Source organism: Phyllobates terribilis, unplaced genomic scaffold (assembly GCF_046119375.1).
Source record: "Phyllobates terribilis strain yellow unplaced genomic scaffold, ASM4611937v1 Scaffold_4__5_contigs__length_816908805, whole genome shotgun sequence".
Lineage (NCBI taxonomy): Eukaryota > Metazoa > Chordata > Amphibia > Anura > Dendrobatidae > Phyllobates > Phyllobates terribilis.
Window position 1 is genome coordinate 83,364,204 of NW_027362764.1, and position 72,089 is coordinate 83,436,292.

At 45.4% G+C, this 72,089-nt stretch overlaps 1 protein-coding gene across 1 annotated transcript; it reads left to right on the forward strand.

Annotated features, from left to right (window-relative positions):
• The first annotated feature begins 8,230 nt into the window (after window positions 1-8,230).
• Window positions 8,231-46,150, forward strand: RAB18 (RAB18, member RAS oncogene family). Its single transcript, XM_073677580.1, has 7 exons — window positions 8,231-8,471; window positions 15,660-15,715; window positions 18,318-18,379; window positions 30,979-31,051; window positions 32,748-32,866; window positions 35,723-35,789; window positions 43,749-46,150. The coding sequence occupies exons 1-7, from the start codon at window positions 8,404-8,406 to the stop codon at window positions 43,919-43,921; spliced, it is 618 nt and encodes a 205-aa protein (XP_073533681.1). The 5' UTR covers window positions 8,231-8,403; the 3' UTR covers window positions 43,922-46,150.
• Window positions 46,151-72,089: the final 25,939 nt, after the last annotated feature.

Here is a 72,089-nt window from a genome sequence, read left to right on the forward strand (position 1 = left end):
CAGTACATGTGAAAAAGACTTAGGTATACTAATAGATCATAGACTGAACATGAGTCAACAGTGTGATGCAGCAGCAAAAAAGGCAAATACAATTCTGGGATGTATTAACAGAAGCACACAGTCTATGTCACGTGAAGTCATTATCGGACTTTACTCCTCTTTGGTCAAACCTCATCTGGAATACTGTGTACAGTTTTGGGCACCACATTTTAAAAAAGACATCGACAAACTGGAGCAAGTTCAGAGAAGAGCGACCAGAATGGTGACTGGTCTGCAAACCATGTCCTATGAGGAACGGTTACAGGATTTGGGAATGTTTAGCTTGCAAAAAAGAAGACTGAGAGGAGACTTAATAGCTGTCTACAAATATCTCAAGGGCTGTCACATTGTAGAAGGATCATCTTTATTCTCATTTGCACAAGGAAAGACTAGAAGCAATGGGATGAAACTGAATGGGAGGAGACACAGATTAGATATTAGAAAAAACTTTTTGACAGTTAGGGTGATCAATGAGTGGAACAGGCTGCCACGAGAGGTGGTGAGTTCCCCTTCAATGGACGTCTTCAAACAGAGGCTGGACAGACATCTGTCTGAGATGATTTAGTGAATCCTGCTTTGAGCAGGGGGTTGGACCAGATGACCCAGGAGGTCCCCTCCAACTCTACCATTCTATGATTCTATGATTCTATCTCGGATAACGACCTGTGGAATATGAGAATTACTTGGAATTAAACTTTTTTATCCCCATGTGTTTGCGGTGATTTCTATATTAGTAGCTGGATGTGAAATCATACCTCTCTGAACGGGATAGACAGTTTAGATAATGGGATCTAAAGTAATAAAGGAACATTATGGTAAACCATTCTTACCCTGTGAATTAGGACCTGTGGGAATGCGGCAATATACTGATCCATCTACAGGGCATTAATTAGATAGTGACTTGAAACGACTCTGGTGAATTATAGTATTGAGGAGAGGAAAGAAAAGGTAGATTTAGTTATTTGATGCAGGTTGTTTATAAGGAATTAGTCATATATATAAATATAATGACCAGTATTTAAAAAAAAAAAAAATCTTAAAACATTAAAAATAATTAAAAAATTATAAAATATTAAACATAGTTAATAAAACAATATAAAAATATTGAAAAATATAAATTGGAATATTTGAGAAAGTATTAAAATATATTATATGTATAGGTGGGAATAATTAAATGGAATTCATATTTGGAGATTTATGTATTTATATTTGGTTAGGGATTATTTAGGTATATAAATTTACTTGTAGATGATGTTTTGTAATTTATGTTTATTATTATTTTTATTAATTTTTGGATAGTTTTGTTGTATATATTGTTTGTTGGTCTTTTTTATATTAATGAGATGTAATTTAAGTGGATTTGTCTATATACACATTCAGCTAAAGACCTTAGGGTGCGTAGAGCGTAGAGACCCGTCAGCTACATGGGCGGCAATACACACTGCTGGCCAATCAGAGGACAGCAGCTGACATCGGTGTGCACGTGGCAGTGACGTCATGCGCTCTCATTGCTTGCATTCTGAAGTGAGCTGCCGGCTTCAGAAGAGGACGCCGTGCGGTGGGGGAGCGAAGGGAAGGAGAGTATAATGGTTTCTTTTTTTTCTGTACATTAAAGAACAGCGGCAGAATGGAGGACATATACCAGGATGGGGGATATATATCAGGATAAGTGACATATATACCAGGAGGGGGCGCAGGATAAGGGACATTTATACCAGGATGGAGGATATATATACCAGGATGGGGCCCAGGATAAGGGATATATATACCAGGATGGAGCCCAGGATAAGGGATACATATACCAGGATGGGGCCCAGGATAAGGGACATATATACCAGGATGGGGCGCACGATAAGGGACATATATACCAGGATGGAGCCCACGATAAGGGACATATATACCAGGATGGGGCCCACAATAAGGGACATATACCAGGATGGGGGATATATATAGCAGGAAGGGGCCCAGGATAAGGGACAAATATACCAGGATGGAGGATATATATACCAGGATGGGGCCATATATACCAGGATGGGGCCCAGGATAAGGGACACATATACCAGGATGGGGCCCAGGATAAGGGACAAATATACCAGGATGGGGCCATATACACCAGGATGGGGCCCAGAATAAGGGACACATATACCAGGATGAGGCCCAGGATAAGGGACACATATACCAGGATGGGGCCCAGGATAAGGGACACATATTCCAGGATGGGGCCCAGGATAAGGGACATATATACCAGGATGGGGCCCATGATAAGGGACATATATACCAAGATGGAACATATACAGTACAGACCAAAAGTTTGGACACACCTTCTGATTTAAAGATTTTTCTGTATTTTAATGACTATGAAAATTGTACATTCACACTGAAAGCATCAAAACTATGAATTAACACATGTGGAATTATATACTTAACAAAAAAGTGTGAAACAACTGAAAATATGTCTTATATTCTAGGTTATTCAAAGTAGCCACCTTTTGCTTTGATGACTGCTTTGCACACTCTTGATGAGCTTCAAGAGGTAGTCACCGGAAATGTTTTTCACTTCAATAAGGATTAATAAGTGGGATTTCTTGCCTTATAAATGTGGTTGGGACCATCAGTTGTGTTGTACAGAAGTCTGGTGGATACACAGCTGATAGTCCTACTGAATAGACTGTTAGAATTTGTATTATGGCAAGAAAAAAGCAGCTAAGTAAAGAAAAACGAGTGGCCATCATTACTTTAAGAAATGAAGGTCAGTCAGTGCGAAAAATTGGGAAAACTTTGAAAGTGTCCCCAAGTGCAGTTGCAAAAACCATCAAGCGCTACAAAGAAACTGGCTCACATGAGGACCGCCCCAAGAAAGGAAGACCAAGAGTCACCTCTGCTTCTGAGGATAAGTTTATCCGAGTCACCAGCCTCAGAAATCGCAGGTTAACAGCAGCTCAGATTAGAGACCAGGTCAATGCCACACAGAGTTCTAGCAGCAGACACATCTCTTCAACAACTGTTAAGAGGAGACTTTGTGCAGCAGGCCTTCATGGTAAAATAGCTGCTAGGAAACCACTGCTAAGGACAGGCAACAAGCAGAAGAGACTTGTTTGGGCTAAAGAACACAAGGAATGGACATTAGACCAGTGGAAATCTGTGCTTTGGTCTGATGAGTCCAAATTTGAGATCTTTGGTTCCAACCACCGTGTCTTTGTGCGACACAGAAAAGGTGAACGGATGGACTCTACATGCCTGTAGCCCAGGCTGTGTAAGGGCTATTTGACCAAGAAGGAGAGTGATGGGGTGCTACGCCAGATGACCTGGCCTCCACAGTCACCAGACCTGAACCCAATCGAGATGGTTTGGGGTGAGCTGGACCGCAGAGTGAAGGCAAAAGGGCCAACAAGTGCTAAGCATCTCTGGGAACTCCTTCAAGATTGTTGGAAGACCATTTCCGGTGACTACCTCTTGAAGCTCATCAAGAGAATGCCAAGAGTGTGCAAAGCAGTTATCAAAGCAAAAGGTGGCTACTTTGAAGAACCTAGAATATAAGACATATTTTCAGTTGTTTTACACTTTTTTTGTTAAGTATATAATTCCACATGTGTTAATTGATAGCTTTGATGCCTTCATTGTGAATGTACAATTTTCATAGTCATGAAAATACAGAAAAATCTTTAAATGAGAAGGTGTGTCCAAACTTTTGGTATGTACTGTATATACAGGGTGGGGCCCAGGATAAGGGACGTCTTTTGTCATGAAAAACACTTGGTCAGACCTTACAGCCCTCTGGCGCCCCCTTATCCTGCTGGTCAAACACGGCATTGACCGAGGATAAGCACGGGCGCAGCTGCTCTAATTTATGTCGACTATTGTGGCACGTGATGTGACAGGACGTATATATACCACCAGTTCCGTTCCTTACCCTGGGACGTCAGACGTAAGCACTCCTCGCTGCGTGTAAGAATCACATTTAATTTCCGGGGAGCCGTCCCCCCCACAGAATCTGAGACCATCACCTCGTGGCGTAGGTATGTCACCCAAGCTACACCAGCTACCCCCCACTTTCATTTATGACCTTGTTTACTCAGTCTTTGAGTATCCAGCATCTGGTTCAATCTAATCAGCTGATCAAGATGAGCACAGACCACTCCTCTGTGGGTCACAGCTGAATGCATTCTGTTACAAATATATTGTGGGCCAGGAGTCTGTTAGACTTTAGTCTGTGTCCATCACCTTAAGTGTCCATTAGCTGAAGTGCCTGAAATTTGAATTAATCCTGAATTGAACTTGAAGTGAACTTAAGGTAACTGGATACTAAGTCACAGTAAACAATGTTTGTGTTAGTTTTCACTCTCACCCGCTTAATCTTTCACTTCTTACAACCACCCCTAATCCCTACACCTAGTAATGAACTCTTCATCTCTCCCTCCATTCTCCCCACCCATCTCACCACCTCCTCAGAGCTATTCCTCAACATACAATCCTTTGTCTCCAAACACAGACAGCCACCTCATGCCCTCTCCTGCTCCCACCTACTAACGCTTTCTCTGCTCCTCCTTACTGCCGGCGACATCTCTGCACATCCCGGTCCTCCTCACCGCATGCCTACACTCACTTCCACCTCCTACCCACGATCTATCCCAAACTCTCGTAACCCTTCTAACCTTATACCCATCCGCCCAGCCCCCGCTTCCCCAGTCCCTCTAACAGGAGCTCTATGGAACGCTCGCTCCGTCTGCAACAAACTTTCCTACATTCACGACCTCTTCATCACTAACAAGCTTTCCTTCCTCGGCATCACTGAAACCTGGCTCACCCCCTCCGACACAGCCTCTCCTGCTGCACTTTCGTATGGCGGATTCCACCTCTCCCATACCCCCCGCCCCACCGGCAAGCACAGTGGAGGAATAGGTTTCCTCCTCTCAGAAAACTGCTCCTTCACCCATATCCCACTGCCGCCCTCAATTACTCTCCCCTCTTTTGAAGTGCACTGCGTGCGCATCTACTCCCCCTCCAACCTCCAACTGGCTGTCATATACCGCCCCCCAGGATCAACCACCACTTTCTTTGACCACTTCACCACTTGGCTACTTCACTTCCTCTCCGTTGACATCCCCACTATCCTCATGGGCGACTTTAACATCCCCATTGACACTTCCCTCTCAGCTGCCTCTAAGCTTCTATCCCTCACTTCATCCTTCGGTCTTACTCAGTGGTCTTCCACACCCACCCACAAAGATGGCCACACACTGGACCTCATCTTCACCCGCCTCTGTTCCCTATCTAACCTCTCTAACTCACCTCTCCCTCTTTCTGACCACAACCTACTCACATTCTCTTCTCTCTCCTCCCCGGGGCAACAATCCCCACTCCACAAACTTGCGTACCCTCGCAGAAATCTCAAACACCTTGACCTACACTCACTCTCTGAATCCCTCCTCCCTCTTACACACATTAGTTCCTTACATGATGCAGATGTTGCTGCCACTTTATACAACACCACAACCGCTGCAGCTCTCGATTCGGTCGCCCCCCTCACACATACCAAGGCTCGCACAATCAACAGACAACCCTGGCACACCAGCCTAACTAAAGAACTGCGACGGGCCTCCAGGGTTGCTGAGCGTAGATGGAAAAGGTCCCACTCCCATGAGCACTTCATCGCATTCAAACAGTCCCTCACTACCTTCAAGTCCACACTCACTGCAGCAAAACAAACATACTTCGCATCTCTCATATCCTCCCTGTTACACAACCCCAAACAACTATTCAACACCTTCAATTCTCTCCTGCGTCCCCCAGTGCCTCCTCCCTCTCCTCTTATTTCAGCTGAAGACTTTGCCTCATTCTTCAAGCAGAAGATTGACACCATCAGACAAAGCTTTTGCCTAAAGCCCCCACAGCCCCTCCCCACACCTACTCAACCCTCTTCCTCCAAAACCACCTTCTCCACCATTTCTGAAGATCAACTTTCCTCCTTACTCTCCAAATCACACCTCACCACCTGTAAACTTTACCCAATCCCGTCCCACCTCATCCCAAACCTTACCACTATCTTCATCCCAGCCCTAGCCTACCTCTTCAACCTGTCACTATCAACTGGTGTCTTCCCCTCATGCTTCAAACATGCCTCAATCACACCCATCCTCAAAAAGCCCTCCCTTGACCCATCCTCTGTGTCTAGCTATCGCCCCATATCTCTTCTCCCCTATGCCTCAAAACTACTGGAACAACACGTCCATTCTGAGCTGTCCTCCCACCTCTCCTCCTGCTCTCTCTTTGACCGCCTACAATCTGGTTTCCGACCGCACCATTCTACTGAAATTGCACTGACTAAAGTCACCAACGACCTACTAACCGCCAAATCTAAGCGACACTACTCTGTCCTCCTCCTCCTAGACCTGTCATCTGCCTTTGACACAGTGGACCATTCCCTCTTACTACAGACTCTCTCATCTCTTGGCATCACAGACTTGGCCCTATCCTGGATCTCCTCATACCTAACAGACCGGACATTCAGTGTCTCCCACTCACACACCACCTCCTCATCTCGCCCCCTATCTGGCGGTGTCCCCCAAGGTTCAGTTCTAGGACCCCTACTCTTCTCCATCTACACCTTAGGCCTGGGACAGCTCATAGAGTCTCACTGCTTTCAGTGTCACCTCTATGCTGATGACACACAGATCTACCTCTCTGGACCCGATATCACCTCCTTACTAACCAAAATCCCACAATGTCTGTCTGCTATTTCATCCTTCTTCTCTGCCAGATTTCTAAAACTTAACATGGACAAAACAGAATACATCATCTTTCCGCCATCTCATTCAACCCCCCCAACTGACCTATCTATCAACGTCAATGGCTGCCCACTCTCTCCAGTCCCTCAAGCTCGCTGCCTTGGGGTAACCCTGGACTCTGAACTCTCCTTCAAACCACATATCCAAGCCCTTTCCACTTCCTGCCAACTCCAACTCAAAAATATCTCCCGGATCCGCACATTCCTCAGCCATGAATCTGCAAAAACACTAGTGCACGCCCTCATCATCTCCCGCATCGACTACTGCAACCTCCTGCTCTGTGGCCTCCCTGCTAACACTCTCACACCCCTCCAATCTATCCTAAACTCTGCTGCTCGACTAATCAACCTGTCCCCCCGCTATTCCCCGGCCTCTCCTCTCTGTCAATCTCTTCACTGGCTCCCCATTGCTGAGACTCCAGTTCAAAACCCTAACCATGGCATACAAAGCCATCCACAACCTGTCTCCTCCATACATCTGTGACCTAGTCTCCCGGTACTTACCTGCACGCAACCTCCGATCCTCACAAGATCTCCTTCTCTACTCCCCTCTTATCTCCTCCTCCCACAATCGCATACAAGATTTCTCCCGTGCATCCCCCCTACTCTGGAACTCTCTACCCCAACACATCAGACTCTCGCCGACCGTGGAAACCTTCAAAAGGAACCTGAAGACCCACCTCTTCTGACAAGCCTACAACCTGCAGTAACCCTCGCTTCACCATACCGCTCCACGACCAGCCCTACCCTCACCTACTGTATCCTCACCCATCCCTTGTAGATTGAGCCCTCACAGGCAGGGTCCTCAATCCTCCTGTACCAGTCGCTGTCACATTGTGTTCAAGATTATTGTAACTGTTCTTGTATGTATACCCCCTTTTTCACATGTAAAGCGCCATGGAATAAATGGCGCTATAATAATAAATAAGAATAATAATATATCAGGATGGAGGATATATATAGCAGGATAGGGCCCAGGCTAAGGGACATATACCAGGATGGGGTGAGTGGGGGGTGGGCAAATCTTGCACCTTCAGACTCTAGTTACACCACTGTTCATAAAGTTTCAAAATGTAGCATGTTGTGTTTGGTGTTTTTGTATTATGTTTTCACAAAGGCTTCTTTATAGGGCTAAATAAAGAAAAAAGACATTATAAAATGTCAAATAAATTCAGTAAATCCATTGCGTCTTGTATGAGGAAAGCAGAGTGTTTCCCTCTCTGCGCCTGTGAGCGGCGCCTCTTCACACTGTTTACGCCACAGCAGCGCAGCTTTTATAGCTACGTGTACCGTGCGCCATCTAGCGTATAACACGAGCAAGCGCACTGTTCCCGGAAGCGATGACTCCGGGTTCTAGGTCGCAAGGCGACGCCGAGTCAATGACGCAGCTACCGTGACGTGAGCGCGCACGTTAGGGGGAGAACTCCGGAAGTGCTTTGGTCGGGGACGCGCTTCTCTCAGCTGTTGTTGTGCGAACAGCTCTTTCCCGCGGACGCGCACAGGGTAAAGAGGACGGCGGGAGCGCGCAGTGTTGTGCTGTGCAGAGCCGGAGCGGCGGCGGAGCTGGTGGAGGCCCCAGGATGGAGGAAGATATACTGACCACCCTGAAGATCCTGATCATCGGGGAGAGCGGGGTGGGCAAGTCCAGGTGAGGAGAGACGTCACCGGGCTCTGCGGGGCCTGCTCATTGGGGGCTGGGACATGTGTCTGAACGGTGTGTGCGCTCAGCTGCAGGGGGACTACAAGTTCCAGACTGCCCGAATACGCTGGGAGTTGTAGTCCTCCACATTGTACGTTCTTGATTTTGCAGGTACCAGCACTGTGCGCCCCATCCATTATGAATGGTGGTAGGGGGTCTTGATTTAATTAGGTAATACCGCGATACAGCAGAGCTGGATGTGTTATTGGCCCCGGGGTGATGCTCAGAGACAAAGCAATGCGTTCATTCAACCTGCAGTCCTATGTAAATACCCCCTGTAGTCCCACGTAAATACCCCTGGCGGGCCCCGGGCCACCCCTGCACCCCCCCCCCCCCACCCCTACCCGGCAGGGCCCAGGTCCACCCCTGCGCGCACATGCTCCTCCCCCGGCAGGGCCCCGGTCCACCCCTGCGCGCACATGCTCCCCCCCCCCCTCCCCCGGCAGGGCCCCGGTCCACCCCTGCGCGCACATGCTCCCCCCCCCCCCCTCCCCCAGCAGGGCCCCGGTCCACCCCTGCGCGCACACACTCCCCCCCCCCTCCCCCGGCAGGGCCCCGGTCCACCCCTGCGCGCACATGCTCCCCCCGGCAGGGCCCCGGTCCACCCCTGCGCGCACACGCTTCCCCCCCCACTGGCAGGGCCCCGGTCCACCCCGTGCGCACACTGCCCACGGCCCCAGTCCACCCCCTGCTCACACTCCTCCCCCGGCAGGGCCCCGGTCCACCCCTGCGCGCACATGCTCCCCCCCCCCCCCCCCCTCCCCCGGCAGGGCCCCGGTCCACCCCTGCGCGCACATGCTCCCCCCCCCTCCCCCGGCAGGGCCCCGGTCCACCCCTGCGCGCACACACTCCCCCCCCCCCCCCCCCCCCCCCCAGCAGGGCCCCGGTCCACCCCTGCGCGCACATGCTCCTCCCCCGGCAGGGCCCCGGTCCACCCCTGCGCGCACACGCTTCCCCCCCCCCCCCCACTGGCAGGGCCCCGGTCCACCCCTGCGCGCACACGCTTCCCCCCCCCCCCACTGGCAGGGCCCCGGTCCACCCCTGCGCGCACACGCTTCCCCCCCCCCCACTGGCAGGGCCCCGGTCCACCCCGTGCGCACACTGCCCACGGCCCCAGTCCACCCCCTGCTCACACTCCTCCCCCGGCAGGGCCCCGGTCCACCCCTGCGCGCACACGCTCCCCCCCGACGGGGCCCCGGTCCACCCCTGCGCGCACACGCTCCCCCCCGGCAGGGCCCCGGTCCACCCCTGCGCGCACACGCTCCCCCCCACCCCCCCTCCACCGGCAGGGCCCCAGTCCACCCCCTGCTCACACTCCTCCCCCGGCAGGACCCCGGTCCACCCCTGTGCGCACACGCACGTGCCGTGTCCCCTGAACCCAGCATTACCATATGCCTTTATGGGAAAGCTGCAGTGAGCACATGGGGGGAGACGTAATCAGCCAGCAGACACCTGCCAGCGCTGTTCTCAGGGGCACAAACAGTAGGATGAGATCACCATAGAAATTATATTTTCATATATATGCATTATTTCTTCTCACCCACACACATGCAACTTATACGAAGCACAGTGTGCATTTGTTCACGATGGGGAGAAGGGAGTAAGTTGCTCTGCGACATTTCCAGCATTGTTAATTTTTTTTTTTCATAAGAATAAAGGATCGAGCATGAAATCCAACATGTCTGACCTCCCCCCCGCTGTCATCTACTGTTGCACTAGAAGGCACAGATCCTACCGAAATTGCCAGGTTTGACCAACATTTATTGGACCTATTGAGGGTAATAGTCAGACTGACCTAAAGATTCATTATTTGGGGTACTTGACGCCGTGGGGACATGAGCTCAGTTCCCTTTCTTCTATTTTGTTAGGATTGTCTTGGGAAGAACATTTGTGACAGATTTTTGCACAGTGTTCGGTAAATTGGGAGATATGGCGTCAGTGCCCGCCATGATGGTAAAAGCGGACATACTAATCAAAAGGAATAGATTTCTGACACATGTGAAAATAATCAAGTGTGTCCATAAGGCAGAAGGAAGAAGTGGCCATTGACTGAAGCCAAGCATTATGTGGAAACCACCCAGGGCTGTGGAGTCGGTATAAAATGGACCGACTCCTAAAATATATAATAAATTGGGTTCAGTAGTTCAGTGCAGGGCCAGGATGTGCTGTAAATGTTTTCATAAGAATTTGGGAACGTTATGAAATGTCCTATAAACGTCTGCTCTGTTCCTGATCTCAGCTGTTAGTTGAGATGAATCTGTGCTGCACTTTATGGACACGCTCAGTAGTGAGGCCGTGCTGCACTTTATGTACATGCTCAGTAGTGAGGCCGTGCTGCACTTTATGTACATGCTCAGTAGTGAGGCCGTGCTGCACTTTATGTACATGCTCAGTAGTGAGGCCGTGCTGCACTTTATGTACATGCTCAGTAGTGAGGCCGTGCTGCACTTTATGTACATGCTCAGTAGTGAGGCCGTGCTGCACTTTATGTACATGCTCAGTAGTGAGGCCCGTGCTGCACTTTATGTACATGCTCAGTAGTGAGGCCGTGCTGCACTTTATGTACATGCTCAGTAGTGAGGCCGTGCTGCACTTTATGTACATGCTCAGTAGTGAGGCCGTGCTGCACTTTATGTACATGCTCAGTAGTGAGGCCCGTGCTGCACTTTATGTACATGCTCAGTAGTGAGGCCGTGCTGCACTTTATGTACATGCTCAGTAGTGAGGCCGTGCTGCACTTTATGTACATGCTCAGTAGTGAGGCCGTGCTGCACTTTATGTACATGCTTAGTAGTGAAGCCGTGCTGCACTTTATGTACACGCTCAGTAGTGAGGCCGTGCTGCACTTTATGTACATGCTCAGTAGTGAGGCCGTGCTGCACTTTATGTACACGCTCAGTAGTGAGGCCCGTGCTGCACTTTATGTACACGCTCAGTAGTGAGGCCGTGCTGCACTTTATGTACATGCTCAGTAGTGAGGCCGTGCTGCACTTTATGTACATGCTCAGTAGTGAGGCCGTGCTGCACTTTATGTACATGCTCTGTAGTGAGGCCGTGCTGCACTTTATGTACATGCTCAGTAGTGAGGCCGTGCTGCACTTTATGTACATGCTCTGTAGTGAGGCCGTGCTGCACTTTATGTACATGCTCTGTAGTGAGGCCGTGCTGCACTTTATGTACATGCTCAGTAGTGAGGCCGTGCTGCACTTTATGTACATGCTCAGTAGTGAGGCTGTGCTGCACTTTATGTACACGCTCAGTAGTGAGGCTGTGCTGCACTTTATGTACACGCTCAGTAGTGAGGCCCGTGCAGCACTTTATGTACACGCTCAGTAGTGAGGCCCGTGCTGCACTTTATGTACACGCTCAGTAGTGAGGCCCGTGCAGCACTTTATGTACACGCTCAGTAGTGAGGCAGTGCTGCACTTTATGTACATGCTCAGTAGTGAGGCCCGTGCTGCACTTTATGTACATGCTCAGTAGTGAGGCCGTGCTGCACTTTATGTACATGCTCAGTAGTGAGGCCGTGCTGCACTTTATGTACATGCTCAGTAGTGAGGCCGTGCTGCACTTTATGTACATGCTTAGTAGTGAAGCCGTGCTGCACTTTATGTACACGCTCAGTAGTGAGGCCGTGCTGCACTTTATGTACATGCTCTGTAGTGAGGCCGTGCTGCACTTTATGTACATGCTCTGTAGTGAGGCCGTGCTGCACTTTATGTACATGCTCAGTAGTGAGGCCGTGCTGCACTTTATGTACATGCTCAGTAGTGAGGCTGTGCTGCACTTTATGTACACGCTCAGTAGTGAGGCCCGTGCTGCACTTTATGTACACGCTCAGTAGTGAGGCCCGTGCTGCACTTTATGTACACGCTCAGTAGTGAGGCCCGTGCAGCACTTTATGTACACGCTCAGTAGTGAGGCAGGGCTGTGGAGTCGGGAGTCAAAGAAATTGAGTTGGAGTCGGTGGTTTGACTTACCAACTCCACAGCCCTGGTGGAAATCATCAATATTGTTGTGTACGGTACCATTGCTTTTCTCTATCTAAAGCTTTCCATACACTAGATGTCAGCCAAACACTCATTCAGGTGACGGCTATTTCTCCTGACCCATCTTGTACACATCTACGCGCACATGTATTCTGAATGGGGAGAGGGGAGTCCACTTGCTGTCAGAGGTGTCTGGCAGGGACATTCTCTTTGGGAGCACAAATTAAATAGCTGGATCCTTCTCTCCTGCCATCTGGGTTTAGGGAGAGTCCTGAGCCCCCCATTACACATTAGGTGGCGAAATCTCCCAGTTCTGCGGGGTTGATCTAGAATACCTGGGGGTTGTCACTCCACCAGTGATACATTGGGGGCCTATGATATAAGCCTTCAGTAGAAGCCCCCTTAAATCTGCACTTGTCTGTATTGTGTACAGTGCAGTAGATGAATAATGAGAAGTATACTATGGATTCAGTGCAACCACTAGATATTACAGGATGAATTTGTGCCGCATTGTATCCTCAATGGGTTCTTTATAGAGAAGTTTTCGGCCTCAGTGTATCTTTTCTTTGTATCTCTTGTGTGGCTACTTTTGGGTCCGGCTGCTGAGTGCTGATGTGGCGGTCCGGTATCTCGCATCTCCGCACCGGTGGGAGTCTGTTACTCAGAACCTTCACTCCTATGTGAGCCTGTCACAACTAGATAGGGACTGTCAATAATCTAGGAGAAATTCTTACTAGAGATTACATGGTATATGATCTGCCATGTGACGGCGATGTCAGACATACAGCTGTCGGGGATATGTCTTTACTAGTATCTATATAATCATACCTGCGAGGGGAGCCGGGTGATTCACAAAGCATATGAGTAATAGATAGGGTAGTAGTGAGATTCCTGTAATCCGGCATCCAGTAACAATGTCCTTTTATCTTTGGCTTTTTTTCTGGGGTGTGTAATTAGTCAGCCTTGTGAGGTGGTGGGATGCTAGTGCTCATCTCATGGGTTCCTTGCCGCTGTCTGCTGGTGCCCGAGACCCCCATCTATGAGCCACAGAGGGGAGACTGGTTGGCACCTGGATGGATTTTTATGTCATGGGAATATCCTTTAAGGCAGTAAACTAATCGGGCACCGTACAATTGTTTTCCCCTTGCCCGCCTGGTGGCAGCCATGATCTAGCCAACCACGATGTGCATTAGCTGTGATATAATCCCTAATAACAGCTAACATATAAAAAGACTGATAATTGGTATTATTACCGAGCCGCTCACCGTGAGTCACTCTCGTCTTTTATGAAAAGCCCAGAAGCTGTGATTTCCATGGTAGTCCATTGTTCGTGGCCTCCTATGCTTATATAATGTAATCCCCTTTTTACAGCCTCAGCCGTTACTATCACAGGGCTCAATGTCTTTTCTTCTGACACCTTTGTACTGCATTTGCAGAGAAAAGTTCATCTGGAGCCGTCTGTCCTTTCACCGCACATTTGGCATATTATTCCAAAGTGCGTTCTATATATATAAATGGCCGGCATGGCCAAGGTGGTGGCGCAATAGTCTGCGATTACAGTGAGTTCTCCCTGCACGTTGTCATGTTCAGTCCTATAAATGGCCGGGCAGAGGCTGACGTGGCTCACGCGCTTTTTTCTAAGCCTTCCATGGACTTAATCGGAGTATGATGTGCACTGCCCCAGGATTATGGGGGTCTCACCATTGCACCCCTATTGATCAGACATGAGCATCATATTAAGTCGACATACTATAAATACCACTTTTTTATAGAAGCATTCCTATTTTAAAAATAAATGGCATACGAGGAGACTGGAGCGGTGAATTGTCCAGAGAGCAGGTAAAAACAGTGAAGGGGACACGTTACTTTACCACTTCAGTGGACCCTTCGTACTCAGGATCGGCGAAGGTCTGATCCCCGACCAATCATAAAGTGATGCCATGTCCTAGTGATCTGCCATCGCCTTATAACACTAGAATACCCTTTTAATGTAGGGCGCATATAACCCATGCTTCAGAGAGTCGGTTAATCGTTTGTTCTACAATGGATGCTACAGGGGAGTCCTAGTCCATGTAATATATGGAAGGCCCAAGTCCACTACAGTGAGATTTGCTGCTTCTTCATGTCTCCAGCTAAGCTGAGGGGGGTCCTGGGTTGGGAACCTGCCTCTATAACATAATGGGACCCCCCTCTATATCAGGGTCCTGCAATTTTCTTACACAGTACTGTATATACACAGTTTAAGAGCTTTAGGCAGGTGTGGAGAGAATGCTGTAAGAATGCTTTAAATAGGTTGTCCACTACTTTTACATTGATGACCTATCCTTAGGTTACAAGTCATCAATGTCTGATCGATCGGGGTCCGACACTCCTGCCGATCAGCCATTACCGGCGGTGGCGGCCGGAAGTACACACTTGCCAAGCTGCTCAGTCTACTTGTAGTGGCCGCCGCAGGGTACTGCACATCCGCCTCCTATTCATTTGAATAAGAGGTGGATGTGATAATGTCTGTAAAGTGCTGCGAAATTAATGGCGCTATATAAGTGAGTAAAATAAATAAAAAGTGCAGTACCAAGCCTCGGCCACTACCAGAAGACGGAGCAGCTCGGCAAATGAGTACCACTAGCCGCCACCGATAACAGCTGATTGGCGGGGGTGCCGGGTGTCAGACCCCGGCTGATCAGACATTGGTGACCTATCCTAAAAAGTAGTGGGCAACCTATAGAAGTATTATGTTTATTTTTATCAATTAACAAAATGCAAAGTGAACCTTTGATTGTGTGATTCCCTATACAATACACTTCAGTCATTATCGGTCTCCTGTGAAGCCCAGGTGTACTAATGAGGGGGTCTTCAGTAGACCCTGGCTGCCCAGCAGCCAATCAATGACCCCCTTCCTCCTCTCCTGTTCCTAACCTACTAAATGCTGCTGAATCACAATTGACAGCAGCATCTAAGAGGTTAATCTTCTGAGTTCAGCGCTAGATCCCGAGCCTGCTCCATACAGTAAATGACACCGCTGCCGTAAATGTAGAGCGGATGTGGAGTAGGGCTCAGCTGACGGCTCCACCTTGTTGACTAACTGGCTTTGCATTATGAACCTGTTGATATTGGCCTATATACTAATCGTATGTCTTTTGTTTTCCAGCCTTCTGCTAAGGTTTACAGATGATACATTTGACCCTGAACTTGCTGCTACCATTGGTGAGTATCTGGTTTGGAAACATCACTAGCCTTGTCCGATAATCTTACAGAGTAGCTTCTGTCACCTCAGATACTATAATAATAATCTTTTTATTTATATTGCGCCAACATATTCCTCAGTGCTTTACAATTCAGACAATTTACAGACATTATCATCGCTGTCCCCATTGGGGCTCACAATCTAAATTCCCTATCTGTATGTCTTTGGGGTGTAGGAGGAACCAGGAGGAAACCCACACAAACACGGGGAGAACATACAAACTCCTTGTAGATGCTGTCCTTGGTGGGATTTGAACCTGTTCTGCAAAGCAACAGTGTTAACCACTGAGCCACCATACTGCCCACAGTATTGGCACCCCCACCAATCATACTGGAGGTAAAGGGCTCATCCACTGTCCCTTCTTAATATCACGGTTTACAGAGCAAAATAAAAAATACATACATACTTGCCGGACTGGCGCCACTTTCCTCCGAGTTTGTCATGTAACCGCTGCTGTCAATAAGCAACCGCTAATCGTCAGCAACCATCTCTGTTCCATCAGTAAAGGTGTTTAATATAGTAATATCTACAACTTAGTCCAGTTTCACACATCCATGAAACACGGCCAGGGCTCAGATCACAATAGCGGACTAGACCGCCATTATATAAGACGCTTAGCTCAGGAGACTCGATGGGTGGGCTGGCTATTGAGATCCAAACACAATATACAATAAGGCTATGTGCCCACGATGCAGAAATGCTCCAGATTTTTTCCTGAGCGTTTCTGCATCTCCCTGGCAGAAAAAAAGCATGCGGATTGCACATGCGGATTGCACATGCCAGAGACATGCGGATGTGAAGCGTTCTTCACATGCATTTCTGCATGCGGGTTGACAAGCGCTTTTCCAAGCGATTTCAGCATCACTTGGAAAGTGCTTGACAACTTGGTCACACTATATAAATCCATGCAATCGGCATGGATTTATATAGTGTGACGGTAAAGAATGGTAAAAAAGAAAAAAACAAATCTATACTTACCTTCTGATGGCCCCCGGAGTCTTGCTTCGCTCCGTCCTGGCTTGCCGGCAGCTCGTGGTACACTACACTGAAGGACCTGCCGTCACATGACTATGACGTCAGCGCAGGTCCTTCAGTCCACCGCAAGCTGCTGGCAAGTGAAGACAAGGAGACCGGGGGCCATCAGAAGGTAAATATAATATTTTATTCTTTTTTTTTCACAGGTTTTATGGTACCCGGGTCCGGAGGAGAGTCTCCTGTCCTCTACACCCGGGTACCATCCGCACATTGAAACGCTTGGATTCCGCATGTACAGATCCAGTGATGCGGATTCCATGCGTTTCAATGCAAGTCAATGGCGGCGAAAACACAGCGCTTCCGCAAAATAATTGGTAGTGCTGCGTTTTTTTCCACAATGATAATCCGCAGCGGAAATTTCCTTAGCATGTGCACAGCACATGCGGATTATCATTGGGGAACATGGCAGGCCTTCTATCATGCGTTTTTTAAGCGTTTCTGCAGCGTTTTTGCTGATGCGGAAACGCTTAAAAAACGCATCATGGACACACAGCCTTAGAGTATTTACTTGATCTACAGGAAACCCGTCATGTAAAAAAATCGCTGTTAATCTGCAGGTTAATAATGTTCTGAAGCTGCCCTGCGTCCAAACTGAGAACCCCACTGCCAAGAAGAAATGAACTTTATTCCTTCCCCCAGCCTCTGGCTCTCCGTTATAGAGCAGTCAGTCAGTGCCGGGTGCATGGTTACAGCCGCCGCTTGCTATGCACTGAGCGGTGACTGAAGCTGCACGTCTATGTCTGAAAGTCCGAGACTGATGGGAGGAATAAAGTTCATTTCCTCCTGGCAACGGGGCTTTGAGTGTGGGCACCAGGCAGCTTCAGAACGTTATTAACCTGCAGGTTCCCTTTAAAAAAGGTTTCCTGATATCTGGATATTGGCGCCCCTTCTGGCAGCTCCACTTTTTGGTTTGGCTGTGACATAGCAGCATGTCATCAATGACGTGTATTAAATGGGCTGGCTGACTTTCTCATTTCAATAGCTCGGTCAGCCCCTTCTGTCTATACCACAGCCATGACAGGGAGGGGCTAGATTAGCTGTTGAAATGACAAATTCAGCCCCCTTCTTACACAGCATTTGTGACCTAAAAGGAAACTCACAGGACTGGAGCTGCTGACTCCCCTGCAGACATCTTGAGCTCTGGTCCGCTGTGTGTGTAACTATATTTAAAAGTATTTTTTGATGGTTGGACAGCGCCTTTAAGATAAGTATCTTCATTAACTATTTTCGGCTCACAAGCCTTGAAGCGATGTATGTAAATTAGCCCATCCCAGCCAATCAAATGGTAGCAGACGCTGGCGCACACTTTGCTTGTTTCAAACTCTTTCAGAAATGGAAGGTGCTGCGATTTCGACCTTCCGGGTCTGATTATTCTCTGCACACAGACGTCTTCATCCTCTTCTGTTCCTCTACAGACTGATGTCATCCCGCCCAGCCATGCATGACCTGACTTGTCCCTTGATAAGACAGCAGCAGTTTAACCATTTATTGCACAGAAGACTGACTTTGACTGATTTTGTTTTTCAGGTGTCGACTTCAAGGTGAAAACGATTTCTGTTGACGGTAACAAGGCCAAACTGGCTATATGGGTACGTATGAGAACGCCCACAATGTTATCTGCACAGCCCCCATATATAGGCTGTACAGCGCTGACAGGCATGCCGTCTACAACTTGTCTAGATGTGCCTGGGTGACATATTTTGTGGTCAGGCTCCTGAGACGTTGAGACCTCATTCCTGTGTGGTTAGTACAATGTTGGGTGTGCCAGGTGCCATCTTACATTGTTATCAGATGCTGTTCATAATAGGATTTGTTACTACAATTTGCAACTAGTACGTTACGCCTTAAAATTACTAGTAGGGTATATACCCTTGGAACATGGCTGCCATACATACCACACTAAGTAGCATAGTAAATACGCTGTTAACTTTGCATTTCAGATGTCAAGTTGGCAGCTGGCACATCTTACTTGATGGTTGATGTCCATGTTTGTTTTGCACATGTAGGAAAAATGTGGCTCGCGGCCCCCCAAAGGTTGAGGCCCTCTGATTTTGAGGAAGGCTATATCATCTGTACTAACATCATTTACAGGAAGACAGGGTGGCAGCACTATCAATACAAAACCAGTAGAAGTGGTCGGCACTCCGTCCTGGGAAAGGTGGCGCACGTGGTAAATCAGAATTTGCATCAATAGAGTAAAATCCCGGGTGAGTGCCAGGATGTTACTCTATTGATGCAGCACTATCAATGTCTGCATCCTATACAGGGATGCAGTACAATCTATGACTACATAATTTATAGTGAGAGACCGTAGTATATGTGCCTACTTCATTTACAGCTGGAGCAGCCTTTCTGCCTCTATCTGTGCCTAATCATTTACAAGGGGAGGCCTGTCTTCTTGTATCTCTTTTTAAGAGATGTTGGCATAGATAGTACTGCCTCTCTGTTTCTACTTGTAAGTTATGTAGGAATAGATAATATCTCCCTATAAATGATGTAGGCATTGATAGTAGTGTGTATCTGACTCGTGATGTAGGCACAGCTATCTCCCCCTGTAAATGATGTAGGCTTAGATAGTATTGCTTTTGATCTATGCATTTGTTGTTTACAGGGAGTGGTGGAGGCAGTACTATCTGTGCCCACATCATTTACAGGTAGAAACAGGCAGGCACCACTTTGCACTTATTTTATGTACAGGAAAAGAATAGCAATTATACATATAAGAACATCATTTATGGGGAGGCAATACTATCTATTTCTACATAACTACCTGGGAGATACAAATGCAGTACTATTTCTTCTTACTTATTTATATAGTGTATTATTTATGCCCCCATATAATTTCCAAATAGACCGGAAGGCAGTACTACCCATACGTACTTCATATACAGGGAGAGATGGGGGCAGTCCTGTGTGTGCTTACATTATTTGCAGGAGATAATAGTGCTATCTGTGCCTAAACCCTTTACCCATTGTCAAAGAGAAACAGTAAGACACTATTATTAATGTAACATACAGCAGGTGAAATAAGTATTGAACACGTCACCAAGTAAATATATTTCTAAAGGTGCTATTGACATGAAATTCTCACCATATGTCGGTAACAGCCCATCTAATCCACACAAGCAAAGAAATCAAACCACAGATGTCCATAAATTTAAGTTGTCATAATGTCAAATAACACAAGGAAAACATATTGAACACGCTTACTGAAATTTAATTAATACTTCGTACGAAAGGCTTTATTGGTGATGACAGCTTCAAGATGCCTCCTGTATGGAGAAACTAGTCGCATGCATTGCTCAGGTGTGATTTTGGTTCATTCTTCCACACAAACACTCTTCTTGTCGTGAAGGTCCCATGAGCTCCTTCTGTGAACTCTGAGCTTTAGTTCCTTCCATAAATTTTCTATTGAATTCTGGTCCAGTGGTTGGATCGGCCTTTCTAGCAGCTTTATTTTCTTTCTCTGAAACCAATTGAGAGTTTCGTTGGCTGTGTGTTTGGTATAATTGTCTCGCTGAAATGTCCACCCTCGTTTCATCGTCATCATCTTAGTAGATGGCAGCAGATTTTTTATCAAGAATGTTTCAGTACATTTGTCCATTAATCCTTCTTTTAATCATATGAAGTTTGCCATTGTCGTATGCTAAAAAACAGCCCCACACCATGATGTTCCCACCTCCACGCTTCACTGTTGGTATGATGTTTTGGGGTGATATGCAGTACCTTTTGGCCTCCAAACATGGTGTGTAATATGGCATCCAAAGAGTTCAATTTTGGTCTCATCTGGCCAGACTATATTCTCCTAGTATTTCACAGTCTTGTCTAAATGTTGTTGAACAAACTTTAAATGTGCTTGAACATGCATTTTGTTCAGCAATGGAGTCTTGCATGCATAGTGGCCATGGTGGTTGAGTGCTTTACTTATAGTTTTCTTTGCAAAAATTGTACCTGCTGATTCCAGGTCTTTCTGTAGCTCTCCACAGGTGGTCCTTGGCTCTTGGACAACTCTTTTGATTATTTTCACTCCTCTGTCTGAAATCTTACAAGAACCACCTGGTATTGGCCGGTTTATGGTGAAACGATGTACTTCCCACTTCCGGATTATGGCCCCAACAGTGCTCACTGGAACCTTCAGTAGTTTACAAATTCTTCTGTAACCAGTGCCATCAGTATGTTTTGCAGCAATAAGGTTGTGAAGGTCTTGAGACAGTTCACTGGTTTTACCCATCATGAGATGTTTCTTGTTTGGCACCTTGGTAATGAGACACCTTTCTTATAGGCCATCAGTTGAACCAACTGATATTATTTTTCACTAAGTGTCAGGATTGCTTTCTAATTGCTGATAGATTTCAGTTGGTGTCATGACTTTCCAGGGCTTTTTGCGCACCTCTTTCTTCATGTGCTCAATACTTTTCCCTGTGTCATTTCTCATTATTACACACAGCTTAATTTATGGTTTGATTTCTTTACCTGTGTGGATTGGATGGGTTGTTACTGGGGCTCTGACTCCCTCATACATGGCTCATGTTTAAGTGATCAATTTACTGTAGCGCAGATTCATCTCAGCTAAAAGTCTAGACCTTTAGATCAGGAATAGGACAGACATTTATAGGATATTTCATAACTTTCCCAAATTCTTATGAAACAATATTCCCCACAAACTGCATTGAATTACTGTACCCAATTTATTATATATTTTAGGAGTCGGTACATTTTATACCGACTCCCAACTCCACCAAAATGGGCTCTGGCTCCAAATCCACGACTCCGACTCCACAGCCGTGGTTGTTACTGACATCTGGTGAGAATTTCATGTCAATAGCACCTTTAGAAATAGATTTACTTATAAAATTGGTGACGTGTTCAATACTTATTTCTCTAATAAACCCCCACGACAGCACACAGGAGGATGTAACCCCACCCTAATAGGGACAGGAAATACGAATATGTTTAAATAGCCCCTCCCATATCCTCCCTCCAGTGTTATTTCCTGTCCCTATCAGGGATGAAGAGGTCATCCCCTCTGTGCTGGGCCGGCGACAAGCACTGGGGGAAAGCTACTAGCCGGACAGCGGAGAATCGAGCAGTCTTTACCTCTCCTCCTCAAGGAGCTGCTCCTTCGGATTCGGGACCCCCTCCTGCAGTCCGCGCTCTCGGGCAAGGTCTGCAGGATCTTCTGACTGGAGGCCTCTCTGAGCTCTACGGTCCATCTCCTCCTCCTCTCCCCCGCTGGATGCGCGGGCAATGCCGGCTCCAGGATGTGGAGCGCACGCCACGGCGCCGGAAGTGACGGTGGATGATGACGTCACTACCGGCAGTTTGTGTTCCACTGTGGACCGCATCAAAAAGCTATGGGGGAAAAAGAGCGGAATGCCGCCGGTGATCAGAAATCTTCACCTGGACACCGGGGGAGGAGCCCTCTAAACAGAGGGAGGTGCTGATCTGGTCGCCCATAGAAGGAGCCCTGGACAGGAAGACATCTACAGGTAGGACAAAACCGTGTCTGTTGAAGCTTCTCGCTCTGCATCTGTAGAGCCCAGCTCCGGTCCGGTCCTAGTAAGTATGGCACTGGTAGTCCATTTCCCAGATGCAGGAAGTAGTGATTATAGCTCCCCTCCCCTTCTCCCCTCTCTTGTAGGGGGACAAGGAACCTGCATCTGGAGAAAAAGTTAAACCATCACGCTGATGTCCCATCTGTATAAAAAAACTATCGTCCTCCCATAGAAAGCCCCTATGCAAGGACTGTACGGAGAAGATTATCAGGCAGGAACAACCTTCCTTATTGGAGGAGATAAAGGGGATTGTACGTCTGGAGATCAAATCCTCCTTAGGCTCAGTCACTCTCCCTACGCCCTCACCTAGTCGGGGTTCTACATCTACTCCCTCAGCAGCCAAAAAGAGGAAAATTAGCCTGCCAGAGGGAGGGGAGGAAGACTCTCAAGAGGAGATATATATCTAGGAAGATCTTCCAGAGGAAGGTGAACGAAGTCCAACCCCTGATAACTCCCAACGAGAGAGATATTACTTTCCATCAGATAGTTTGGAGGAACTCCTCATGGCAGTAAGGATAACTATGGAGGTCGAGGAAGAAAAAGTGCCCCAAACAGTACGGGATCAGATGCTTAGGGGGCTACGTTCCAGGAAAAAATTAGTGTTCCCTATACACCAGAGTATTAGGGACTTAGTCTTAGAGGAGTGGGAATCTCCAGAAAAGAGATTAAATACCCCTACAGAGTTAAGGGATAGATTTCCTGTAGACAATGAGACGGCAGAATGCTGGTCTGAAGACCAAAGAAAACCACATTGCCCTTTGAAGATTCCTCTCAATTACAAGACCCCTTGGAACGCTAAATGGAGGGACTACTCAGAAAATCCTGGGAGACCTTGGCAACACTATTAAGCACCAACGCAGTCTCTACGGGCGTAGCTCGATCAATGGCTCGTTGGCTAGATCAACTGGACGAACACCTAGTTTCAGGCACCCCCAGAGAAGACCTCTTGGCATCCCTACCGCTTCTACAGAAAGCTACGGGGTATTTAGCAGACGCCTCTGCAGAATCTGTGAGAGTGGCGGCAAGAGCATCTGGGCTATCAAACTCTGTAAGAAGGGCCCTATGGTTGAAATCCTGGAACGGCGACGTGGCATCAAAAATGAAGTTGTGTTCCATCACCTATAAGGGGAAATACATGTTCGGGCCAGCCCTAGATGATCTTCTAGAGAAGGCCTCAGAATGTGAGGAAGAGGCCTTTTCGTCCCTCCCAAGAGCAGACCCCTCAATATAGGGGTAAAGGCAAAACAGGACGATGGAGCTACCCAAAAGGTAGAGGAAGCAAAAATCTTTTTCTCTCCCAAAACGAACGTCAGAACAGACCATGACGTCAGGACAGTCGGGGGCCGCATCTCGAGTTTTCTCCCTCAGTGGAAAGAAATCTGCTCAGACCCATGGGTCCTGAGGGTTGTTGAGTTCGGAGTAAAAATAAATTTCTCCTCCTATCCTCCAGAGAGGATAAGGTTAACACCGCTCTCCTCTCAGTCGTCAGGCCACCCTGATATCCGGTCTTACAGACCTATTGTCCTCAGGGGTGATATCCCTGGTTCCTACAAGAGATAGAGGCACAGGACATTATTCCAGACTCTTCCTAATAAAAACACCAAATGGCTCTGAACACCAAGTTATAATCAATCTAAGGCCACTGAATCAGTATATCCACTACCAACGATTCAAGAAGGAATCCATCAGGTCGACGGTCCCCCTGATAGGACAGGACCATGTCATGGCCACAATCGACCTCTAGGATGCATATTACCACATCCCCATACATCCACTTCACAGGCGGTTCCTAAGATTCGCAGTGGCTCAGGGGGATCAAATAGTCCACTATCAATTCAGTGTTCTCCCATTTGGAATTTCATCAGCCCCGAGAATATTTACAAAAGTCATGGCAGAAGTCATGGCTTATATCAGGGGTCAGAACATTTCAATAGTACCATACCTCGACGACCTGTTATTAATCGGATCCTCAGAACCAGTACTCCAAGAACATCTACAGTTGACCACTCAGATCCTATTGTCTCTGGGCTGGTTAGTGAACCAGAAAAAATCAGATATGGTTCCCTCCATAACAAAAACATTTCTAGGAGTACTATTGGATTCCCACAGCCAGATGTCATTCCTGCCCAAACAAAAACGGGTCACGATAAAAGCAATCAATGTCCTAAGGAGCAGAAGATCAGTATCATTAAGAGACGACATGTTGGTCCACGGGTCTATGACATCCTGTATTCAGATGGTGGCCTGGGCTCAGGTTCGTACCCGAACATTACAGACCCACATCCTTACGAATTGGGACGGATCTCCACTTTCTCTGATCAGGAGAATCCCTATACCACCACGAGTAAGGACCTCTCTATTCTGGTGGCTGAACGGAAAAAATCTGAACAGAGGCGTACCATGGATCCAGAATCTGCTGGTAACCATTAAGGTGGATGCCAGCGAAAAGGGATGGGGAGCCATGGTCTCCCAAGAGCTATTCCAGGGTATATGGACCAAAGAGGTGAGCCAACGCTCATCAGATTTCAGAGAACTAAAAGCCGTAGAGGAAGTCCTCAGAGCAGCAGAGCCTCTGGTCCAGAAATCTCACATTCAAATATGTTCAGACAATATCACCACGGTAGCCCACCTTCGTCATCAAGGGGGCACAAGATATGAAGGCTTAAAAGCAATCTCAGCAAGAATATTCTCCTGGGCCGAAGAACATCTTCTATGCTTGTCGGCTCTTCATATCAAAGGTTCAGTCAATATCCAGGCCGACTTCTTAAGCAGAACAAAGATTCATCCAGGAGAGTGGAGCCTAAACCCGGAGGTCTTCCAGATGTTAGTCGAGAGATGGGGCTATCCAGAGGTAGATCTCTTCGCCGGACACAAGAACGTGAAAGTACCTCGATATTTCTCCCTGGATCCAAACGGCCCTTGCCTGGGCGTGGACTCATTCGCTTATAAATGGGAATTCAAACTAGCGTATGCATTTCCCCCACTACCTATCCTTTCAAAAACCTTACAAAAGATAAGGACCAAAGGGACCAGAGTAATCCTAGTGGCCCCTCGCTGGCCAAAACGAAGTTGGTTCGGAACGTTAACCAGTCTGAGTGTGGAGGGCTATCTAACCCTTCCTCCCATCAAGGATCTCCTTCTCCAGGGACCGATTCACCATCCGGATCCCGAGAGACTACACCTAACTGCCTGATTTCTGAATTCCTGATATTAAAAACAAGAGGCCTCTCAGAGAAAGTCATCAAAACTCTACAGAAGAGCAGGAAACCTGTAACGAACACCATTTACCATAAGATCTGGAAAACCTTCTTTAGGTGTTGTGCACCCACTTGCCCAGACCCCCATAGGGCTGATGTGGCTCAGATTCTACACTTTTTACAAGAAGATCTGGACAAAGGTCTCAGACCTAGTACTCTTAAGGTCCAGGTAGCGGCGTTAAGTACCTACTTCAGTCAAAGACTAGCGGAACATTAGTGGGTGAGAAGATTTATGACAGCAGCCACCCGCATCCACCCTAGAGTAACAGACCTGGTTCCCCCCTGGGACCTTAACATTGTTCTGAAAGGGTTAACCCTTCCACCCTTTGAGCCCTTATCAACCATAAGACTGGACAGGAAAACTGCTTTTCTGGTGGCAATAACTACAGCCAGAAGAGTGTGTGTACTACAGGCCCTTTCAGTCAACGAACCCTACCTGAGAATCCTGGAAGATCGTCTAATTGTCCATACACAAGGTCCAAACAGAGGAAAAAAGCAGCAAAATCCACAATAGCCAACTGGATTAAGAGGGTGATTACGGAGGCTTACCAGATCCAGGATCTACCACCTCCAGCAAAGCTCAAGGCCCATTCTACAAGGGCGATATCTCTCTCCTGGGCTGAGAAAGCCAGCGCATCCATCGAACAGATATGCAGAGCTGCCACATGGTCCTCAATTCATACTTTCTCCAAACACTACAGACTAGACCTAATGTCTGTTGGAGATTTAGCCTTCGGAAGGAAGGTCCTTCATGCTATTGTCCCTCCCTAGTATACAGTTAAGTCCATATATATTTGTACAGAGACAACATTTTTCTAATTTTGGTTCTACACATTATCACAATGAATTTTAAACAAAACAATTCAGATGCAGTTGAAGTTCAGACTTTCAGCTTTCATTTGAGGGTATCCAAATGAAATTGGATGAAGGGTTTAGGAGTTTCAGCTCCTTAACATGTGCCACCCCGTTTTTAAAGGGACCAAAAGTAATTGGACAATTGACTCCAAGGCTATTTCATGGACAGGTGTGGGCAATCCCTTTGTTATGTCATTCTCAATTAAGCAGATAAAAGGCCTGGAGTTGATTTGAGGTGTAGTGCTTGCATTTGGAAGGTTTTGCTGTGAAGTAAACATGCGGTCAAAGGAACTCTCCATGCAGGTGAAACAAGCTGCAAAAACAGAAAAAACCCATCCGAGAAATTGCTACAATATTAGGAGTGGCAAAATCTACAGTTTGGTACATCCTGAGAAAGAAAGCACTGGTGAACTCATCAATGCAAAAAGACCTGGGCACCCACGGAAGACAACAGTGGTAGATGATCGCAGAATAATCTCCATGGTGAAGAAAAACCCCTTCAAAACAGCCAACCAAGTGAACAACACTTTCCAGGAGGTAGGCGCATCAATATCCAAATCTACCATAAAGAGAAGACTGCATGAAAGTAAATACAGAGGGTTCACTGCACGGTGCAAGCCTCTCATAAGCATCAAGAATAAAAAGGCTACACTGGACTTTGCTAAAAAAAAACATCTAAAAAAGCCAGCACAGTTCTGGAAGAACATTCTTTGGACAGATGGGACCAAGATCAACCTCTACCAGAATGATGGAAAGAGAAAAGTATGGCGAAGGTGTGGTACAGCTCATGATCCAAAGCATACCACATCATCTGTAAAACATGGCGGAGGCAGTGTGATGGCTTGGACATGCATGGCTGCCAGTGGCACTGGGTCACTAGTGTTTATTGATGATGTGATACAGGACAGAAGCAGCCGAATGAATTCTGATGTATTCAGAGCCATATTGTGTGCTCAGATCCAGCCAAATGCAACCAAACTGATTGGTCGTCGTTTCATACTACAGATGGACAATGACCCAAAACATAAAGCCAAAGCAACCCAGGAGTTTATTAAAGCAAAGAAGTGGAATATTCTTGAATGGCCAAGTCAGTCTCCTGATCTCAACCCAATTGAGCATGCATTTCACTTGTTAAAGACTAAACTTCAGACAGAAAGGCCCACAAACAAACTGCAACTGAAAACCACCGCAGTGATGGCCTGGCAGAGCATCAAAAAGGAGGAAACACAGTGTCTGGTGATGTCCATGAGTTCAAGACTTCAGGCAGTCATTGCCAACAAAGGGTTTTCAACCAAGTACTAGAAATGAACATTTTATTTACAATTATTTAATCTGTCCAATTACTTTTGGTCCCTTTAAAAACAGGGTGGCATATGTTAAGGAGCTGAAACTCCTAAACCCTTCATCCAATTTTAATGTGGATACCCTCAAATGAAAGCTGAAAGTCTGAACTTCAACTGCATCTGAATTGTTTTGTTTAAAATTCATTGTGGTAATGTCTAGAACCAAAATTAGAAAAATGTTGTCTCTGTCCAAATATATATGGACCTAACTGTATCTTTGGTATACCTCCTGTCTGCTGTCGTGGGGGGTTATTAGAGAAAATAGAATTAGACTTACCGGTAATTCGGTTTCTAATAACCCACCACGACAGCACGGGTAATTCCCCCCCCCTCGCTTATTGTTTGTACGTCAGCTTGATCAGTAGGAATAAAAATGAATTTGCAGCATCTATACTCTTGTGGTCCTTTGTAATAACACTGGAGGGAGGATGTGGGAGGGGCTATTTAAACCTCTTCGTATTCCCTGTCCCTATTAGGGTGGGGTTACATCCTCCTGTGTGCTGTCGTGGGGGGTTATTAGAAACCGAATTACCGGTAAGTCTAATTCTATTTTCTCCCGCTGTAATTTACAGGTCAAGGGAGACAGTTCTATATATTACTACATTTACAGGGGGTGACAGGGAAGCAATACTATATACTTACAAGACAGACAGAGACAGTACTATTTGTACCTACTTAATTTACAGGGAGAGCCAAGGAGGAAGTACTATCTGTGCTTAGATACTTTTACATTTACAGGGAGAGAGGTAGACAGTACTGTATATGCCTACAATACTTACAGGGAGAAACAAGGAAACAGTACTATCTGTGCCTACATAATTTGAGAAAGACAGGAAGCCAGCTGCCCCCAGCAATAAAGATGATTAAAAGACATTACAAATGGAGGTGTTATTTTACGGGAAGCATGCCCTGTGTCTTTCTGTTGATACGAGGCCACACTTCAGGAGCAGGATTGATTTATGAAGTGTTCGCTCTGCCCTGCAGGCTCACGACACTGGTGTCCTCGCTGGGATTTGTAGTGAATAGAACTTGTTTGGAACCAAGGAATACTTTTCCAGTTGGCCGGGTCTTTATATCCTATATAAACCTTAAATCCTCATGGCAAAAACCAACTGTAGTTTAATATGTCTTTTCTCCGTGTAAGAAAATGGATCATTCTTCTTTTTTTTTTTTTTTTTTAAAGAAAATATTTTACACTAATTAAATAAAATAGTGTAACTGTATCTGGTGAAGTATATTGCACTCTATATAACTACTGTGTAAAAACTAAAGCCAGGAATTACTATTTTATTGTAGAAGTGAAATAACTTTCAGAGCATGACCCCCATAAAATAGAAAAAAAAGTGAGTTGTAAGATCGGGTTCACATCTAGATTTAAAGTGTAACTTGCAACTGTTTGAAAAAACATATGACATGTCATAGAGGCAAATGATAAGGATTGATTTGTGGGAGTTCTGATTCGGAAACCCCCCCTCCTTCCTTACCCCAAAACTAATAAAGGGGGACACAAGCAGCTGAGAGCTGCTCTTCTCTAAAAACATCTAATCTTTCTCTCAACTTCTAAAATATCTCTGTAGTGTAAAAAAGTTTTCTTTTAAAGGGACCCTGTTAGCAGGCTTTAGTACCCCCAACTGATCTAATCTGGTTTAGGTTGCTGTAATGCAGATTAAATCCCAACCATTGTCTTTTCAATCCTTTATTCCTTTCCTGAGTAATCGCTTTGTCCATGCTGTAAAGCTCTCTGGCCTCTCTCTTTCGACACCGCCATCCTCCGGTCACTGAGTGACCTGCTACGCCCTCTGGAGATCTCGCAAAAGCACTGTCACTCCCTGGAGCAGCGCATGCGCAGTCAAGTCCTGATGACGTTTTGAGAGCCGGTCTAAGAATCCCCTCAGGCACTTGCCTGTGCAAGATCTTCAACGAGGGGTGCAAGTCACTCAGGCTTCAGTGACCGGAGGATGGTGGTGGCGAGACAGAAGCCAAAAAGATGTAAATGCAGGGTGGCTCATTCACAAACATTGAAAAAGCGATTACTCAGGAATGAAGAAATAAATGTACAGACGTAGTCTGCATTACAGCGACCTAACACAGATTAGATCAGTTGGAAGCACTAAAAGACCCACTGACAGGTTCCCTTTAAGATGCAGATCAAAAACCAGTTTCAGTACATGAAGGCTCACTGCAATCAGTTTTATCGAATAGCAAATGTTTTTTTTTTTCTTCTTCTTTTACAACGTATTCCGTAGCGCTGTACACACACAAGCACTCCATACAGATGCTTCCCCAGTCAGATTTGTAACTTGAATCTGAGTTCTTAGCCACTCAGCCACCATACCTCCTTGGTGGGGGGTCACTCAGTTTTATGCAGCTTTCGAGCAGCATGTAGATAATTTTCTGTAAAATTTCGTAAGAGAAAACGGATTGAATTTTTTTGTGCTATAGACTTTTTACCCACATACACTTTTGACGAAAGTCAACTAGTCCCTCCAGTTTTGGTGGGACCAACAGACCATCTCATCTGTATGGGGGCCCTCCAGACATACTACCGACAGATGATGTCGGGGGTGACACCATGCCATAACATTCTGATTAATGGGGGCCCTGACCTCTGCTCAGTGCTGATTACATGTAAGATGGGATGAGGTCCCGCTGTCCAGCGCGGGGCTCCGGACGGCACGCTGTCCAGCGGGGGACTCCCGACGGCACTTCTGATGTCCACTCGCCATACCCGATTCATTATGCCGCCACTGCCTACTTCTGTCATCGTTGCCCCATTTTCCTTTTAATCCACATGGTCATCGGAGTGGCTGTGGGAGCCATCCCTTCCTTGCCTTTCCTCTGTGCTGTGGATTGGATCGGTGCTGATGACCCCGGTGCTGTGTCCAACTTGCGGAGAAGAACCGGCAGAGGTGGTTTAGACTTTCCCCAGCGCTCCCCCTGCCACTTCAATGGTCCTTTTGGCGAAGGAAAAAAGCAAGACATTGATCTGACAGATGAAGGCCATGACAGCATAAGTGTACAGTAGTTGCTGTGACCACAATGGTTTAATTTACAGTCAACGCTTGATGTAGTTTTGTGTCTAGTGCTTCTTTGCTTTGTGGTATCTTTTTTGCCCACAGGGTGGTGCTATAGCCCAGCGTAATTAAGGCTCTGTGTTAAACATGTGGTTTGTCTGCAGGACACCGCCGGACAGGAACGGTTCAGAACACTAACTCCCAGCTACTACAGAGGAGCACAAGGGGTTATATTGGGTAAGAGTATTACTAAGTGTTACTGTTAAAAAATTACTATCCAAAGATGGGATTTTGGAAGGAGATTTGAGACTTCTATGATCTATGGTGGCGGTGGTCACCTTCAATCAGTAGAAGAATATCTTGATAAAATGCTTGATTAGATCGGTAATTTTGTGCCTCACATTCAAAACCAATCATCATTTCCCTACATGAATAAAAGCTTAAAAATCAGATAAGGGAATCTTACTTTTATTTTGGGGATTAAATAAAGCTGACAGATCGCCTTTATTAAAGACGCTGATTTCTGCATACCAAAATATTCATTCACATGCAGTTTTATCATCGATGCATCACTGTGAAGACCTGTGGGTCTTCCGTAGGCGTAATACCGCTCAAAAAACACAGGGTCAGGGTAAAACAGTGTGGCAATACTTTATTGGACCACAAAGCGGGCCATAAACAGATAAAACAGTCCCAGCAAGTACCCATGATGGTACAACAATAGAGTCCTCACCCTTCTGCTGGCCCGCCTGGCATAGAACTGCGATTTCGGGGTTTGCAGGGCAGACTACCCCCACCAGTGGCACCCCGCTTTTGGTGGGACCCCAAAGAAAGGAGGTAACGACAAGCTTAGGAAACTAGCCTAGGTCAGTGAGGCCTGGGGCCAGGTGACATGTTTGTCCTAACATGGATTGTTAAAGACGTCTCTGAGGGTTCAGCAATGGTCAATGGAGCCGATCTGTATTCCTCCTGCTGGGGCTGAAGTCCCCTAAGCTGACATGCTGTAGACTGATCCAGAATAGAGGCAGAGATCCCCTTTTTATAGATAATAATTGTTCTTGCAGCCATCATTCACAGGTCAAGTGTCAGGGATGAATGTGGAAAGAGCTCATGACTCATTGTTTCAGCATTTAATCAACTTGCACAGTTTGTCCTCCATTGCTCGGCAAATCAACAACTCCCTTTAGCTGGTATAATACATAATCAGCATATTATCAAACAGTGTCGCTGACCCTATCTTGCTAGATTTGGAGACAATAAGTTGTACTACATCTTTACTCAAGTGTCAACATTCAGGATTATTTAAACAATAGTCTGTGTTAATCAACCAAAGAAGATCACAGGTTAAAAAGTCAACATAAAAATAAAGGTATACTGCTCTTGCCATTAGAAAGTATGTCTGGCATAATGAAGAAGAAAAGGTGTGTTGCCACAATCACATTCCATCTGATGTTACAACACAAGGGGGCACATTTTTTTTTGCAAACCGTCTAAATTTGAGACAGTGCAAAAAGAGGCTGGACAGATTTATTACTGTGGCTCATGCTGTCGGAGAATTCTGGCAAATTTTAAGACGATCTAATGTAAGTTTGCAATTTTTTTTTTAGTTGACTTTGTGCCAGAAATGTGCATCAAAATCTTGGTGCAATTTTTGGTGCACATTGTCGCAGTTTAGGCTTGGCCTTTCTTCAATAAAACCCACCGCTTTCCAGCTAGGCTACGCGCCATGTCAAGGCCCTGAAAGTGTGTAAAACACATAATAAATATGGTGCAAATCATAGATTTTGTACAGAATTGTGACGCATTTAGTCGAGGAATAGATTAATAATTAGTATGTATATATTTGTCTGCAATAAAATACACTGTTAAAACGTTATATATCGCATTCTAGTATATTGATTCGCTTCGATTTATACCGGTTTTTGTCTTTTAGTATATGACGTCACAAGAAGAGACACATTTGTGAAGCTGGACAACTGGTTAAATGAGCTGGAGACGTATTGCACAAGAAATGACATAGTAAAAATGCTCGTTGGAAACAAGATAGACAAGGTGAGCGGGGAATTTATCTAATGAACATGTGATTAACAGACTGTACTGCCTAAAGAGGCCGATATAAAATTATGCAAAATGTAGATATTTCAACAAAATGTCTCACCCATAGAATTGCTTAACCGGAGTATACTTCCAGATAAATGCAAAAAGCAATATTTTTTATATTTGCCATCATGAAAAACTCCCGGAAATTAAACGTTTAGCTACCATACGTGAAAATAATGTCATATAAATACACAACTTGTCCTGCAAAATAAAGGCTTTAAAAAGAAAGGAGTTCTGGCTAGAAGGGAAAAAAGGTAAAATCTCTGGCTACTTAAGGGGTTTTTTATTGATGAACTCTCAATAGGATTGGTCATCAGTATCGGATGAGTGGAGGTTCTGTATCCCCAGCAATCGGCTGTTATCAGCTCTTGCCATTGTCAATTGTAAGCAGTGAACAGAGCAGAACGCCACATTCCCCGTATGCCAGGTCCTGCCAATCAACCCCTATTCTCTTCAATAGGAGCTGATCTGCCGTACCCCAAAGCTGCAACTACCCTACGTACAGGTCTGTGGTGATCTGGCTTGCTTACTGTCAACCAGAGCTAATAACAGTTGATCGGTGGGAGTGTCAGATATTGATGACCTATCTTCAGGATAGATCATTAATATACATAGTGGATGTTTCGTTTTGTTTTTTGTTTTTTTTTAAAGGACATGTCATATACTCAAAAAATAATCTATTAAGCGTGTTGTAAAAATCCCTGAGATTTGCCACTCTCCCTTTTTTATGCTGTTACTATTGCAGAGATGTTCACATTTGTTACTTTTGGAGCACAGCATGTGAAATTTCTGCATTGTAGTTCCACTGGGCATTTCTTCAGAGTCTTCTCTGGGGGCATGTTGTTTCATCACTCCCTCCCTCCCTGACGCAGCCAATCACAGCTCAGCAGCATCTGAGACTTGATAGCCCGACTGCTGATCTAGCAGTCTGAGCTGGGAGGACGGGGTGAAAGCACACACTCCCAAGAAGACTCTGAAGAAATACCCAATTGTGCAACACACCAGAGGCTTCACATACTGCTCCCCAGAAGAAACAAGTCTGAATATCTCTACACTGTGTTCCAAATTATTATGCAAATAATATTTTCTCAGATTTTCCCAAATTACCTATATGAATTGCAGTCATTGTAATTTTCCAGTCAAATAACTATTAGAGTACAATTGAAAGGTTTTTGTACAAACTGCCTATGATAACAGTATATTTTTAAAAAAATAAAACACTCAAACTGCACTCAAAATGCATGTTCCAAATTATTATGCACAGCAGAGTTTTCAACCTTTTCATTTTAATAAAGAACAAAAAAATGGTCATTTTTGAAATTATAAGCATTAGCAGGTTATTACAAACTGAAATCAAACAGTTTTCAACTCAAAACTTTATTCTAGGTGATGTTACATTTGCACATAGGACCCCTTGTCCGAAAGGAGCTTCTGAACTCTCTCATCCATTGAATTTGTCAGGTTTTGGATGGTTTCTGCTTCAATTGTTTTGCATGAGGACAGAATACCCTCCCAGAGCTGTTGCTTAGATGTGAACTGCCTTCGGCCATCATAGACACTCCTTTTGATGATGCTCCAGAGGTTCTTAATGGGGTTGAGGTCAGGGGAGCATGGGTGCCACACCATAAGTTTGTCCCCTTTTATGCCCATAGCAGCCAGAGATGCAGATGTGTTATGTGCAGCATGAGACGGGGCATTATCATGCATGAAATGATCTCGATGGTCCAGATGGATGGAGTGGAGGATGGCTGGTTGATGGACACCCCATGCAAACACGGCTACGGCGCTAACAAGGAGGAGGTGGAGTAATGTTTTGGGCTGGAATCATGGGGAGAGAGATTGTCGGCCCTTTTAGGATGCCTGAAGGGGTAAAGATGAACTCCATAATGTATGTTGAGTTTCTCAAACAGCATTTCCTTCCATGGTTCAAGAAGAAGAACCGTGCATTCCGCAGCAAGTTCATTTTCATGCATGATAATGCACCGTCTCATGCTGCACATAACACATCTGCATCTCTGGCTGCTATGGGCATAAAAGGGGACAAACTTATGGTGTGGCCCCCATGCTTCCCTGACCTCAACCCCATTGAGAACCTCTGGAGCATCATCAAAAGGAGTGTCTATGATGGCGGGAGGCAGTTCACATCTAAGCAACAGCTCTGGGAGGGTATTCTGTCCTCATGCAAAACAATTGAAGCAGAAACCATCCAAAACCTGACAAATTCAATGGACGAGAGAGTTCAGAAGCTGCTTTCGAACAAGGGGTCCTATGTGCAAATGTAACATCACCTAGAATAAAGTTTTGAGTTGAAAACTGTTTGATTTCAGTTTGTAATAACCTGCTAATGCTTATAATTTCAAAAATGACCATTTTTTTGCTATTTATTAAAATGAAAAGGTTGAAAACTCTGCTGCGCATAATAATTTGGAACATGCATTTTGAGTGCAGTTTGAGTTTATTTTTTTAAAAATATACTGTTATCATAGGCAGTTTGTACAAAAACCTTTCAATTGTACTCTAATAGTTATTTGACTGGAAAATTACAATGACTGCAATTCATATAGGTAATTTGGGAAAATCTGAGAAAATATTATTTGCATAATAATTTGGAACACAGTGTACAATGGAGCAACACAGCACAAGAAGGAAAAGTGCAGCAGAATCAGGGGAGTTCAGGTTTTATTTACAAGGTATTTAACTCAATTAAAATTGATTCTACCATTAATTGGATTAATGGGACATATCCAAACACATTTTGTTGTGTTGTGTCCTGTGTTGCTGATATTACATTTTTTTTTTGTTTTGCAGGATAACCGAGAAGTGGACCGAAACGAAGGTCTCAAGTTTGCACGAAAGCATTCAATGTTATTCATAGGTATGAAAAGTTTGATATTTCTTATGTTGAGGCAGTTTTTACCTTTCTCCTTCTTAAACTCTCGGTCTTCACAGCCTAAACCAAGCTTTATTATGAAGTCTGCAGTATGATCTTGTGCCCCCATAGTGAAGGCTGCAGGTATCCAGCGTTTTGAATCTAAGTTGATGCTGGGGATTTGGAGCTTTGTATCGAAAAAACAATGCCCTGGTTCCTATTAAGGCACATTAAGAAATGAATCTGCTCATAATTTTACATCTAGGAACGATGTGTTAATAAATGGTGGAAGATTACACTATATCCTAAGAGCTAAATTCTACAAAGAAAGAAAACTGACAACAAATACAAATGACAAAAGATTAATGATGAGCGAGTGTCCTCGTTTAACCCTTTAACAGAGCATGCTCGGGTGCTTGCCGAGTATTTTTGGCGTGCTTATATATTTTGTTAGCGTCCCTGTGTCTGCATGATTTACAGTTGTAAGACCGCCTCAACACATGCGAGGTTTCCCTAACAAACAGGCAATCCCTGCATGTGTTGAGGCTGTCTTACAAATGTAAATCATGCAGACGCAGTAACTCGAACATAATATACGAGCACGCTGAAGATACTAGGCAAGCACCCGAGCATGCTCGGTTAAAGGGTTAAACGAGCACACCAGCTCATCACTATAAAAGCTGTATATTCACGTTTCAACCCTGAACGAGTCTTCATCAGGTGTAGGACAAAAGGGGTTAAATGTCCTGTTTTGTTTCTGCTTATAAAAGCAGCGTAATACCAGCCCATGTGGTTGTTGGGAGAACTGGGTCCGGCAGAAACCTTTCAGTGGTTTTTGACCAGTTGGACTTTACTGTTCCTGGTATCTGATTCATCCTCCGCTCTAGAGATCTTGGACTCTAAAACCTTTAAGTCATGGACGAGACAGGAAACAGTCTATGTCTGAGACCGCAGCGTCTCGCTCTTCATTTGATCTTCTCTGCCGCTTTATTTAACCACATCTTAGAAAAGAAGCAATATGGTATTGATTGTGCTTGTACAACACGCAAATAACTGGTTACACGTATCGCTGCCTACAGCTCCTCGGAGACCTTTGTTGTATCCCTCCACATAATAGATTTGACACATTGTAACTTCACCTGTTCCAAAAGTGGAATCATTTCCTGATGGTCTGATATCCTTTGCCCTTGAGCTGTGCTGGCTCGGTGCTCGGCTCCACGCCGAGTTAAAGCTGACGAGTATGTCTTGTGCTGTAGGATCCGCTCCACGTCTGTTGTGGTGTCCTCGATTGGTCAATAGCTGGGATTCATTTCCTATGAGTAACACCATGATGCTTTATGTACAGTCTTCTGTTAAACTGTTTCACCAATGCAATATGCGGTCTTCCATTAACTTGGATTTTCTTGGGTGATGGTTGTGGGCACTGATGCTTGCTCGTGGGCTGATGAGCAGGAGAGCATCTGCATAAGGTTTGCTTGCACCGACCATGTTCTTGTAGGCTTCCTCCAGCTGCCACAACTTCCTCTTGCAATCTGAATTTTTGATTTGGCTAAAGAAGAAAAGGTATGGAATATAGTAAGGGACTACAATATTCCAGTCCAGAAGCAAAGCATGTCCTTTTTTTAAAAAACATGATAGCCACTTAAAGACATCTACCAACAACATCCGTTAATTAGTTAGGTTTAATAGTTCTCTATGGATCTCTGATGCATCCATCACAACTCCCACGTAACTCCCTAAAGGAGTTGTCCGGCCTTGGGGTACAAGTCTGCAGTCACTCTTTGACTGCAAACCTGTGGATCCTCACATTTGCACGCTGTGAGGAGTCTCTGGTGCCGGCACCAGGAGCGGACAGTCCTGTGACCACAACTATGTGATTCACGTACTTAGTCTAATCAAAATGTGACCGGATCTAGCCATGCACGTCTAGTCTGCATGTGACCGTGCAAGTCCCATACTTGGGGTCACATGCCCAGAGTTCCTGGCATCTGCATCTGAGAATCCTTGCAGTGCGTGATGTGAGAATTCATAAGTCTTTAGTCACGCAGTGACTGTAGACTTGTAGCCTAAGGCCGGACAACCCCTTTATCTCAAAATGAAGAGGTCTCAGGAGCTGAGCTTCCTCAACATGTGACTGATGCTGGCTAAATTACATAAAATAAAAACATTAGAAAATAGAGACATAATCATAAAAAAAAAATTATTTTTTTTTCACCATGTAAAAAAAAAACTCTGCACGCTTGGTATCGCCGTATTCTTGCTGACCTGAAGGATCATGTTACCAGATCATTTTTACCTTATAATACTATAAAAACAAACCACAACCAGAATAAATGACGGAATTGGGTTTTTTTTTTTAAACTTTTCAGTACATTTTATGGTATAATGACGGGTGTCATTCAAAACTTCTGCTCATCCCACAAAAAACAAGCCCTCTTATGGCTTTAACAATGGCAAAATGAAAAAGTTATTACTCTTTAAAGAAGATGAGAGAGAAATTTCAAACGTCAAAACAAACGTTAGAGCCATTGCTTTTTTTTAATTTTAAGTGGGGTTGAAAAAGGAAAAAAAAACAGCCATTGTTTTTTTTGGTTTTAGTTTCTACAACATTTTATATGTAGTAAAAGTAATGTTGGTAACTTGATTCTTTAGGTGGGTATGATAACGGCGATATCAAACTTTGTTTAAAAAAAGTTTGTGTGTATATATATATATATATATATATATATATATATATATATATATATATATATATATATATATATATATATATATATATATATATATATATATGTGTGTATATATATATATATATATGTATATATGTATGTATATATGTATATATATATATATGTATGTGTACAGTACAGACCAAAAGTTTGGACACACCTTCTCATTTAAAGATTTTTCTGTATTTTCATGACTATGAAAATTGTACATTCACACTGAAGGCACCAAAACTATGAATTAACACATGGAATTATATACTTAATAAAAAAGTGTGAAACAACTGAAAATATGTCTTATATTCTAGGTTCTTCAAAGTAGCCACCTTTTCCTTTGATGACTGCTTTGCACACTCTTGGCATTCTCTTGATGAGCTTCAAGAGGTAGTCACCGGAAATGGTTTTCACTTCACAGGTGTGCCCTGTCAGGTTTAATAAGTGGGATTTCTTGCCTTATAAATGGGGTTGGGACCATCAGTTGTGTTGTGCAGAAGTCAGGTGGATACACAGCTGATAGTCCTACTGAATAGACTGTCAGAATTTGTATTATGGCAAGAAAAAAGCAGCTAAGTAAAGAAAAACGAGTGGCCATCATTACTTTAAGAAATGAAGGTCAGTCAGTCCGAAAAATTGGGAAAACTTTGAATGGGTCCCCAAGTGCAGTTGCAAAAACCATCAAGCGCTACAAAGAAACTGGCTCACATGAGGACCGCCCCAGGAAAGCAAGACCAAGAGTCACCTCTGCTTCTGAGGATAAGTTTATCCGAGTCACCAGCCTCAGAAATCGCAGGTTAACAGCAGCTCAGATTAGAGACCAGGTCAATGCCACACAGAGTTCTAGCAGCAGACACATCTCTTCAACAACTGTTAAGAGGAGACTTTGTGCAGCAGGCCTTCATGGTAAAATAGCTGCTAGGAAACCACTGCTAAGGACAGGCAACAAGCAGAAGAGACTTGTTTGGGCTAAAGAACACAAGGAATGGACATTAGACCAGTGGAAATCTGTGCTTTGGTCTGATGAGTCCAAATTTGAGATCTTTGGTTCCAACCACCGTGTCTTTGTGTGACGCAGAAAAGGTGAACGGATGGACTCTACATGCCTGGTGTGGGGGTGCTTTGCAGGTGACACTGTTGGGGATTTATTCAATATTGAAGGCATACTGAACCAGCATGGCTACCACAGCATCTTGCAGCGGCATGCTATTCCATCCTGTTTGCGTTTAGTTGGACCATCATTTATATTTCAACAGGACAATGACCCCAAACACACCTCCAGGCTGTGTAAGGGCTATTTGACCAAGAAGGAGAGTGATGGGGTGCTACGCCAGATGACCTGGCCTCCAGTCAGTGATGCTTGGTACCATTTTGGCGTATGACATTTTAATTGCTTTTTATTAGTTTATTTTTGGACGGTGGTAGGGCAGGTTGACTTAAACGCCAATTGCTGTGTTTTCAGTTTTTTTTTATTTTACATCATTCACCAAATGTGTTTAAATAATTTTATAGGATTGCCTAGATGACCGCAATGGGGACCTTCAGTAAGCTTCCAGATAATGTGATAATCCTTCAGTAGCCCATAATTGGGTCAGGGGGTTAAGTTTGGGTGTGGGAAGGAGCAAAGGGCACCAAACGGACGGCCAAACTATTTTGAACCACTTAAATGTCTTCAGACATTGACAACAACGCAAAAATGAGGTGCCGGCTGTGTTATAACTGTGCTGGCACCTGCCCTGAATGGAGTGGGATCAGCTCCAGAGCCTGCTCCATATACCTGCACTCTACGTGGGTGGTACTTGTGTGACACTTGTCACAAAGAGGTTAAATGGGCTTTTTTTTTTTTTTTTATTTATTTAGACGAGTTGCTGACGTATCCTAGGTACAGTCCTGATCGACTGAAAGTGTTGGCACCCTTGAAATTGTTCCAGAAAATGAAGTATTTCTCCCAAAAAATTATTGCAATTACATATGCTTTGTTATACACATGTTTATTTCCTTTGTGTGTATTGGAACAACACAAAAAAAAACAGAAAGAAGGCAAATGGGACATAATGTCACACAAAACACCAAAAATGGACGGACAAAATTGTTAGCACCTTTCCAAAATTGTTGGTACTGAACATGATTTCAAGCATGTGATGCTCGTTCAAAGTCACCTGTGGCAAGTGACCGGTGTGGACGGCAGATACAAAAGGGGAGAAGTTGACTTAATCTTTGCATTGTGTGTCTGTGTGTGCCACACTAAGCATTGAGAACAGAAAGAGGAGAAGAGAACTGTCTGAGGACTTGAACCAAAATTGCTGAACAATATCAACACCCTTAGTTTATATGCATGCTGCCTGTGGAGAAGGTGTCTGTGGCTAAATTATTTGAGATCTAATAGGAAAAAATAAGTCCTCAGTGATTGTTGTCTAATACAGATCATGAGATCCTTCTACTCTAACTCCTTGTGACTTTATAAAAGCTTTGTATTTGGTGACTCACATAGCTGCTGTATACCTTTTACGCACCCCTCCCAAGTTCTTGAGGTCAAGTAGTTAACCTTCATGTCCACCATCCACTTATTACAATTTCATACTTTACGAAAGTGCAGTCTGCCAAGAAACATAAAGCTTGACCCCTGGAAAGCGGAGCAGTAAATTTTAATGATACCTAATGTGTTTTCTTTTGATTATGGAGTGCAGCTCTGCGGGATTCAGGACCTGTCATTGCCCTTCAGTAAAATCTAGATTTAGTAAAAAGTCAGCATAACGCCTGCCGAAAGGAGCGAGATCCGAAGATTTACACCCGATCAGTTACCGGTGATTTCAGGGCATATATATGTCAGTCTACCTCCTAATGATTCAGGTTTAATGAACTCGGGCTAATTATTTTATATAATAGAAATTGTATTCGTTTTATTGGACCGCACAGCTAATGGATTATAGTCTCGCTTTTATGGCCGTGCCGGTGATTGTGTTTTATCAGGTTCTGGCATTTAGAATATCAATTTTTTAGAAAAGTGCTTGGGATATTATATTTTAAAGGCTGTTTTGCAGCTGGAATTTTCCAAGCCTGGCAGGAGCCTAAGTAGTGGGCAGATGGCAGCCCAGGGCAACGTGCGGCCCCTAGGTGCTCCACCATAGGACCCTAGCTCTCCTGTTCCATCTGTGTATCTGTTTTCCATCATATTTCTTTATGTGAGCACAGCTTGCCTAAGATTCCCTAAACTAATAGAAAGTAACTGTACATGGACATACACCTCCCCACATGGAGGATACCAGCCATTGAGTGTAATGTGCAGTCCTATGGATGGAGTCAGGAGCTGCATCTCAACTCTTATAATCTTATTCTAGGTATTAGGTTAGACACCAGATTATCACCCGATCCAGCCATTATGTTTGGGTGCCATTTCCTAACCATTTCCCTCCTTGCAACCCTAAGGTGTGAACTAGTGGAATAATCCGACAACTGTTCACTCCTTTTAAATCTATTCACATTGTAAACTTGCTTGTATTTTTTACAAACCCTTTCAATTTATTTATTAAAAATTCTCTCCATTCTCAAAAAAATTGTTTTTAGTTTTTTCTTTTTATTTATAGCTAATTCTGTTAAAACAGATGCAGTGAGTACAATCCTTTTTCGAGTAGAGCTTGTAAGCGCTGCTCTTAAGCTAGAGTACACTGGTAGCGCTTGATCCCCGCTAGCTTCAGCTCCACAGCACTCCTCCAGTGCTGCTGTGAGGCAGCATCAGAGGAGCTTGCACTTTGGGCCAGTGGCTCAATAATGCCACTGGTCCGATCAGTCAGTCAAGCAGGAGCACACGTCTCCCCAGAAAGCAGGTAAAGTAAGCTTGAGAAGAGGACAACCCGTTTAACCACTGCATGTATTACTTTTTGTGCGCTGCACTTCACCTGTTTAGCCTCGCCATTTACTTTGTGAAAAATGCCGAATTTTTTTTTCCACCTATGAGTGAAATATTGGATGGCCATCTTTACTTAAAGTTGTTGTCCACCACTAGGACAACCCCTTCTTGAGCTAAATATTTGGCCCCGATAAAATAAAACACCTATACTCCCCTCCGGTGCTGGCGCCATTCCAGACGTGTCAACACTCACATTCCTGGGGCTATGATACAGTGGAATAATACGTTGCGCCCGGCACCAAATCAGTGCCAGCGTCTGTCACCGCCTTCGTACATTTTGAACATGAAGATGAAGTCCGGGCTGCAGCTGATCTGACTTTTTCTTCACGTTCAATTCAAGATGGGGACAGTGACGCTAGCGCTGATTGGGCGCCGGGCACCACATGTCAAAGGCTGGGACAGTGACTCTAGCGCTGATTGGGCACCACGTGTCAAAGGCGGGGACAGTGACTCTAGCGCTGATTGGGTGCCGGGCACCATGTGTCAAATGCGGGGATAGTGACGCTAGCGCTGATTGGGCGCCGGGCACCATGTGTCAAATGCGGGGATAGTGACGCTAGCGCGGATTGGGCGCCGGGCACCACGTGTCACCCCACCAGCGCTTCGGGACCGTGAGTGCCTGGAATGGTGCCAGCACCGGAAGGGAGTATAGTTTCGGGGTTTTTTTATCGAGCCAAACATTTAGTTCAAGCAGGGGTTGCCCTAGTAGTGGACAACCCATTTAAGAAACTGCTACAAACAGCTCTTCTTCTGGGCACTTTTATGCTTCTAACCTAAAAAGATTTGGTAATGGACCTAATGGGTTATTCCCATCTCACCCATGAACGGGAGTAGTTCTGTCCCAGCTCTAAGCACTGGAGGTGAAACCTTGGAAATGCCGGGAGCGGCTGACCCATTCTCTTTACGTGATGGCCATAGAATTGAATAAAACTTATGGAAGCAACGTAGCTCAGATGCGCTCAGCTGTTTCTGTACTTTCACCTTTGGTCACAGCCTGAAAGAAACTATTAAAGGTTGAGATGGGATAACCCTTTAAGGTACTCACAAACATCAGATGGATATGGCCAGAACATCTAATGTGTAGGTGAATGTCGGGAAAGCAGAGTTGGGCTTGTTGGATTTCAACATGTCCAATCCTTTGAGAACAAACAAGATAGGACAGCCGTCAGAGGTATCTGCCAGCAATTTCTTGCTTCTCCCTATTGGAAACGTGGGCACTTCCGAGCCAAGCCAAGTGTGCATGTGTAGGGGGAGAAACGGGAAGAATAATCGTAGGAGATAAACAATCATTCTCCTGTTCTCCAGCACTAACTTTTTTTTTTCTTCTGTCTATTCCAGAGGCCAGTGCAAAGACTAGAGACGGAGTTCAGTGTGCCTTTGAAGAACTTGTGGAAAAGATAATACAGACGCCAGGACTATGGGAAAGCGAATCTCACAACAGAGGCGTTAGGTTGTCTAATGAAGAAGGTGGCCGGGGAGGCCCGTGTAGCGGATACTGCTCCATGCTATAAACCAGTTGTCGTACGATCTTCCTATGATCCGCGTGTAGTCAGACCAGTTTTCCTGTATATAAAACCATTACAGTTAATATAGGGACCTTACCAGTTTGCACTTATTTGTTTGTATCATGAGGCAAATATCTGTAGGATACAGTTCAGCAGATTTGCAGGCAGAGGGGTTAAGCGCATGAAACTTTTGACTTTGAAGGAAAATGCATTAGCTGCATTAACTACATTGCCACCTGTTCATGCTGTCCTTTTTTAACTTTATTACATTGCAAAACATTTCTATACTGTGTTGCTAAGTCTTCTTCACCACCCTCCTCCCGATCTCTTCTGTTGCTCCTCGCTATACACTTGTGTCTTCTGTTAATATATTTGAGTGTTACACAATCCCCGGCACAGATATTGCTGAAGACGACCCCTCGCTCGTCTCCGGATGCACACTAAAAGCATGTTCAAGCAGATGTCTTTTATCACTTTGCCACCAAATTTGCAATTTCCTCTTTTACTGTATGTAATAACCACCGGCATATGGTGTTTGTTTGTAAGTCGCAGATCAAATCCCCAAGAAGTCATCACTTCTCCACACGTCTCCTGAATATGGGTTTATAGTCAATGGAGGAGTCCTACCCAGACTTCCAGCAATTGCTTCCTGTCCATTAACTGTAGAGGTGTCCCTATAACCAGAAGCGGGATCTTGTCTTCCCTATGCATGTTTGTGACCAGTATTTTATTTTTCTCCTCTGCTTCCCTCTCTGTGTGATTTACAATTTATTACAATGAATGTAAAATCAAAATATATATATTTTTTTTCTGTGGCTTTTGATGCTACTATGTCCATGTAGGTATTACTATGAAATGTATATACTATCTCCACCTGCAAGCTCCACGTTTAAAGACCTGTCGAAAAATATAGATCAGTTTTCAGCAGCATATCTGTGCCGTAAACCAAAGGGGCTGTGTAAAGTTGGAAAAGGTTTGCTCTTTTTTTTTTTTTTTTTTTCCTCCCTCTTTTGGCCTTTTATAGACACGCTAATAATTATTCCCGTTTGATGAGCGGGCAAACCGTTCATTCGACAGGTGCGATCATTTTTTTTTTTTTGTGCATACATATCGACAGCACATATCCTGGTGTAAACAGGAAATGTGCTTTCAAAAATGCGATGGCCAATAGGGACAGAATGATCGCATTAACCATCATTCTGTCCCACTCACTGGATCGGCGGCCGGTGTAGACAGACTGTCTACTGGACTGTCATCTTGTATAGGGATGATCAGCAGTAGTTTAGTGTCCTGGATCGGCTTGTCTAAATTTGCCTTTGTTATATCGGCTGTTGCTTTTATTGCAGTTCAGAATCCTTTATTGACTTGCAGTACTAGACACGACCAAGAGGGGTGCTGTTTAAAAAAATAAATAAATAAAAATAAGCAAACTTTTTTCTAACTTTATGCAAACTCTTAGTCTCTCGGAGATTATATAGAATCGTATGGACTGATACAAGAGCCTATGAATATCGAACCATACATGGCCAATTAACCCCCAAAGGTTGTCCAGGATTTTTAAAGTTTTCTAAAAGAAAGGGAGTACGACACAATAACTGACCTGGTGAACCCTTAAGGTCGCAGTGAACGGTCCTGTATTGATGATGACACCGTCCATGTCCACATGACCGCTGCAGACAATCTTTGTCCTCAGTTGTCCCAATGCCGGCGAGTTGCTGCAGCGGCATCGTATGCATGGTTGGTACGTCCTCACTTAAAACAGACAAACAGGATGGAGAAGACCGAATGTAATCAGAAGCCGCATACTTGTAAATGTCTTTTTCTGGCCTCTGCTCCTTTTATTCGTGTAATCCTGGGGGTGGCTGCAGACCCCACTTTGAATGTAACCAGTTTCCAGTCCATCTACGTGAATAGGACGTTTACATGAGGTGGGAGATGGACGCCTTGTGTTTGGCTTAGCTGGGGATAGGTGCGTGGAGTGCAGTGTTGGAGCTTTTCTATACTCGTCGCCATTTGGAAGAGTTGTCACTCGCTTTCTATTCAATTCAGCCAACACCAATGAAAACTTACCTGAGTTTAATTTCTTCCTCCTTCCCAATCACTGTCGCTCCATGCAGCATTTCATGAGACCTAAAATTGCCTTGAAATTACTAAAAGTTTTATTCCACGTACCAAAAGCACATTATAACTTATTTGCAAAACTGAATAAATCTTCTATCACCATTTTCTTCTGTACGTGCTGGTTTTGTGTTTTCTGTCTACATTTAATATTTTATTTATTTAACTCGCTTATATAGCGCTATTAATTCCACAGCGCTTCACAGACAATATCGGCGCGATATCTTGTATAGTGCGTTAAAGGCGCGTCTTATTTGTAGCTTTTTAGGATGCAGAGAAAAGAAAAATGCCATAAACCAGAGATCACCATTAAAAAAATATATATAAATGCTTTATTGGTACACACAGAACCACATACAATAGCTTAGAAAACATTTAAAATCTCGAAAAACACATCAACCCACAATAGGGCTGTAGTATTGCCTCTCATCATCCCACAATAGATGGAACATAATAGAATTTACAGCACTGGCACCATATCATCAGCACCAGGTGTAGATTTAATGTATGCGCTAAACCAGACCCACTAGATGATACACCACCTAATAGGTGTAAGTGTCAAGGATTGAACACTCACACTATCTATTATAATCTTTCACATAAGTAGTGTACTCAAAGCCCCTTGTAAGGTTGATATAAAGAAACGTAACCTCATGAACCATCCAAATAGTGGTCCGTAACCTCAATACAATTAGGATATTTCACCTAAAACGATCACTACAATATCACCTGATGATTTAATATATTTATTTATTTTACTCACTTATATAGCGCCATTAATTCCACAGCGCTTTACAGACATTAAGGGCACTGTCCCCATTGGGGCTCACAATCTAGATTCCCTATCCGTATGTATTTTTGGAGTGTGGGAGGAAACCCACGGAAACATGGGGAGAACATACAAACTCTTTGCAGTTGTCCTTGTTGGGATTTGAACCCAGCAGGGCTGTGGAGTTGGTAAGCCAATCCTCCGACTCCTCAATTCCCATGACACCGACTCCAACTCCCTCATACATGGCTATTGCTTAAGTGATAAACTGACTGTAGCACAGATTCATCTCAGCTAAAAGTCTAGACCCTTAGATCAGGAATAGGACAGACATTTATAGGACATTTCATAACTTTCCCAAATTCTTATGAAAAAATATTCCCCACAAACTGCATTGAACTACTGCACCCAATTTATTATATATTTTAGGAGCCGGTATTGGTCCATTTTATTCAGACTCCACCAAAATGGGCTCCGACTCCATGACTCAGACTCCACAGCCCTGGAACTCAGGACTCCAGCGCTTCAAGGCTGCAGTGCTAACCACTGAGCCACTGTGCTGGGCTAGAGGTACAAACATGACATGTTGGTAAATCTGGGTGATGGTATAAAATCCATCCAATCCAATACTGTTCAATGGCAGAATAAAGGTGCCTAGAGGTTGTCCTGAAAGCTCAAAAACGTGGGAGAGAAAGGCAAAACCAAAAATGTCCAACACGTGTCGCCACAACAGTGGCTTCCTCAGGGGCCTCTCAAGTAACTTTTGAAGATCCAAATGCAGTCTAAATTATAAGGAAACCTTTTGTGTCCCAAAATGCTATTGACTTGCAGGTTAATAGCATTACAATGCTGTCTGGCCGCCTTATGAATGAACGGCTACCAGGAGAAAATGTACTTTATTCTTTGCGGGAGCCACTGTCTTTCAGTCATAGAGGCGCTCATGAAGTGGCTACAGTCATTGGGTGCTACAGCTGTAAGCCCCCTCAGGCATCTGTGCAAAGCGAGCTGTCAATGAAAGTGGTGGGGTGTACTTACAGCCACCACTCACTCTGTACTGATTGCTGACTGTAGCCGCTCCAGGCATGCCACTATGACTGAAAGCCAGCTGCTCCTGGGAGGAATTGTTCATCTGGAAGGAGCTGGGGCTGTACCAGTCACTGCTCACTACACAGCGCACTGGAATCGCATCCACCTCTCCTTGACTGACAGTTAAGGAGCAGGGGGGAGTGATCAAAGCTCGCTCACCTTTGTAGTGAGTACGCTGACTGTTTACAGCCTCCTGCCCCGATGACTGGAGTAGAGTGGCTGCAGGGAGAACATAATTACATGTTCTCCCTGCAGCCACATTCAAAACATCATTGACCTATATTAATAAAGTATTAATGACCGGAGTGCCCTCTTATAAAGTACTTCTGCCTGACTGCCCCCTTAAAAAGCAATAATACCTAATGCCCCCTTATAAAATGGTCTGAGTGCCAAATATTTCTTCAGTGACCCTTATATAGTAATAATGCATATTGAGCCCCCCTCTACATCCCTCTACATCCCTCTACATCCCTCAAAAATAAAATAATGCAAATATAAAAAAAGTATTCTCACTTAATCTGAAGTCCCCAATGAGGCCACCAGCCGCATCTTCTTTTAGTGTCCAAGTGAAGCAAAAGAGTAACCTCATCCGCCACTTATTCAGGAACATTATCGTCCTATGAATGCCTGTTCCCCATTTCTGTAGGCTGCCGGCCTAAAGTGACCTTCGGTCTACAAGGAAGAGTGGTAGAGCCCGTTTCACCTTTTACATGCTTTTTGTTTCCTTACTCACTGCTGCAGGATCAGTCTCATTTCCGTCCGTCAGGCAATTTGTAACACTTTATCTGTCTATTTCTGAGCTCTTTTCAGCTGATTTATGACCATATCCAAATATATCTCCACTTTGATGTGGTCATAAGTCAGCTGAGACGAGAAAAAGACAGATAACAGAGTTGAACAAATGAACTCGCTGACAGTCTTGGATAACCCATTTGGCAGCCAACAACGTGTACTGAAATAAACAGTTTTAAAATCCAAATTGTGCAAAATTTTTAATGTAACCCATTTGCAAAAAATATTTTTTAGCCCAAAATACATGCATTGAAGTTTAAGAAAAAGCAAAAAAAAAAAAAAAAACTGCACCCAAAGGTATCCATATCTTTTCAGGGGTGTTTTGGCACTTTTATGTTGATGGCATTTTGTTTTTATAATAGGTCATTAACATTTGATTTGCAAAGGTGCCAGGAGTTTGACTCCCATCAAGTGAATAGAACTGAGCTACAGTACCTGGCACAGACGCAGGCAATACTAGCTCAAACTACATGTCCGGTTAATTTAACGAGACCCACAATTATGAAAATAATCATATTAAAAAAAAAAAAATGGTTCTGGAATACCTCTTTTAGCTATTAAAGGGAATCTGTTAGCAGGTTTTGCTATGTAATATGTGAGCGTAATGATGTAGGGGCAGAGGCCCTGATTCCAGCGATGTCATTAGAATTTTTTTTTTTGCTGTGTCAATAAAATCAGTGTTTTATCAGCAGGAGATTAGCACTACAGGACTTGTTGTCCCATGCGTCCTGGTCCAACCATTCTCTACCACTGATTAGCAGCTTTCTGTTAATATACAGTGTACAAAGATAGCGGCCAATCAGGGGTGTGTGCGGGGTTATACAGGGCTCAGCATTCAGAGCTCTGCTAGATCTGCCGCAGAGAAAACTGGTTCTATCACAACTGCAGCACCCAATAAAGTAAGTGACACATCGTTGGAGTCAGGGTCTCTGCCCCTGCATCATGCTGCTGGCAGGTTACATAGCAAAACCTGCTGACAGATTCCCTTTAATAATTGCAATATTTCTAAATTGCTTAGTTGAGGTCTCAGAAATTATATAAAGATTTTGATATTTGTGAATAAGCGCTCTAATGATGATGCTTCCGGTGTTATATTTGTGAGGACACTGCCTGCATTGACGTTGGCACTTTGATTAAAATCTAGTTTTAATGCCATCTCATCATTGGAATTTGGCACCAGGATGAGCGTGGTACACAGCACCAACCTAGACAATTTGATGTCTATATATAATTAATGGAATTTGGACTGTCATAGTATCACTGTAAGATAGCTCACCGAGATGGTTGTGATCTGTGATGTAATCCTGGAATTTTGCTCTAGTGCACATAAGCACTAAGAGGATTGTTTGGTGCATCTAGGCCAGCTTTTATGGGTAGCCAGAGAGATGAGCGGGTCAGGCTACCCACATACCTCACCTCTGGGTGTGGTTAACGAGTTAAAATGGAGGCCGTTGTTTGGCACATGTTCTGTATATGGAGGGAGAAGGCCTCCCATGTGTTGTTTCTCCAGACTGCGCCAGTGTACTGGATGCTATCCAGCCTGTATGACCACAGGACTGGCTAACCAGAGACTTTGCCTAAAGGACTGTTTACTTTGTTTTGCCTGCACTAAAGACTGTTTTGCTTTTGCTTACGGATGGTTTATGAGGTTATAAACAGACGTGGACATTTAAATGAAAATGCTTCTTGTTTGCCTCCTAATGCACCCAAGTGAGTAGAAACTCTACAATTGGTGTTAGAAGTGTGGGCAGCGTTCCAGGCAAGTACGTGTGACTGCTACAAAACGTACTGCATGTCCTGGGTGAAGTATGCAGTAAGCCAGCAAGTGATGCCAGACAAAATGGAGGACATGCTTAAACATCTTGTGCAGGCACAGCACCAGCAGTTGTTACAGCAGCAGCAGATGGTGCAACAGAAGACAAGTAAGCTGATTATGCAGCAGCTCCAGTTACAGCAGCAGCAGTAACAGGACCAGCACCGTCAACAGCAAATTGATTTGCTTGCAGAGGCAATTCGTGGCACAGCGACAGCTCCGACGAGGCCAGTGGACGATTTCTCCATCCGGATGCCTTTTTGACTGTATTTGAAAGGGTCGCCGAGAGGGAGAAACGTCCGCCAGAGCAGTGGGCAGAGGTGCTGGCGCCATACTTAACAGGGGAGCTTCAGAAGGCTTGCTATGACTTGGCCTTGCAGGACCAAGGAGTATGGCTAACTGAAATTCTGGCGCGCTTGGGGGTGATGACTGTTAGGGCGCAGCAGGTCCACCGCTGGGAGTATTATTGTGACAAACCCCCTTGCTTCCAAGTGTTTGACCTTCTGCACCTGGTCAAAAAATGGCTGCAGCAGGAGTCCTCTACACCTGCGCAGATGGTAGAGAGAGTTGTGATGGATTGGTTTATGCATTCCCTGCCAAGGCCAATACAGACTTGGGATGCCCAGGGTGATCCCTGAAATGCTGATTAATTGATCGGACTGGTCGAGAGGGGATGGAGGCCCAAAAGGGGGTGGGGCATCCAAGGTCCAAAGGGGCGGGGGAGGTAATGCCAAAGGTCCCTACGGGGTAATGTGATATATGCTGGAAATGCCATGGCCCATGTCATATAGTTGCCCGTTGTCCCCTGACCCCCGAGCAAATGGACTGCATCAGTCATAAGAATGGGGCCCTTCCTCGTGACAATGGGAATGGAGAGGGGGCCATGTAGATGTGGCATTCTCCATTCATGCTTGGCAATTTCCAGAATTTCCATAGAAGTAAATAGAAAGAGCTGCACAAGAACAGTCACCTGTCTATTCCCAGTGGCCGAAAACATTTTCTCAAAATTATGGTACTTTTTTTTTTTTTTTTGTTGAAGAGTTTGTCCACTACTAGGACAACCCCTTCTGAATCCTCATGTTTCCCCTTGTAAAATAATAACACTTATATCCGGTACCGTCAACGTTCCAGCGCCTGCACCGAAGATGGGGAGAGCTCTCCTAAGTGAGGAAGCCAGCTCTAATTGGTATGTCACGTGATCCCCGGGAATGTCGGTGCCAACGCTGTTGGAACAGCGCTTGCACCGGAAGTGAGAGTATTGTTATTTTACAAGGGGGAAATGAGGAGATTCAGAAGGGGTTGTCCAAGTAATGGATAACCCCTTTAATTTTATTGTAGCTCTTGGGCGAAAAGCAAGCTAGTTGGGTACCACTAATATAGAATATTTTTATCTGAATCAATGACTTGAGAAACCATATTGACTGGTTGTAGCTGATCACTGGGAGTGTTATCAAGATCTTGAAGATACGAAATACAGCAAATCTAGATTTTCATTGTAGGGTTTCATGGTGTCAGTTCACATTGTTTCCACATTATTCTTGTCCCTTACTTAGTATAGAGGGATTCTAATGTTAGGGGCCCTAATAATTTCTGATTAGATTATATTTACATAAATTTTTATTGCATTTTTAATGCCATTCTTGTAATTGCAGAAAAGCTAATTTTTTAATTAAAAATAGAGTAAAATCATTGGAGTCAACGCGAGCCCTGCAAATGCGCTCGTAGCCTGATTGTGTTGATTTTGTCATGCAGTATAAAGTTCTTTGGTTCGGTCCTTGTAAGAAAAAATATAAATCAAATCGATCCAATTCTGATCAATGGTATTTATTCTGTTTTTGTTACAATGCCATGGAAACGTGTGAATAATGAAAGCCTTGACGTAGTTAGTTAGCACATCCAAGTATTAATATTATTATAGTTTTTTAACCCCTGTACCGGACTCATACGTGTAGTTTTTTTTATTTTTTTTGAAATACCAAAGTCAGAGGTAAAAATAAATGAAAGTAAAATCATTCAGGGAAAAGTGGGTTTAAATAAGGAATCCTCAATTCAGGATCATTATGTTGTGAATTGAGAGGATCTTGCATCTCCATAAAAAAAAAACAAGAACAATGCATTGACTTCCACTGGAGCTGTGTCATACTCCATTTTTCCTGTGCTGCCGTTGCAGGAGAATAGCATTTCGTGGCAGGATTCTTCTGGCAAGGTAATGTCCTATGAATCATCGGAGAGCCTTCCGATTGGGATGCCCTGTCCAAAATAAAGAACCTATTTAAAGAGAACCTGTTGCTTTTGAATAATTATTTTTCTGCTGATATAGTGGTAACCTACAGGAAAATAGGGTGTAAGTCATGTCTGGCTGCCATACTAGAGCAGAGGCTAGAGGGAGAAAATGACGTTATGTTCTCCCTGCAGCCACTTGTTTTCAGCCATCGGGATTGTGCAGGGAGCTGTTACAATCACAGCTCATTAAAAGCGCACTGTATTTCATCCCCAGCACATTGATTGCCAGCCAGCTCTGCTTACAAGCCGCATCCGCACATGCTGGACACCAGGCTGTCAATCAATGAGCAGGGTAGTAAATACAGTACGCTTATAATGAGCGGTGATTGTAACAGCTCCCTGATGACTGGAAGTAAGCGGCTGCATGGAGAATATTACTTCATTTTCTCCCTGTAGCCGCGCTTCCATTAAGTCAGCCAGATGTAATTTAAATGTGTTTTTGTAATCGACAGGATCCCTTTAAATTATTTAACGTCTGGCGCCACACCTTTATGTGTTGTAAAGGTGAGCAACGCTTATCCTTCTCGAATACGAGCATTGACTGTTCCCAATATACCTGCAATGACTCCTGAAATGTATATCTCTTGGATATATTTTCACCGGTCTCTGTTTTATTGAAACTACTCGTGATGACCTTGTTATCAGAACCACATGCGTTCACTGGCCCGATGGCTGGATTACATTTGAGAGCTTTTTTGGACTCTTCTGTTCCTATAACTCTGAATGACACCATAACCTGTAGAAAAGAGATACTGCATCCTAAATGTTTGGAATTTGGAGCCATATTTGTTCACAATAAGCTCTTGCTAAAAATGATAACAAGGAATACATCATAGCTTCACTGTAACTGTGGATCTGAGGTCTTGGGTTAATAAAAGCAATAAACTGCTGCATAAATCAGATTAAGGTCTATTGTAGAGCGATCAGTCAGGAGCAAATACAGATGTCGACAACCACTATCTTAACATTAGCTAAGCCGTACAAGACACCAGCGTAGATTTATCCGTGCAATTAGGCAAGATTTCTAACATGATCACAAGAAAACGCCTCAAACCATAAATACCTTATAGGAAATTTGTCAAAACTGGTGCAAGGGAGAGGTGAAGCATTTTTCAAAGAATTAATTCATCATTATGAGCTATTCCTCGATTTTTACTTTGCCCTAGTTTTGATAATTCTCATCACATCTTTATTAAACTTCTCATTATTGTTTCTGGAATCATGTAACAGTCCAAGATCTCCTGGCACCTCTAAGTAGAACTTTCAGGCTTTGTGCTACTTACGACTATCAGGTCCCAGGAAAGCCCTGGCCTTCACCTTTTATCCCCTGTACGGGGTTGTGAACTTACACAGGGACCCGGGGTTGAGTTCTCAAAGTGTAGCTGCTGGCCGGTGCAGCCTGATGGCAGGATTGTTCAGGTAGCCTAGTGAAAACCAGGCGGTGAAGATGAGGACAAAATGGTTAGGCTGAAGAATGGTCACTAAATAAGCCGAGGTCTAAGACAGGAATATTCACTAGCGTCAAAGGAGCTGATTACAACAGGCATTAACCAGAACTAGCATCTATCTATATATATAATCGTCTTATCCCGTCTGCCTGTCTGTCTGTGTGTCTGTCTGTCCAGGAAATCCCGCGTCGCTCATTGGTCCGCCAGCGGCCAATCAGCGCCGGGGGATTTCTAAAAAAAGATGGCGGCCGTCAGCGGCTCAACTACGGGATGGAGCTGAGCGGCGATGCAGCGGGGAGATGACCGGCGCGAGGCGCTCATCTCCCGGCCGGCAACAGCAGAAGGAACCCGACCGCCGGACCCATCTGCGGGACGGAGATGCAGCCGGGAGATGAGCGGCGCGAGGCGCTCATCTCCCGGCTGGTATCAGCGGAAGGACCGCCGGCGCCGCTGACCTCCATGCGGAAGGGAAGACCGGGGAGCGGCGCTGCGGGTCGGGATACTTCTCCTGCGAGCGCCCGCTCATGTCCCGGGTTCTCGCAGCGTAAGTACCCGCACAGGCAGCGCCGCTCCCCGGTCCTCACCAAGACGATTCGATGATAGGTCGCGGTCTTCGGACCCGACAAATCACTGATCTTAGCGCAAAACTTAAACACCGCTGTGCTGATTGGTCGCCGACGCTGCCCGCGACCAATCACCGATTTGGGCGCCAAATTTAAATATCGGCCGCGACCAATCACCACAGCGGTGTTTAAATGTGGAGCCAAGATCGGTGATTGGTCGCGGCCGATATTTAAATTTGGCGCCAAATCGGTGATTGGTCGCAGCCAATATTTAAATTTGGCGCCCAAATCGGTGATTGGTCGCGGTCAGCGTCCACGACCAATCAGCACAATAGTGTTTAACTTTGGCACCAAGATCAGTCATTGGTCGCGGGCAAAGACAGTGACCAATCACCGATTTGTGCGGCAATTTTAAATAGCGTCCGCGACCAATTGGATGTCAGCGGCGCTGCCTGTGCGGATACTTCCGCTGCAAGAACCCGGGACTTGAGCGGGCGCTCGCAGCAGAAGTATCCAGACTCGCAGCGCCGCTCCCCGGTCCTCCCTTCACACCCTAGCCGCTGATGTCCCCACTGTATCCGCATGGTGTTACAAAGGTCCGGAAATTTGTGTTAAAAATCGCTGATTGGTCGCTGAAGCTGCCCGCGACCAATCACCTATTTGGGCGCCAAATTTAAATATCGGCCGCGACCAATCAGCACAGCGGTGTTTAAATGTGGAGCCAAGATCGGTGATTGGTCGCGGCCGATATTTAAATTTGGCGCCCAAATCGGTGATTGGTCGCGGGCAGCGCCAGCGACCAATCAGCGATTTTTAACACAAATGTCCGGACCTTTGTGACACCATGCGGATACTGTGGGGACATCAGCGGCTAGGGTTTGAAGGGAGGACCGGGGAGCGGCGCTGACATCCAATTGCTCGCGGACGCTATTTAAAAGTGCCGCACAAATCGGTGATTGGTCACGGTCTTGGCCCACGACCAATCACGCACTTGCCGCAAAAGTTAAACACTACGGTGCTGATTGGTCGTGGACGCTGCCCGCGACCAATCACCGATTTGGGCGCCACATTCAAATATCGGCCGCGACCAATCCGCGATCTTGGCCCCACATTTAAACACCGCTGTGCGGATTGGTCGCGGACGCTATTTAAATGTGGCGCCAAAATCGGTGATTGGTCGCGGCCAGTGTCGGCGACCAATCAGCACAGCGGTGTTTAAATGTGGAGCCAAGATCGGTGATTGGTCGCAGCCGATATTTAAATTTGGCGCCCAAATCGGTGATTGGTCGCGGGCAGCGTCCGCGACCAATCAGCACAGTACTGTTTAACTTTGGCCGCGAGATCGGTGATTGGTCGCGGGCCAAGTCGGCGACCAATCACCGATTTGTGCGGCACATTTAAATAGCGGCCGCGACCAATTGGATGTCAGCGCCGTTCCCCGGTCCTCCCTTCACACCCTAGCCGCATGGATGTCAGCGCCGCTGCCTGTGCGGATACTTCCGCTGCGAGAACCAGGGACATGAGCGGGCGCTCGCAGCAGAAGTATCCCGACCCGCAGCACCGCTCCCCGGTCCTCCCTTCACACCCTAGCTGCTGATGTCCTCACAGTATCCGCATGGTGTTACAAAGGTCCGGACATTTGTGTTAAAAATCGCTGATTGGTCGCTGGCGCTGCTCGCGACCAATCACCGATTTGGGCGCCAAATTTATATATCGGCCGCGACCAATCACCGATCTTGGCTCCACATTTAAACACCGCTGTACTGATTGGTCGCGGACGCTATTTAAATGTGCCGCCAAAATAGGTGATTGGTCGCGCACAGCGGTGTTTGAATTTGCCGCCGAGATCGGTGATTGGTCGCGGCCGATATTTAAATTTGGCGCCCAAATCGGTGATTGGTCGCGAGCAGCGCCAGCGACCAATCAGCGATTTTTAACACAAATGTCCGGACCTTTGTAACACCATGCGGATACTGTGGGGACATCAGCGGCTAGGGCGTGAAGGGAGGACCGGGGAGCGGCGCTGCGGGTCCGGATACTTCTGCTCCGAGTGCCCGCTCATGTCCCGGGTTCTCGCAGCGGAAGTAGCCGCACAGGCAGCGGCGCTCCCCGGTCCTCACCAATACGATTCGCTGATTGGTCGCGCTCTCCGCACGCGACCAATCAGTGATCTTGGCGCTAAAGTTAAACACCGCTCTGCTGATTGGTCGCGGCCGCTGCCCACAACCAATCACCGATTTGGGTGCCACATTTAAATAGCGGCCGCGACCAATCACCAATCTTGCTGCCACATTTAAACACTGCTGTGCTGATTGGACGCGTCCAATCAGCGAGATTGGCACCAAATTTAAGCAACGCTCTGCTGATTGATCGCGGTCGCTGGCCGAGATCAATCAGCAATATTGGCGCAAAATTTAAACACCGCTCTGCTGATTGGTCGCGGTTGTCGGCCGTGACCAGTCAGCAGTATTGGCGCCAAATTTAAACCTCACTCTGCTGATTGGTCGCAACCACCGGCAGCGACCAATCTGCGTTTTTTGTGCCAAATTTAAACAACTCTCTGCTGATTGGTCGCGGCCGGCGACCGTGACCAATCAGCAGCATTGGGGCCAAATGTAAACCCCGCTCTGCTGATTGGTCGCGGTCGCCGGCCGCAACCCATCAGCATTATTGGTGCCAAATTTAAACACTACTCTGCTGATTGGTCGCGGCCGCCAGCCACGAACAATCAGCGAGATTGGCGCCAAATTTAAACCTCACTCTGCTGATTGGTCGCGGCCGGTAGTTGCGACCAATCTGCGCTTTTTGTGCCAAATTTAAACACCGCTCTGCTGATTGGTCCCGGCCGGTGGTTGCGACCAATCTGCGCTTTTTGTGCCAAATTTAAACACCGCTCTGCTGATTGGTCGCGGCCGGTGGTTGCGACCAATCAGCGATTTTGGCGCCAAATTTAAACCCCGCTCTGCATCGCTCTGCTGATTGGTCGCGGTCACCGGCCGCGACCAATCAGCACTATTGTCGCCAAATTTAAACACCTCTTTGCTGATTGGTCGCGGTCGCGACTAATCAGCGATTTGGTGCCAAATGTAAACACCGCACTGCTGATTGGTCGCGGTTGCCGGCCTCGACCAATCAGCGATTTTGGCGCCAAATTTAAACAACGCTCTGCTGTTTGGTCGCGGCCGGCGACCAATCAGCGATTTTGGCACCAAATTTAAACCCCGCTCTGCATCACTCTGCTGATTGGTCGCGGTCAGCGGCCGCGACCTGTCAGCAGTATTGGCGCCAAATTGAAACACCGCTCTGCTAATTGGTCGCAACTAATCAGCGATTTTGGTGCCAAATTTAAACACGCTCTCCAGTCCTCACTAACACGGTTCGCTGATTGGTCGCGGCCGCCGCCCGCGACCAATCATCGATATTGCCGCCAAATTTAAACACCGCTTTGCTGATTGGTCGCGGTTGCCGAACGCGACCAATCAGCGATTTTGGCGCCAAATTTAAACACAGTTCTGCTGATTGCACCCGGTCGGCCGCATACCTATTCTAGAATACCCGATGCATTAGAATCAGGCCACCATCTAGTATATATATAATTGTCTTATCCCGTCTGTCTGTCTGTCTGTCCAGGAAATCCCGCGTCGCTCATTGGTCCGGCCGCTGTCTGTGCAGGAAATCCCGCGTCGCTCATTGGTCCGGCCGCGGCCAATCAGCGACGCGGGATTTCAGAAAAAGGATGGCGGCTGTTAACGGCTCATCTTCCGCACGGAGGTCAGCGGCGATGCAGCGGGGGGATGAGCGGCGCTAGCAGCAGAACAACCCCGATAGGCGGCGCCGCTGACCTCCATGAGGCTAACGTCGGGAGATCAGCGGCTTGGCGCTGCCCGCGACCAATCAGCGATCTTGGTGCCAAATTTAAACACCGCTGTGCGGATTGGTCACCGCCGCGACTAATCAGCGAAATTGGCGCGAAATTTAAAAGTCCGCTTCTCTGATTGGTCGCGCCCAGCCGGCCGCGATCAATCAGTGACTGCCGCAGCATGGCCGCAAATTGGCGCCGGATTTTAAACACGCAGGCCACCGGCACTAGCTGCTGATCTCCCGAAGGTAGCCGCATGGAAGTCAGCAGCGATGTAGCCGGGAGATGACCGGCGCTAGCCGTTCATCTCCCATCTGCTCACACCGAAAGTACCCGCACATCAACGCCACTCCCCGTTCTCAGTAACACGGGTCGCTGATTGGCCGCAGCCGCCGGCCGTGACCAACCAGCTATATGGGCGGCAAATTTAAAGGCCGCTCTGCTGATTGGTCGCGGCGGCCGCCCGCGACCAATCAGCGATTTGGGCGCCAAATTTAAACTCGCTCTCCAGTACTCAGTAACACGGTTCGCTGATTGAAACCCCCGTATTGGTGCCAAATTTAAACACCACTCTGCTTATTGGTCGCGGTTGCCGGCCGCGACTAATCAACTTTATTGCCTCCAAATTTAAACACCGCTCTGCTGATTGGTCGCGGCCGTGACCAATCACCATTATTGGTGCCAAATTTAAACACCGTTCTGCTGATTGGTCGTGGCCAGCGAACGTGACCAATCAGCATTATTGGTGCCAAATTTAAACCCCGCTCTGCTGATTAGTCGCGACTGCCGGCCGTGACCAATCAGCGATATAGGCGCTAAATTTAAACACCGCTTTGCTGATTGGTCGTGGCCGGCAACCGCGACCAATCAGCCATTTTGGCGCCAAATTTAAACACCGCTCTGCTGATTGCGCCCCGTCGGCCGCATACATATTCTAGAATACCCGATGCGTTAGAATCGGGCCACCATCTAGTAAGCTATAACTGGCAGCCAGGGAGTGACTGCTAGAAGTGTAAATCGGAAGGCGCTTAGCCCATGGCTCCAGTAGAGAAGAAATTACATCAGACTAAAGAGCTCAGTGAAGATAAACATGAAAACTGTCCGGAGGGACACAAGCCCCAGCAGAACTAGGGTCCCCCAGAAACACGTCTGTGCTGCCCAGCAACAGGAGGAGAGGTGGCCAGAGCATGTCCAGACGTGGATGTTACATCCATGCAGGAATCTGTATTGGGAAATCTGCATTCCTCACATACCTGCAGGTATTGCAGCCATGGATTTGACAACCGTTTCAATAAAAAATATGTGAATTAGTAAAGCAGTTTTCTACCTACAAACTGCAACGGGTAGCCACACACAAATGAGCCCCATTAAGTCAGACAAATTGTTCTGCAGACCTGTATATCCAAAACGGAAACCTCTGGATTTCTACCAAGGATTCCAGAGTAATTGGTTACACATCAAATTTGTGCTCCTCCATTTGAACGTACGTAAGACTGTGTTCACACTGAGTATTTTTTACATAGATTTTGAAGCAGAATCAGTTTAAAATCCACATCATAGAGTATTTAAAGAGGTGTTTGATGTGGATTTTGAAGCTGATTTACTACAAAATGCATGTAAAAAAAAAAACTCTGTGTGAACATATCCTTAGGTTAAGTTCCTGTGATGAGTTTTTGGTGAGTGTTTGATGTTGCAGCATTTCTGCACCTATTAGGCCACCTTCACACGTTCAGTATTTGGTCAGTATTTTACATCAGTATTTGTAAGCCAAAACCAGGAGTGGGTGATAAATACAGAAGTGGTGATGTGTTTCTATTATACTTTTCCTCTGATTGTTCCTCACCTGGTTTCTGCTTACAAATACTGATGTAAAATACTGACCAAATACTGAACGAGTGAAAGCAGGTATCATTTTAAAGACAACCCTACAGGCATATGATAGATGACCGTAACTATACAGGTGGCAATTACATTTTGTCTCTCAACAATTTGGACAAATACGATGAGATTTTTGGCTGTTTAGATATACCTGTGGGTGGGCAGTATCCTCATCAGGGATCTAATACATTTACAAAAAAAGGCCCATGGTTTCCTGTTAACAGTCACCTGCAGCACAATGTTCATTGCTAGGTTTAGGGCACGCATGTCAAACTCCAGCCTGTGTGCCAAATCTGGCCCGCAGAGTGGTTGTATTTGGCCCCCGACACCAGAACTGCCACCCTTACGTGGGGCTATTATTCTGTATGGAGGACTATGTGGGGCCCATTACACTGTATGGAGAACTATGTGGGGCCCATTATTCTATATGGAGGACTATGTGGAGCCCATTATTCTGTATGGAGGACTATGTGAGGCCCATTATACTGTATGGAGAACTATGTGGGGCCCATTATATTGTATGGAGGACTTTGTGGCAAATTATACTGTATGTAGGACTATGTGAGGCCCATTATACTGTATGGAGGACTATGTGGGGTTCATTATTCTGTATGGAGGACTATGTGGGGCCATTATTCTATATGGAGGACTATGTGAGGCCCATTTTACTGTATGGAGGACTATGTGGGCCCATTATTCTGTATGGAGGACTATGTGAGGCCCATTTTACTGTATGGAGGACTATGTGAGGCCCAATTCTCAAAATATTTCCTTGCATATCAAAATAAAAGCTTTTATCATTTTTAATGATGTCTCATGTATCAAGAGGCATCAACAGAGCAGGTTGTAACTTATAAGTCTGGAGCATTTATCGACTTTTACTGCAAACTGGCCTAATATTATGATGGAAACAGAATTATTTAAACATATATTTTGGAGGACTATGTCAGGTCCATTATACTGTATACTGGTTGGCCCTTGACTTTGTCCAAGTTTTTCATTTTGGCCCTCTGTGGGTTTAAGTTTGACATCTCTGGTTTATGGTATATGATATGGGGCGGATGCCGAGCGGATTTGTTGGGTGCTCTCAGCTATGCCCAGTCTGATCTGAACTCCACCAACTTTTCAAAAACTTGGCAAAGTTTCAAGATGCCTTACGTCAGAATTCTGCGTAATGAATCGGGGGCCATAGATTCTTCTATTTTTTTTTCATGCACTTTGGAAAAAAAAGTGCTTCATTTTTACAAAGTCTCCAGGAAATTACCGATGGTTGGCGACTCTGCCCTTATTGTATTCGGGATGGGGTGTTGGCGTCATTATTATTAATACAGTTTCTCTAAAATGGGTTTTGTGTCTTTTCCTTGAATAATAAAATGAAGAATATTCTCTCCAGATAGCAGTAAACTAAATCTGATGTATATTCATGTAAGAGTAGGAACTTCAAAAAAAAAAAAAAAGTCTCCGGTGTATTGAATCCTGACAAAACAGTTTATCTTTTGTTCTTCTGCACAGTAAGGAATAGTGTTTCTGACATCCTTGCCCCGCTTCTTCCCTCTCCAGTTGCTGCCTCTGAAATCTCAGACTTCGGTCCAGCAAATTACAATTAAAATTGGCACACCTGGCAGACGTGAATGCGGAGCTGGCAGCGAGAGCTTCAATTACTTTCACAGGGAATTCATTTAGACGTTGGCTGTAAAGCTGACTTCTCTCCTTTGTAGCAGGTACCACTTTAATATATATTGTTAACTCTTTTTTTTTTCCTAATGCCTTTTGGCTTGTGTTATTGTTATATCATATTTTACCTAAACAATCCAACATGTTCAGATTTTTTTTTCTCTTTTTCAAACAAATAGTTGGGTTAAAACAACACACATTGGCTAGCGGGATCAAAAAACTGAAGCTAGGGAACATTTGTAGGTCACGTCGAGAGCAAATGTATTTGTCTAAAATCCTTTGTGATTCACATAACTTAGAAATGTAACATAATAAACCTAAATGATTCCATACCGAACTGTCATCGAAACAGCCGTGTAATCCGAATAAAGACGGCTCCATGTGTATTCTAATGCTGTATCACCGGTTGAAGTCAGTTCAGCGTTGTGAACTACTCTTATATACACTGCTCAAAAAAATAAAGGGAACACTTAAATAACAGAATATAACTCCAAGTAAATCAAACTTCTGTGAAATCAAACTGTCCACTTAGGAAGCAACACTGACTGACAATCAATTTCACATGCTGTTGTGCAAATGGAATAGACAATAGATGGAAATTATTGGCAATTATCAAGACACCCTCAATAAAGGAGTGGTTCTGCAGGTGCGGACCACAGACCACATCTCAGTACCAATGCTTTCTGGCTGATGTTTTGGTCACTTTTGAATGTTGGTTGTGCTTTCACACTCCTGGTAGCATGAGACGGACTTTACAACCCACAGAAGTTGCTCAGGTAGTGCAGCTCATCCAGGATGGCACATCAATGCGAGCTGTGGCAAGAAGGTTTGCTGTGTCTGTCAGCATAGTGTCCAGAGGCTGGAGGCGCTACCAGGAGACAGGCCAGTACACCAGGAGATGTGGAGGGGGCCGTAGGAGGGCAACAACCCAGCAGCAGGACCTCTACCTCCGCCTTTGTGCACGGAGGAACAGAAGGAGCACTGCCAGAGCCCTGCAAAATGACCTCCAGCAGGCCACAAATGTGCATGTGTCTGCACAAAAGGTTAGAAACCGACTCCATGAGGGTGGTATGAGGGCCCTACGTCCACAGATGGGGGTTGTGCTCACAGCCCAACACCGTGCAGGACGCCTGGCATTTGCCACAGAACACCAAGATTGGCAAAGTCGCCACTGGCGCCCTGTGCTCTTCACAGATGAAAGCAGGTTCACACTGAGCACATGTGACAGACGTGACAGAGTCTGGAGACGCCGTGGAGAGCGATCTGCTGCCTGCAACATCCTTCAGCATGACCGGTTTGGCAGTGGGTCAGTAATGGTGTGGTGTGGCATTTCTTTGGAGGGCCGCACAGCCCTCCATGTGCTCACCAGAGGTAGCCTGACTGCCATTAGGTACTGAGATGAGATCCTCAGACCCCTTGTGAGACCATATGCTGGTGCGGTTGGCCCTGGGTTCCTCCTAATGCAGGACAATGCCAGACCTCATGTGGCTGGAGTGTGTCAACAGTTCCTGCAAGATGAAGGCATTGAAGCTATGGACTGGCCCGCCCGTTCCCCAGACCTGAATCCGACTGTGCACATCTGGGACATCATGTCTCGCTCCATCCACCAACGTCACGTTGCACCACAGACTGTCCAGGAGTTGGAGGATGCTTTAGTCCAGGTCTGGGAGGAGATCCCATAGGAGACCATCCGCAACCTCATCAGGAGCATGCCCAGGCGTTGTAAGGAGGTCATACAGGCACGTGGAGGCCACACACAATACTGAGCCTCATTTTGACTTGTTTTAAGGGCATTACATCAAAGTTGGATCAGCCTGTAGTGTATTTTTCCACTTTAATTTTGGGGGTGACTCCAAATCCAGGCCTCCATTGGTTAATAAATTTGATTTCCATTGATGATTTTTGTGTGATTTTGTTGTCAGCACATTCAACTTTGTACAGAACAAAGTATTCAATGAGAATATTTCATTCATTCAGATCTAGGATGTGTTATTTGAGTGTTCCCTTTATTTTTTTGAGCAGTGTATGTCCAGATCACAGTATAGGTCTGTATAACCCCAACATAACCAGGCAATTTTTCGTTTTTTTCTTCCCCTTCTTCCAAGAGCCATAACGTTTTTCATTTTTCCATCCGCAAAGCCATATCACGGCTTGGTTTCTTTAGCAGGACGAGTTGTATTTTTGAGCGCCCCCATTTATTCTATTGTACAATGTGCTGAAAAATGAGCAAAAAAATTCCAAGAACGAGGAATTAGTGAAAAAAAAAACAACTGCAATTCTGTTATTGTTTTGTAGGTTTTGTTTTTACAGTGTAGAAAAAATGACCTAGTAGTATGATTCTCCAACTTAGTACAATGATGCTGATTCTAAAGGGTTTTTTATTATTTTTTAATTATATATATTATTTCTCAGCTGATGGAGCTGTATGAGGGCTTGTTTTTTTTGGGCAGCAAGCTGATTTTTTTTTATTGGTACAATTTTTGGGTACCTATAAAGCTTTTTATTGCATTTTTGGTAAGAGGTGCAGCCTGTGATACTGGCAATTCTGGTGTTTTTTTATTTACATTATCAGATCAGATACAGGGAAAATTTATATATATAGTTTGTACCGTGTTAGCCAGTAGATACAAAAATATTTAAGGCACCGTCACACTAAGCGAGATCGCTGCTGATTCACAAGTTTTGTGACGCAACAGCGACCTCAGCAGCGATCTCGCTACGTTTGACACTTAGCAGCGACCAGGCCCCTGCTGTGAGGTCGCTGGTCGTGTCGGAATGGTCTGGACATTTCTTTGATTGTTGAGGTCCCGCTGGGTAGCATGCATCGGTGTGTTTGACACCTTACCAACGACCTTGTTGACGACCCAGACACAGAAACACATAGGCGTGCATCGTTATACAGATCGTTACGGGTCGCCGTATCGTTGCTGCGTCGTTGGGAAGATCTGACTGTTTGACAGCTCACCAGCGACCACACAGCGACGCAGAAACGATCCCTGACAGGTCGTATCGTTGTCGGGATCGCTGTAGCGTCGCTAAATGTGACGGGGCCTTTAGATTTTAGAGTCATCAGCGGTTGATACCTTTTAATGGATAACTGAAGTTAGCCATTCAGTTCAGTTAACCATTAAAAAGTATCAACCACTGAGGACTCTCAAATCTAAATATTTTTCATATCAGATACTAATGCTTTTGGTGAGGGTTTTTTTATATGCGTATTTTCAAAAAAATGCAAGTAACCTATTTTACTTAATGGGTGCAGTAATGGTGCAGAAAATCTGCAAAATCAAAAACTCATTGTGGGAATGTAGCCTAAGGCTGAGTTTTAGGTGAGTTTTTGACTTTTTGTATTTTTGCTGCGTCAATAACGCAGTGCATTAAAGTTTAAGCAAAAAGGATTTTAAGAAATCTCGTACCCACTGTGCCTTTTTTTTACTACTCAGCGTTAACGGACATGCGGTGCGCGTTTCAAATCCGCAACATGTCAATTTTTCCCACAGACTTGTACTAGATACAGAAAAACAGCAGGTGAACAAGGCACTTGTGTTTTTAGTGCATTTCTGCGGTGGAAACACATAAAAAATGCATCCGCTCCTATGTATGTCAATAAAGTTAAGACAAATATTTGGAAATATTAAAAACAACGCAGCTTTTTATAAAACATACAAACTAACAAGAGACAAAAAACGCAGCGTTAAAAAAACTGATAAAAACGTATTAAGAAAATGAAAACCAAAAAGCAATGAAAAGACCTAAGTAACCTAATTTACTTAATAAGTTCAGAGGTGGTGCTGAAATTCTGCAATATTAAAAGCTCACTAAAAGCTCATCATGGGAACGTGGCCATACAGCTGTGATGGTACCACAAATTTTCTCTTTTTGAATTTGGAACGGGGTGATTTCAAATTTTCACAATATTATTGTTTTGTCGATGCCTAGTACAGGGAAACTGCAAATGGTCCATAAGGACATTAAAGTGTTCATTAAGACAATATTTAGTTTTTTCCCAGACCCACAGACTTGTCTAGGTCATTTTCATCCATGACACCAATAAAAAACAAACACGTCTTGTGATTTTTTCGCTGACACGCGGTCTTCAAAAAGACACAGACGTGTGAACAGCCCCATATGTGATAATAGGTAGAAAACCACGACTAGAACACGTATGTGAAAAACGAATGTCTGAATGAGACGTTCTTCTCCTCTTCTCCCAACCTCTGTTAAAATGTCTGAAAATGGTATTTTGAGAACAAAAACACAAATTCATTGAATTTTGGAGGTAGAGAGGAACATATTTTAATGTTCTAGGGTAAAAGTCAGGTCAAAGTTAAAGTTTTTTTTCTCAACTTTCAAAACCACAGTGTGAAATCGATAGCCTTGGAAAACACATTCATCATACACGAGCTTAACAAATGGTCTTAAAAATGTTTCTACCTCCAAAACTGTTCAAACATTTTGACATTGCCAGTGCGGCATAAATCGAAGGGACGTCTCGAGGTGTGGGTGTGCACATTACAGAACGTTAACGTTTTTATTGCTAGTCTACAAATTGTTGGGTTGTTGATGATACATTTAGATATTACAACTTTGGCACCGAAATCCCATCTTATATTTCAGCACTGTCCTGTGGAGACCAAGTAATTAACGAGCAGCAGTAAATCTTAAACATCAGCTCTCTAAACCCGCCAAGATACATCCATAATATATCTACTGCAGATTGCACTATGTGACTTTTGCTCTCCTGGGAGATAATCCATTCCAAAGATGTCCAGCAGTTATTTAGTCCCACCACCATTCGAAACCCATGCACACTCAGCCAAGCCGAGCGGGCATGGAAATGGGGGTCTAAGCGGTAACGTTTCTCCTCGTGGAGAGTGACAATCCATGCATGCTCCTCTGGGAAATTAGATATGCAAATTGCCTCTTCAGAGAGGAAGAGGACTTGAACTCTAGTGCCACCGATTGGAAGTAGCAATCCTAAAAGTCAATATCGACCCTTTAATGAGCCTTGCCATATGACTTACAAACATTACCCCATAGAGCCCAGTCTTAAGCCTCTCCAAATCAGATTTCATACTTTGCACTGATGAGGGGCAACAACCCAAAACACCATGTCTGCAAATTGAGATTCTGGTTTGGCTTTTATCGACTTGTTAAAGTGTCGATATTGACTTTAAGGATTGCTACTTCAATAGGTGGCGCTAGAGTTTAAGTCCTCTTCCTCTCTGAAGAGGTAATTTGCACATTTAATTGGGGGGAGACAGCTTCCTGCCAAACGGTTTTCTAAGTTGTATGAGCCAAGATGCCAAAGATGGATGAGCACTAGTGTTGAGCGAGCACTAAAATGCTCGGGTGCTCGAAGCTCGGGCCGAGCTCGCCGTGATACTCGGGTGCTCGACCTGAGCAACGAGCCCAATGTTTGTCTATGGGAGACCCGAGCATTTTTGCGGCGGCACCCCCGGCAGTCTGTAGAAAGCCTAAAAAGTGCCCAAAACGATAGTGACAGTGCTCAAAAGACATGGGGAGAGCATGGGTATCGCCCCAGGAAGCATTTCTGACCCCCAGGTCACTGCTGTCAACAACGTGGTCAGAGGTATTAAGCCACTTTTACGGGCTCACAATAAAACGTTCAAAAACGAAACTGAAACGGTTTTCCTGTGAAATATGTTAAGGAACTTCATTTCCAGGGTAAAGACTTGTGTATAAGGTAAAATAAATAGCCAAAAACAAAAATACTCCTCCACACCTTGGGCTATGTTCACAAGTAGCATTTTTTATGCATTTTTGCACTTTTGTATTGCTTTCAACCGTGACAAATGCATTCACCGGGAAATGTCATTTTAACATTTTACAATCTTATCTGGCCATGTGCTGTGTGACACATGCATACAGTGCTGAAAAGACATGAGAACAGCATGGGGAAGACCCCTGGAAGCATCTGTGACACCTAGGTCACTGCCTAAAAGTGTGCCCATCAGAAGTGATCCTTTACGCATCAGAAGATGTTGACTTGCAGCTATCCCCGTGCAAGTCCTTGTCCCAGGGCAGTGTTCAATTGTACCTCCCCCATTCCTTGCAATGCAAGCGCAAGTATGCAGCCTGCCACCCACCCACCCCCAGGCTGCAATACCATACTGCTAGCTTGCTTGCACTTGCAATCGGGCCTTTTAGTTTGGAGGAGTCCGAAGCTGGCCACTACCTCATGGCTGCTTCGGCAGCAAGGTATCCATACTCAGTCCCCAGCTGCCCGGTGGCCGGGTGTCCACGCTCGGTCCCCAGCCGCCAGGGGGCTGCCGGGTGTCCATACTCGGTCCCCAGCTGCCCCGCGGCCGGGTGTCCACACACGGTCCCCAGCCGCCTGGGGGCGGCCGGGTGTCCATAAACGGTCCCCAGCCACCCCTATTTCTCCTGTCAACTTCCCCCACACTTTTCTTAGCCTGGCCTGCTTTAGGGCAGCATTGGACGAGCCCACCAGAGAACCAGACTCCTCCGGTAGACCCTCGCTTCTCCATCAGGGGAGTTGAGAGTGCCAAGGTGAGGAGCATGATGATGATGATAGAAGTTAGCATCTGCTTTGTTTTCTTGGAATGCAAGCGTAAGTGTGCAACCTGCCACCCACCCACCCCCAGGCTGCAATACCATACTGCTAGCTTGCTTGCACTTGAAATGGGGCCTTTTAGTTTGGAGGAGGCCGAAGCTGGCCACTTCCTCATGGCTGCTTCGGCAGCGAGGTATCCATACTCAGTCCCCAGCCGCCCGGTGGCCGGGTGTCCACGCTCGGTCCCCAGCCGCCAGGGGGCGGCCGGGTGTCCATACTCGGTCCCCAGCCGCCCCGCGGCCGGGTGTCCACACACGGTCCCCAGCCGCCTGGGGGTGGCCGGGTGTCCATAAACGGTCCCCAGCCGCCCCTATTTCTCCTTGGAACATCCCCCCACACTTTTCTTAGCCCAGCCTGTTAAGGGCAGCATTAGACGAGCCCACCAGAGAACCAGACTCCTCCGGTGGGCCCTGGCTTCTCCATCAGGGTAGTTGAGAGTGCCAAGATGAGGAGCATGATGATGATGATAGAAGTTAGCATCTGCTTTGTTTTCTTAGAATGCAAGCGCATATATGTATTAGCGGCTAGGTCTGAGGTGGTCAGCATTTTGGCGCATATCCTACCTCCTCCGAGGATTGCTGGATGTTTTCCTGCTACTATCCCAGTTCTATGACTCCCGTTAAAACAAAGCTTCAGGTGATGAATGATGGATGAGGTGGTGGCAAAGGAGAAAGAGCAGTAGGAACAGGGACCATTCATGAACAGGGACCATTCACATCAATATCAGGCCAGTCAACCACACATGTCTAGTAGGATATGTTTCTGTACCAAAAGGAGAGGTTCGGCTACACAGTTATAGGGCATGCAGTGATTGCAATGCCTACCAAAAATTTCGAGGCACTTCAATGCCCCTTGGAAGTGACATGGAGGTCAGAGGGCCTTAACTAAACCGTTTTTTCCATTTATAGCAACTGGGTCTCCTGTGCACTGTTGGCCTAAGCAGTGAATAGAAGGCTTTCCAAAAATTATGAGGAACTGCAATGCCCCTTGAAACAGACTAAAATTACAGCATACTAAAAACCTTCTACCCATTATTGGGGAGTGGGTCTCCCTTAGTGTTCGCCTACGCATTGAAAAGGAAAAGCTGACTAAAATTAGGAGGAAATGCAATGCCCGTTGGAAGAATGGTGGAGTTCGCAGTGGAATAAAAAGACAATATCAATGCCCCTTGAAAAAGTGGTGGAGGTCGCAGAAGCTTAACAAGACGGTTTTAATGCCGCTGAGAAAAGTGGTGGAGGTCGCAGTAGCTTAACCAGATGGTTTTAATGCCCCTTGGAAGAGACGTGGAGGTTGCAGTAGCTTAACAAGACGGTTTAAATGCCCCTTGGAAGAGTGGTGGAGGTTACAGTAGCTTAACAAGACGGTTTTAATGCCCCTTGGAAGAGACGTGGAGGTTGCAGTAGCTTAACAAGACGGTTTTAATGCCCCTTGGAAGAGACGTGGAGGTCAGAGTGGTTTAACAAGACGGTTTTAATGCCCCTTGGAAGAGCGGTGGAGGTCGCAGTAGCTTAACAAGATGGTTTTAATGCCCCTTGGAAGTGACGTGGAGGTCGCAGTGGAATAAAAAGACAATATCAATGCCCCTGGGAAAAGTGGTGGAGGTGGCATTAGCTTAACAAGACGGTTTTAATGCCCCTTGGAAGAGACGTGGAGGTTGCAGTAGCTTAACAAGACGGTTTAAATGCCCCTTGGAAGAGTGGTGGAGGTTACAGTAGCTTAACAAGACTGTTTTAATGCCCCTTGGAGAAGTGGTGGAGGTCACAGTAGCTTAAGAAGACGGTTTTAATGCCCCTTGGAAGAGACGTGGAGGTCAGAGTGGTTTAACAAGACTGTTTTAATGCCCCTTGGAAGAGCGGTGGAGGTCACAGTAGCTTAAAAATATGGTTTTAATGCCCCTTGGAAGAGACGTGGAGGTCGCAGTTGAATAAAAAGACAATATCAATGCCCCTGGAAAAGTGGTGGAGGTCGCAGTAGCTTAACAAGATGGTTTTAATGCCCCTGGGAAAAGTGGTGGAGGTCGCAGTAGCTTAACAAGATGGTTTTAATGCCCCTTGGAAGAGACGTGGAGGTTGCAGTAGCTTAACAAGACGGTTTAAATGCCCCTTGGAAGAGTGGTGGAGGTTACAGTAGCTTAAAAAGACGGTTTTAATGCCCCTTGGAAGAGACGTGGAGGTTGCAGTAGCTTAACAAGACTGTTTTAATGCCCCTTGGAGAAGTGGTGGAGGTCGCAGTAGCTTATCAAGACGGTTTTAATGCCCCTTGGAAGAGACGTGGAGGTCAGAGTGGTTTAACAAGACGGTTTTAATGCCCCTTGGAAGAGCGGTGGAGGTCGCAGTAGCTTAACAAGACGGTTTTAATGCCCCTTGGAAGTGACGTGGAGGTCGCAGTGGAATAAAAAGACAATATCAATGCCCCTGGGAAAAGTGGTGGAGGTCGTATTAGCTTAACAAGACGGTTTTAATGCCCCTTGGAAGAGACGTGGAGGTTGCAGTAGCTTAACAAGACGGTTTAAATGCCCCTTGGAAGAGTGGTGAAGGTTACAGTAGTTTAACAAGACTGTTTAAATGCCCCTTGGAGAAGTGGTGGAGGTCACAGTAGCTTAAGAAGACGGTTTTAATGCCCCTTGGAAGAGCGGTGGAGGTCGCAGTAGCGTAACAAGACGGTTTTAATGCCCCTTGGAAGAGCGGTGGAGGTCACAGTAGGTTAAAAATATGGTTTTAATGCCCCTTGGAAGAGACGTGGAGGTCGCAGTGGAATAAAAAGACAATATCAATGCCCCTGGGAAAAGTGGTGGAGGTCGCAGTAGCTTAAGAAGACTGTTTTAATGCCCCTTGGAAGAGTGGTGGAGGTCACAATAGCTTAACAAGATGGTTTTATTGCCCCTTGGAAGAGACGTGGAGGTTGCAGTAGCTTAACAAGACAGTTTAAATGCCCCTTGGAAAAGACGTGGAGGCTGCAGTAGCTTAACAAGACGGTTTAAATGCCCCTTGGAAGAGGGGTGGAAAGATGCTTTAATGCCCCTTGGAAGAGAAGCGGAGGTTGCAGTGGAATAAAAAGACAAAATCAATGCCCCTGGGAAAAGTGGTGGAGGTCGCAGTAGCTTAACAAGACGGTTTTAATGCCCCTTGGGAGAGTGGTGGAGGTCACAGTAGCTTAACAAGATGGTTTTAATGCCCTTTGGAAGAGACGTGGAGGTTGCAGTAGCTTAACAAGACGGTTTAAATGCCCCTTGGAAGAGTGGTGGAGGTTACAGTAGCTTAACAAGACGGTTTTAATGCCCCTTGGAGAAGTGG

Coding starts and splice junctions, on each gene's coding strand:
- RAB18 (XM_073677580.1), top strand. CDS start 8,404: ATGGAGGAAGATATACTGACCACCCTGAAGATCCTGATCATCGGGGAG. Junction 18,380..30,978: donor AGGCCAAACTGGCTATATGG/GTACGTATGAGA, acceptor GTTTGTCTGCAG/GACACCGCCGGACAGGAACG. Junction 35,790..43,748: donor GCATTCAATGTTATTCATAG/GTATGAAAAGTT, acceptor TGTCTATTCCAG/AGGCCAGTGCAAAGACTAGA.